The 56,684-nt window shown below is 38.7% G+C and overlaps 1 protein-coding gene across 3 annotated transcripts; it reads left to right on the top strand.

Annotated features, from left to right (window-relative positions):
- Positions 1 to 17,892: 17,892 nt before the first annotated feature.
- Positions 17,893 to 48,733, top strand: CEP78 (centrosomal protein 78kDa). Of its 3 annotated transcripts, XM_011984076.1 has the most exons (16): positions 17,893 to 18,421; positions 21,676 to 21,848; positions 21,945 to 22,017; positions 23,358 to 23,461; positions 25,120 to 25,294; positions 28,283 to 28,396; positions 29,923 to 29,987; positions 30,394 to 30,505; positions 33,545 to 33,680; positions 34,851 to 34,896; positions 36,535 to 36,663; positions 44,576 to 44,653; positions 45,826 to 45,992; positions 47,030 to 47,201; positions 47,513 to 47,560; positions 48,100 to 48,733. In XM_011984076.1, the coding sequence occupies exons 1-16, from the start codon at positions 18,169 to 18,171 to the stop codon at positions 48,667 to 48,669; spliced, it is 2,415 nt and encodes an 804-aa protein (XP_011839466.1). In that variant the 5' UTR covers positions 17,893 to 18,168; the 3' UTR covers positions 48,670 to 48,733. The 3 variants fall into 3 exon arrangements, with proteins under 3 accessions (XP_011839466.1, XP_011839468.1, XP_011839467.1); XM_011984078.1 differs by lacking the exon at positions 47,513 to 47,560 and having other exon boundaries at positions 33,548 to 33,680; XM_011984077.1 differs by lacking the exon at positions 47,513 to 47,560.
- Positions 48,734 to 56,684: the final 7,951 nt, after the last annotated feature.

The raw sequence follows: 56,684 nt of genomic DNA, 5'->3' as shown, positions 1-56,684 counted from the left end.
GCCTACCAACCAAAAAAAGTCCAGGACCAGATGGATTCACAGCTGAATTCTACCAGAGGTACAAAGAGGAACTGGTAGCATTCCTTCTGAAATTATTCCAAACAATAGAAAAAGAGGGACTCCTCCCTAACTCATTTTATGAGGCCAGCATCATCCTAATGCCAAAACCTGGCAGAGACACAACAAAAAAAGAAAATTTCAGACCAGTGTCCCTGATGAACATCAATGCAAAAATCCCCAGTAAAATACTGGCAAACCGAAACCAACAGCACATCAAAAAGCTTATCCACCATGATCAAGTTGGTTTCATCCTGGGATGCAAGGCTAGTTTAGCATATGCAAGTAAATAAACGTAATCCATCACATAAACAAAACCAATGACACCACATGATTATCTCAATAGATGCAGGAAAGGCCTTTGATAAAATTCAATACCCCTTAACGCTAAAACACTCAATAAACTAGGTATTGATGGAACGTATCTCAAAATAATAAGAGCTGTTTATGACAAACCCACAGCCAGTATCACAGTGAATGGGCAAAAGCTAGAAGCATTCCCCTTTGAAAACCAGCATAAGACAAGGATGCCTTCTCTCACCACTCCTATTCAACATAGTATTGGAAGTTCTGGCTAGGGCAATCAGGCAAGAGAAAGAAATAAAGGATATTCATATATGAAAACAGGAAGTCAAATTATCTCTGCAGATGACATGATTGTATATTCAGAAAATCCCATCATCTCAGCCCCAAAACTCCTTAAACTGATAAGCAACTTCAGCGAAGTCTCAGGACACAAAATCAGTGTGCAAAAATCACAAGCATTCCTATACACCAATAATAGACAAACAGAGAGTGAAATAATGAGTGAACTCCCATTCACAATTGCTACAAAGAGATAAAAAAAACCTAGGAATACAACTTACAAGGGATGCAAAGAACCTCTTCAAGGAGAACTACAAACGACTGCTCAAGGAAATAAGAGAGGACACAAACAAATGGAAGAACATTCCATGCTCATGAATAGGAAGAATCAATATCTTGAAAAATGGCCATACTGCCCAAAGTAATTTATAGATTAAATGCTACTTCCATCAAGCTACCATTGACTTTCTTCACAGAATTCGAAAAAACTACTTTAAGTTTCATATGGAACCAAAAGAGCCCGTATAGCCAAGGCAATCTTATGCAAAAAGAGGCATCACGCTACCTGACTCCAAACTATATTACAAGGCTACAGTAACCAAAACAGCATGGTACTAGTACCAAAACAGATACATAGACCAATGGAAGAGAACGGAGGCCTGAGAAATAACACCACACATCTACAACCATCTGATCTTTGATAAACCTGACAAAAACAAGCAATGGGGAAAGCATTGCCTATTTAATAAATGGTGTTGGGAAAACTGGCTAGCCATATGCAGAAAACTGAAACTGGACCCCTTCCTTATACCTTATACAAAAATTAACTCAAGATGGATTAAAGACTTAAATGTAAGACCTAAAACCATAAAAATCCTAGAAGAAAACCTAGGCAATACCATTCAGGACATAGGCATGGGCAAAGACTTCATGACTAAAACACCAAAAGAAATGGCAACAAAAGCCAAAATTGACAAATGGGGTCTAATTAAACTAAAGAGCTTCTGCACAACAAAAGAAACTTTCAACAGAGTGAACAGGCAACCTAGAGAATGGGAGAAAATCTTTGCAATCTATCCATCTGACAAAGGGCTAATATCCAGAATCTACAAGGAACTTAAATAAATTTACAAGAAAAAGACAACCCCATCAAAAAGTGGGCAAATGATATGAACAGACCCTTCTCAAAAGAAGACATTTATGTGGCCAACAAACATATGAAAAAAAAGCTCATCATCACTGGTCATTAAAGAAATGCAAATCAAAATCACAATGAGATACCATCTCATGCCAGTTAGAATGGTGATCATTAAAAAGTCAGGAAACAACAGGTGCTGGAGAGGATGCAGAGAAATAGGAATGCTTTTACACTGTTGGTGGGATTGTAAATTAGTTCAACCATTGTGGAAGATAGTGTGGTGATTCCTCAAGGATTTAGAACTAGAGATACCATTTGACCCAGCAATCCCATTACTGGGTATATACCCAAAGGATTATAAATCATTCTACTATAAAGACACATGCACACGTATGTTTATTGCAGCACTGTTCACAATAGCAAAGACTTGGAACCAGCCCGAATGTCCATTAATGATAGACTGGATAAAGAAAATGTGGCACATATACACCATGGAATACTATGCAGCTGTAAAAAAGAATGAGTTCATGTCCTTTGCAGGGACATGGATGAAGCTGAAAACCATCATTCTAAACAAACTAACACAGGAACAGAAAAGCAAGCACCACATGTTCTCACTCATATGTGAGAGCTGAACAATGAGAACATATGGACACAGGCAGGGGAATATCACACACCGGGGCCTGTCAGGGGGGCAAGCAGAGGGATAGCATTAGGAGAAATACCTAATGTTGATGATGGGTTGATGGGTGCAGCAAACCACCATGGCACATGTATACCTATGTAACTAGCCTGCATGTTCTGCACATGTGTCCCAGAACTTAAAGTATAATAATAATAAAAAAGAACTATTTAGCTACATAGCATGACATACTAATCTGCTCCTGCACACTTTGTTTTGTCTCTAGATAGTTCATCAAATATGTTGATAGGAAATGAGCTGACCTTGTATCATACCAGGACAATTGCAAGGGAATTACACAGGACTCACAAATGACGGAATACATCATGATGAACGTGTATGGTGGTGCATTTGATGTTACATGTGGTGGAAATACAGTTTTCTCCATTAGATGGGGAGGTATTAAAATGCACAAAAAGAAACATATTGCACTTTTTAAAAATATTAACTTTCACTAATGCTAATATAAATTTCGTTTTCTCTTATATCTGGTAGAACAAAGCTCTAAGACGCCATTCTCGCTTGTGTACTTCTGAGAAAATCGTACAGGAGCAGGGTTGCAGCACGTTACGCAAGAAAAACAGCCCTGAGAATGTTTATGATAAGGCCGCCTGTAATACATAATTTCTATCTCTATTCTTGACATTCATTCCTAGAATATCAACCTGGCGGTGGTGGTACATCACCCTGCTCTTGATTTTGGAACTTTTAATATGAGATATTTTAAAAACCACATCTCCATCTGTGACCCGGGGAAAAGAGAACAAGCTAATAAGCATTGTGCCTGAGTTACAATTTCTAATACTGTGAAAAGAAGAGGCCACATCAATGGGAAAAGGAAAACAGTCTCATGGGAGCAACTCTGAGCCTCGCTAATGTACCTTATCATTGGTTCCAAAATAGGACCAGCGGGAATCGTACCAGCCCACTATCTGGAAGCAAATAATTATTCACTGGGAAAGGTAATTAAAATGTGGCAACAAATGAGCATATGTAAGCCATAATATCAGATGAAAAAGTATCCTGGAAACACAGGAAATAAAGTATAGAATTTAAAAAATAGAAGCTATAACAATGTAAATTTTCCTAGTTATCTCTGCTAGTTTTCTCCTCCCAATTCCAAAATCACCTCTAAATTAAAAACGAAAATGACATGCATCACTTATCAAAATAATATGAAACAAAAGCCTGTTTATGTTTGTAAATACAATATAAAAACCTATGATTATATCAGTAAAATTGAAATACCATTGACAAAATATAAAAATATATGTAATATGTGTGCTTTATTAATAAATAACAAGATCTAGCAGCTGGGCTAACTACCATAATTTTATTACAAATTATAATACAAGCTATCTGCAAAACCAGTATGCGATGTGAGCACATGTATTTCCATTCTGAGTCTCCTGACACGTTTTCCCACCATCGATCTGAGGGCTAACACATCTGTTTCTGATACGTAGCCTCCAGAGAAGAGAAAGCATTGAGAAGGGTCCTGATCATTTCTGTCCTCCCCTCCAAGGTTTCTGAAACTATGATGGAGCAAGTCATTTTGATTATGAAGTTGTTTGTGGGTGCAACCAACCATAAAAGGTTCCTTGAGACTTCTCATAAAATAAGCCCCAAGACTCTTCCAATTCCTTTCTCACAGTTCAGTGCAACCTAAAAGTTGTCACTGGATTTTAAAAACCCTTGTAACTATGACTTGTGACCCCTAGAGAGTCAGACTGCCACAGTGATATCACTTGCAGTAAATCCTCCGACATGGAAAGCTAACTAGTCTCTGATGCCAGCCTTGAGGGAGTTGGGGATTGGGGAAGCAGTCAGGCTGTCCTCATGGTGATAAGGAAACCGACTTATCCCTATCCATCATTATCCTTCATCATGAGTGGCCAGATGTAGATGTGCATCCAGTATGAACTGGTAATTAGAAGACTGGTTCCCTCTCATGTTGACACACACTTATGATTACAGTTGATTCTCAGTGGATTCTACGATCCATTCTGCATGGCCTAATTAACCAAGAATACAGAAAAAGCATGGAGAACAAGTCAATGGCAGGCGCCCAGAGCAAGCAATCAACTAAGCATGTCGCAATCAACTAAGGAGCTTTTGAAAAACACTGAGTCTAAAACATGCACCCATACCAAATAAATCTGAATATTTGGGGCAGGACCCAGGGATCAGTACATTATTATTACAACTATGAAAAAAATGAAAACAATTAAGTAAAAAGACTATCTCATTACCTCTTTGGGTGTTGGGACCATGCATTACTTTTTCCCACTTTCTAATTTTCTTTGCAATTTGAGCTTTTTGTGATAAATGTGTATGGCTTTTATTATATGTAAGTCATCAGTCAACTTTTGCTTTAATAAACACATTGTATTTAATTTTTTGAGGCATAAGCAAAATGGTAACCATATCAACCAGTTTTCTCATTACTTCTATGCCTCTGTGGACGAGCTGAAGAAGCTCATGGAAGAAGTGGAAAAGCTGATCTCTACCTTCAAAGATTTAGCAATGACGACATCAATGAGAAATCAAATGAGGATCTGGTTTCCATAGGGCCACCAATGAATAATCTCTCATGAGTAAATGAATATTGTGGGTGGCTAGTAAATGGCAGCTGCAATGATATCACCTGCAAATCCTTCAGGTTTATACCTGATATGAAATTATGATTATGTGACAAGAGCAAATCTTTCTTATGCAATTGGCTGTTCTGTGAAGATTTTGACTGAGGAATCAAGATACAATATATATTGCATTTCAAAGTGAGTTGCTAAAACAAAATACAAATTTTCAAAAGAAATATCTGAACACCAATGACAGAACTCATCCCTCACACACATTAAAAATATGAAGAGGATGAAGTACATGGAAGTTGAAGGTGAAACTGGGAGAAGGATTTTGGAGATAGATGTTGGAGTGCTAGATACCTCAACAAGGGTGAGGAATAGAAGATGTTTCCCACTTAATGGTTTTAAGAAGCCCACATAGAGAATTCAAGATGTACTACACTCAGTTTAAGGGAGTAGCGTCCGATTTTTGACTTCCCTGGACCACGTTGAAAGAAGAATAATTGTCTTAGGTCATACATAAAATGCACTAACCAACAGCAGCTGATTAGCTTTAAAAAAATTCGCAAACAAATCTAATGTTTTAAAAAGTTTATGGCCACAGGTTGGACAAGCTTGATTTACAGGACTATACTTGTGTCTGATTCCCACTAAGAAATGTAAACACAATGAGATAGAAGTGTTTAGTAGCTGATCTAGGAGAGGTGACTGTGGCCAAAGAAAGCGTATTTCCTGAGGAAGAGGTTTGTACCACTCTTGAGACGCAGGCAGTCTGGGAGCATCAAGAATCTTTCTGAGGACTATCTGAAGACTAAGCAAACATCAGCAGAAGGAAGCTAGCCATGAGTCACTGGATGGTGAGAGGTCGCAAGAGGAGTTGCCAGTGACCAGCTAGAAGAGACATCATTTGCCCACATCAAAGAAATGGAAAGAGAAGCATCCCCCAACAATGGCAGCTTTCATGAGAACCCAGAAAAAATGCACATAAGAGAAAAAAAAACAGCTTCACGCTCCAGCAAGCAGAAGCCATCCACTGACAACATCAATCAAATAAGAACTTTCTTGCCCTTTTCACTTCCTTTCCCACCCTCCCAGTTCCAGCCTGAGGAAGCCAAGACAGCCTCGATGGGCAGATGGAGGGAAAGTGCTGTGGGTAGGACAGAGCCAAGTCGACCATGTCCTGAAACAGTACCACAGTGGGAAGAGCAGGGTGATTTACCTTTGAATGAAGATTAAAGTTTTGATCATCACCTGGATCCATAGGCGTTTTCAGTCAGGAGAAAGGAAGAACGAAAGAGTTAAGGAGGCACTGGGAAATAAGAAATTGTTTTACAATTACATCACATGAGTTGTCTTTATTCCACATAGTGGTTACACAAAAGAGGGCTTTTCAAATGCCCATATCCTTTGACTCAGTCATTTCACCGCAGAGAAAGTGTCCTGCTATAGCTTTGTAGTCAAAAGCAGCTTTTTTGTTTGTTTGTTTATTTGTTTTCAGGATAGATGTTCATCTTTGCTCTTGGAATGTTACTCTGAGGTTTTCCTGGTTAGGCAAATCTAAAGAAGGAATGAAGACTCCATTGTTCGGTAATTAAGATATACTAAGACTTTTATCTCCAAAGGAAAATGGAGCAATACTCTCCCCATGCCAGCCTACCTTTATGAATTAAAGAGGTCCATGAGGCTGGGTTGAGAGCCAGTAGGAGGCTAACCAATAGAGTCATTGAAATAAATTAACCTTGGTACATCTGGAGAAGTGGTTATTCCTATAAACCCAAAGCGCTGAAGCCTGGGACTCAGGCCTATTCCAGCCCATGAGAGTGTAATACAGCGGGGTTGCCTTCTCTTGCAAGAGTGCCGAGGTTACGGAAGGGCTCTGGTCCAGCCCAGCGGGAGCTCCAGCAGCTTCAGAGACACCTGTGTATCAGTTTTTACCCTCACGAGGCCCGGACTTTCAGGTGGGAGCAACTTAATGGAGGGCCTTGGGACTTCTACCTTAGTGACTCAACCAAGTCCCAGTGCCATCTTACCCAGCACTATTTCAGTTCCAAGGGACAGTAATACCACAGCCTTACTGTGGTTCCATCCCCCACCTGGGGCCAGGGTGCCTTAGATGCTTTACAGGTGGCCAGATGAGCAGCTTAAAGGGCCTTCAGAAGGGTATCGTGGGTGCCTTATCTCTGAACACAACCTTCTAAGACACTTTCTCAGCACCACAGCTGCTCCATGAGTGCGGGACTTCACTGCAACTTCTACACTTCCCACCCAAAGCTAGTGTGTAGCGGGCAATGGCTCTGCCACAGGGTCAGCACACCAAGGCCCTCAGAGTCCCACGCTGAGACGACGCCTTCTCAAGGCATCTGCAAGACTAGTTCTCACAGAGCTAAGGTGAGAACCTCTGCTTAATAACCCTCTTCAAGTGTATGAGCCTGCTATTTTATTTTAACTACAGAATTACTTCCCTGCCTTACACAGGTGTAACATTTCAATCTCCTGGCTACCCTTTTATGGCTTGATGGGCATTTAAGATGACCTCTCTGTGGTTCAGCTTGGCCCAGAATTGTTTACTTGCATCATTGATGAAGATGAATTTTGTTTACAGCTTCTAGGCTTCATTCAGGCAGACCCTATTTCCAAACAATCCTTTTACAGAGCTAACCGGGAGGCACTACGGAAAAAGTATGTCCCTCATAACAGTATTAGGGAACTCATACTGTTGCAGGAGATTATTTCTGTGGAAAGTGAAAAAAAAAAAGCTCCTTGTGCTGAGAAGTGTTGGGAAGGACAAGGAGTAGGCCAAGTGGGAGGGCTCAAAATGAGCCTGTTCTCCTCTCACTTCTGTGGAAGACCTAAGCTTTTCAGTAAACCACTTGAGATTACTAAGGCTAGTGCTTAACTTGGGGTTCATGAGGTTTGTAGGCTCTAGGCAATTCTGAATTGCAGTTCTTTCACTGAAGTGTGAGAGTACTGAGTTTATATGAGTGCTTTGTGGGAAAAGACTTGATTCTCAAGGAGATTCATGATCCTACAGCTTCAGACTCTTGCTATTTGAAAGTGTGATCTGAGAATTATCTGTACTGAAACACCATAAGTATTTGTTAAAATGTAGGTACCAGGCCCACTCATTCAGAACTTTTTTTGATAAATAACAAATACTTTTTTTTAGTAGCAGTAGGTTGCAAATTATTGCATGGATCATACTTATACTAAAAAATGTATTCATTGTTTATCTGCAATTCAAATTTAACTAGCTGTCCTGTATTTTGATTTACTAAATCTGGTAACCCTAACTGATAATGGGATGGAAGAAACTCCTTTTTTAAAAAAGAATCTCAATGCAAGGGCTGTTTTTTCATAAATAAAATTAATACTATACCACTGATCATTGGACATTGAGATTATATCACTTGTTCACTAAGGCCTGGAATAGGCTTCTACTCCCAGCCTAGAGAGGATTTTTACAGTCATTGGAAGCAATCATGTGCTTTATATCACAGAGTTTTGCAATGTACAGTGACCAGGGGAATAAGTTTTCGTTTGTGTACTCCAGGCTTGGAATTTCTGACGTTACTGATGTCTCTTTGTGGTCTTAAACCAAGAAGTCTGGTTAAAAAGTTGCTAAGGAGAGGTCAAGAAGGCAGCGTTTTCCTTTCTGTTTTAGAGCAGATGCTAATAACCACCCTTTTGGTAAAGGAACATTGCCACCTAGCAACAGAATCGAGTATATTCCTCCGGGCTCCAGACAAGGATTCACTCCAACGGCACATTTTCAGGTGCACAGATTTGTGAATTTGGGTTTTGGTTGCCTTCTACTTAGCATTCAGCATCCGTAAGCTTTCCACAGAATGCAGGGAGAAAAAGCCATTTGTCAGTAGAGCCTCAGTTTGTAAGAGGCAAGTGGGAAGGATCTTTGAAAAAGGCCAGCAATATCAGTAAGAATGGCTTCTCCTTAGTATATACTTGCAAATAGGAAAATGAAACAAGCAAAATTGAGTGGACTTCGCTAAAAGAAACTTCTTTCTTTCAAAAACTGTGTGGATGGAATTCCTATTTATGTTGCAATTTGTAAAATGACTGAGTTTTCGATGCATGCACAAAGCTGAAAAAAATTACTAGTAAATAGTACATAGAATCTCATATATAAAAATAACATTACTCAGAAGCATTAAATTTGGCCCCCACTTGAGATCCAAGGATCAACTAAGTGCTCCCTAGGTCCAGTTAATTCTGCAATCTTCAAACCCATACCATGGATTCATAGTCTCATGGTCTCACATGTGTTTCTAGTATAAGGAATAAATCTTGCATCACAAAAAAGAAACTATTTAGTTAGAAATTCGCAAGTGTTTGGTGTAGGCCTTTTTTTTTTTTGTCTTCTTTTGCTTAGTAAGGGGACTATCGCTATTCAAAGAAAATTCTTTTCAACTTACAAATTTAATAGTCACTCTTGGCTTAGTGCCACCTGTTTTAATAAATAGGCCCTTGTGAGCTGTGGCAACAAGGATTATGTTGCTGTTATAAATATTTACTGTCCCTTACTTGATGCTGAAAAGTCCAGATTCCGGAGTGGCGTAGTCTTACAGTTGGTTACTAAGTATGGATATGTTTTACAAGTTTATACAACCTCCATTAATGAGGTTATTTTACATATTAAGAGGAAAAAATTTTTGAACATTTTAACTTTCAATTAAAACAGTCACCTATTACTTCTTGAACACTTAAAATAAGCCAGACATTGAGCTACAAGCTTACATAAATGAGATGGTTATCATTATGCCAATTTTACAGACGGAAAAGAAAGTTTGGAGAATTTGAGGAATTTGGCTCAGATCACACAACTAGTAAGTATCAGAGTTACGCTTCTGTGCCACTGGTTGGTCCTCCAGAGGCTGGGAGAGCTACCTCACCAGCAAAAGAAGTAGTTAAATTCTGTCAGTACTTAGCTACATCTTTACTTAAGCCAGGCTGAAGCCGGTAACACCTATGTATCTAGCCAAACTGCTTCATACTATGTCCAGAGAGAAGGATGGTTGAACTCAAAAGAAACCCACAGCAAGATCCCCAGGTTGTGATCGCATGACAAAAGGTGACCCTACCACAGGAGATTCCAAAGGTCTCATGTAGGGCAGTGGACATTGGGTAATGTTCCAGTAATTGAATGTTACATAACAAACCACTCTAAAATTTAGTGGATTAAAAGAGCAATTACATATATTTTGCTCACGAATCTGCATTTTTGGGCAGGGGCGAGTGGGGGTGGTTCTTCTCTGCTCTACTCAGCTTCAGCTAGCACAGCTCAAAGGCTGGGGTTGGAATCATCTGAAGGCCCGTTCCCTTAAATGTCTAGCTGTGGGCTGGGGCCTTCGCTGGGGCTGTCAGTTGGACCTTTTACATGTGGCCTCTTCATATGTTCTAGGCTTTCCCATAAAATAGTAGCTGCGTTCCAATGGTGATCATCTATTGGGAGAGAGATTCAGGCTGAAGAGAGATTTTCTTTTATGACCTAACCTTGGAAATCTCACCCCTGGCGGTGACCTTATTTGGAAATCACATTTTTGCAGATATAATCAAGTTAAAACGAAGTCATACTGCATTAGAATGGGCCTTAATCCAATGACTGGTGTCCTTATAAGAGGAGGAAAATTTGGACACAGGATATAGGTGGGGGATAGTGTCATGTGGCAGTAGAGGCAGAGATTGGAATGATGATCTACAAGCCAAGGAATACCAAGGATTACTGGCAACCAGCAGAAGAGGGGAGAGAGGCAAGGAAAAGATTCTCCCTCAGAGCCTCCAGGGAAAGCTGGGAACCAGCCCTGCGAATACCTTGATTTCTGACGGCTGGCCTCTTGAACTCTGAGAAAATAAATTTCTATTGTTCTAAGCAGCTTCAGAAGGAACCAACCCTGCTGACACCTTAATTTTAGATGTCTAACCTCAGTAAGAGAATCAATTTCTGTTCTTTTTTTTTTTCTAAGCTACCCAATCTATGGCACTTTGTTACAGGAGCTCTAGGAAATGAATGCACTCATGTCTGCTGCATTCTAGTCACCGAGACAGCAATGGATTCTACCCAACTCTAAAGGAAAGGTAATACGTCTTCAACATTTGGTGGAGGGTAGCAAAGTTCTGGAAGACAATGAGGGACTGGAAATAGTGCTATGGTTATTTTTAGAAAATACAAACTGTATCCTGGGACATAAAACATGATTGTGTACATGTATACATGCTTAACAATGGGGATAGGATCTAAGAAATGCATCATTAAGCGAGTTCATCATTGTTTGAACATCACAGAGTGCACTTACATGAACCTAGGTGGTAAAACCTACTATACACCTAGGCTATCTGGTACAGCCTATTGCTCCTAGACCAAAAACCTGTACAGCATGTTACTGTACTGAATCCTATAGGCAGTGGTAACACAGTGGTATCTGTATATCTAACATAGAAGAGTGACAGTAAAAGTATGGCATAAAAGATTAAAAATGGTACACCTATATAGGGCACTGACCGTGAATGGAGCTTACAGGACTAGAAGTTGCTCTGGGTGAGTCAGTGAGTGAGTGGTGAATGAATGAGAAGGCTTAGGACATTACTGTACACTATTGCAGACTTTATAAACACTGTACACATAGGCTACGCTAAATTTGTTAATTTTTTAAATGCCTTCAATAATAAATTAACCTTAGCTTACTTTAACTTTTTTACTTTATAAACTTTTAATTTTTAAAAACTTTGCTTAAAACACTAAGCTTAAAACACAAAGGGCCGGCCAGGCACGGTGGCTTATGCCTGTAATCTCAGCACTTTGGGAGGCCAAGGTGGGCGGATCACGAGGTCAGGAGATTGAGACCATTCTGGCTAACATGGTGAAACTCTGCCTCTACTAAAAATACAAAAAAGAAGTGGCTGGACGTGGTGGCGGGTGCCTGCAGTCCCAGCTACTCGGGAGGCTGAGGCAGGAGAAAGGTGTGAACCTGGAAGGCGGAGCTTGCAGTGAGCTGAGATCACACCACTGCACTCTAGCCTGGGCGAAAGAGCGAGACTGTTTCAAAACAAACAAACAAACAAACAAACAAAAACCATAAAGGTCTGGGCATGGTGGCTCACACCTGTAATCTCAGCACTTTGGGAGGCTGAGGCAGGCAGGCCACCTGAGGTCTTCGAGACCAGCCTGGCCAACACGGCGAAACCCCATCTCTAGTAAAAATACAAAAATTAGTAGGGAGTGGTGGTGCATGCCTTTAATCCCAGCTACTTGGGAGGCTGAGGCAGGGAGAATTGCTTGAACCCGGGAGATGGAGGTTGCAGTGAGCCGAAATTAAGCCACTGTTCTGTAGCCTGGGTGACAGAGTGAGACTCTGTCTCAAAAACAAACAAACAAAAAAACACCACAAATACTTTGAATATTTTCTTTCTTTTTATCTTTATTCTACAAACTTCTTCTATTACATTTTTTTAAATTAAAAGAAATTTTTTTGTTAAAAACAAATACATGAACACACACGTTAGTCTAGGCCTACACAGGGTCAGGATCATCAATATCATTGTCTTCTACCTCTACATCTTGTCCCAATGGAAGGTCTTCAGGGTCAATAACATGCATGGAGCTGTCATCTCCTATGATAAGAATGCCTTCTTCTGGATACTTTCTGAAGGATCTGCCTGAGGCTGTTTTACAGTTAACTTAAAAAAATAGGAGTATACTGTAAAATAACAATAAAAACCATAGTATACTTAATACATGAACTAGTAACATGTCATTTACTATCATTATCAAGTATTATATACTATATGTAATTGTATGTGTTATACATTCATAGGTAGGACAGTAGGGTTTTTAATACCAGCATCACCACAGACACGTGAGGTGTACAGTGTTTATAAAGTCTACAATAGTGTACAGTAATGTCATAGACACAATCATAAAACATGATTGTGTACTTTTTCAATTCCATTATAATCATCATATTTGCCATCCATTGTTGGCTGAAAAGTCATAATGCAGCATGTGACTGTCTAAGTTTTAGCATATTCTTAATCGCGTGTTGAAAGGTACTGGAGTTAGAATTCCTTTCTGCCCAGACTAAGTGCTAGGGTTAGTTTCACAGGAAGGAGTTTATTCTGGGAATGCATATATCCAAAGGCAACAAGAGCTGCAAATGTTTTTTATGTGTGTTTGTTGCTAGAAAGAGAGCTTTCAATGGACTTCAGTGATATGGTTTGACATAACACTAGTGACAATCTAGAACAATCATCCACTTGCTTATGCTATGTTAAAGAAATCTGTGGTCCATGAATCTGGGCTGTGAGGAAGCTGGGCTATGAGGATGCTGAGGGCTTTTCTTCCCTCCGAAGGTGCCCGCCAAGTCACGCACTGGTTGCCCTGACATTAGTGTGAGATGTGAGGTTTGGTGGTATTGAACTGCAGGGAGTCCCATTCCCGTGTGTTCAATGGCAGTGACACCTGCTGAGGTGCAGCTTTTGTGCTCTCCGTACAACCCTGGCAAACTGAATGATAGTACCTGGGTTAATACCTCCGTGAGCCCTGGGTTTGTGCACAAAGCATTTACAAGTTTCCCTAGTAAAAAGGTCGTCTCCTCACCATTATTCAGCTGGTTAGCTTTTCTGCCTTTATGTTTTCCCATGTGGACAGGCATTGGGGAAGGGGGGGGAGCACAGTGCTGAAGCCCCTCTCTGGACACGTGCCCATCTCCACTGGGGACAGTTCTCATATTAGCTCTCTGAGCATAAAAATCCTGTCTGATTGCTTCATCTGCTATGTGTCTATGGGGACCCACAAGAGATGCGGGATCCGGTTAGTCTCTCGCGAATCAATCGTTGCCTTGGCCGGACGGGGACATGTTGCCTTCTGCACCCCCTCTTCGCACTCTCTTTCATTTCCCCTCTTAGTGCTCGCCTTTCATTTCCTGCAGCGCGCCAGCAGGATGGCCCACAGCAGATCTATTACCCGGAAAAGTACTTCGAGGAGCACTACAAGTACCAGCATGTTATGTTACCCAGAGAACTTTCCAAACAAGTACCGAAAACTCATCTGATGTCTGAAGAGGAGTGGAGGAGACTTGTGTCCAACAGCCTCTAGGCTGGGTTCATTACATGATTCATGAGCCAGAACCACATATTCTTCTCTTTAGAGGAGGTGGTGGCAGCTGCAGTGTGGAGCATGGATTGGAAGGCAGCTAAAGTCAGAAGAAAGAAGACAAGAAAGTTTACATTTGGAACTTGTTTCCCTGGTGAAGTAAGAGGTGTCCTGTTCAGGTGACAGAGCAGGGATGCAGAATGAAGTGTCATGGTGTATTAATCTGTTCTCAAGTTGCTAATAAAGACATAACTGAGATTGGATAATTTATAAAGGAAAGAGATTTAATGGACTCACAGTTCCACATGGCTGGGGAGGCCTCACAATCATGGCAGAAGGCAAAGGAGAAGCAAAGGCACATCTCACATGGCGCCAGGCAAGAGGGCTTGTGCAGGGGAGCTCCAGTTTATAAAACCATCAGGTCTTGTGAGACTTATTCACTATCACAAGGACAATATGGGGGAAACCACCCCCATAATTCAATTATTTCCACCTGGCTTTGCCCTTGACATGTGAGGATTATTATAATTCAAGGTGAAATTTGTGTGGGGACACAGCCAAACTATATCAAGTGGCAACATGAAAAGAATGAAGGAGAAGGAATTGGAACAGCCATTGTGAGTAGCCATAAGGAAGGTAATGGGAAAAAGAAATGGGGACCACATGTCCGTTAAAATAAGACAGCTTATGTTGCTGGCCAGGATGACATTGCTCTGTGTCTGGATCCATCAAACCTCACTGCTCTGGAGGCGAGTACAAAGAGGATGAATGTTAGAGATGAGCAGACGAACTTGCAGTTTTATGGAAAGGTAAGCGAGCTAGGAAGTCTGGGTATAACATTGTCTGGATTGACTGGGAGTAGAGCACAGCGAATAAGAGCTTAAACGATACCATTTAGCTGTATTCTACTCAAACACTCACCAGATCCCCTGAAGGAGGAGAGCTCATCTCTTATACCAGTAGAACGTCCCTCCCAAGTCATGCACCTGCAAGGAAGCCAAGGCATTTTGTCTTGGGCCAGGTGTGAGCCTGGTTTGTCAGAGGATCCCAGAGGTGCTGCAGAGAGGCAGTTTTCATTTGGTGTTCAAGGAAGCGTGTGGGTGAACCCACCAGATGCTGAAAGGAGAATTGAAGCCACTTTTTTTTTGAAGCAACTATGAAGTCGCAATTTAACTGACGCAGAGAACTCTGAGATTATCAGGCAAGTCCTTGAAGGAAATCTTGCCATCCTAAAAATAAGTAAGCACAGGAAACATACATTTTAAATGAATATGTTAAATGATTATTACTATGAAGAAGTCTTCTCTGAGCTGCATTCACAGGCAGTGGTCACAGGGTGCTGACAATAGCTTGTGAGGATAATAGGGAAGAATGTTCCTACAATTAGTCGTTATTCAGCACTTCCCCTGTGCTAACGCTGTGCTACGCATAGGGAATGTAAGCATGAATGAGACATGGTTCTTGCCTTTAAAGGGCTTACAGACTATGGAAGGAAAACCATATAAAAAGATGCTTATCATTGGATGTTCTAAGTGTTATGCTACAGGGTGTCAGGGAGCACAGTAGTGAGGTACTAAACAAGCACGAGAAGAGAGATGAGGGTTAGAGAGAAACAGGTTTTTAGGGAAGCCCCAAACCAAGGCTGGGAAAAGAATGGAAGTTAGCCCACTAAATAAAGGAGCAGCCTATGAAAAGGCCCAGACAGCAACAATAGGGCATCGGAAACTTCAAACAGTTCTGTGTATCTAGAGAAGACATGCCAGGAAGAACGTAGCAAGGAGAGAGACAACAGAGGTAGTCAAATTATGAAGAAGCCTGTATGTCAAGCTATGTGATACAGATCTGATCCTGAGGGCAATGAGAAATCTTGGCTTTCTGGGGGGCAATTTGATGGAGGAAGAGAACTATCTGTGTTAGAAGTCATCTGTCTACAGTGGGGAAATTACAGCTGAGCAGAAGACAAGAACACCCAGAGAAATTGTACAATGTCAGAAGGCTGAAAGCTGAGGGTAGAAACCTGACGAACAGCAACATTTAGAATGGGTAGGCAAGAGAAGCCCAAGAATACGACTGAGAAGAAGAAATTCGAGAGGTAAAGAAAAAAAAAATCAGGTGGCTTCATGGGAAACAGGGAAGAGGGAGCTTTAAGAAGGTAGGGACACTACATTAATTGATGCTGGAGACTAGCAAGAAACTGGATATCATAAAGTTGGACACAATTTAAATTTCCATCAACAGAAAAACAGACACATTACTGTATGTTTACTGCATGTTTCTACATGTAACTCCTATACACAACAGGGAAAATAAATAAATATCTCTATATGTCAACACGGATGGACCTAGTAAAGGTAACGAAAAATAAAGTAGGAAAAGAAAATATAGAATATTATATGCTGCTTACTTACGTATGTAGTAGAAACATAAAGACATACATTGCAATGATGAATACCAAGTTCAGAAGAGCAGTTATCTCAGGGTCAGTTAGAGAGTAGTAGTGATTGGGAAGGTGGTTACACAAGGCTCCTCAACAAGAATGGTAGTGTTTCACTTCTTAAGCTGGTTTATGAATATACAAGTGCTTACTATGATTTGAGCACGTAGCACGTAGAAATCATTGGTGACCACATCTCCGGAATTTTAGAGGCGCGTGCATGTGTGTGTGTTGGTAGTAAGTTGGAGTATCCGGAATGCAGTGGGTGGAAGAGGAATGCGATAAACACAATGTCTAAGGCTCTACCGGCGGAATATCATTGCTCTAGCAATCGGATAAAATTATCTGGATTCTTCCACTTTGCTTCCACTTAACTTTCCTGTCCCTCAGTTTCCCCTTTTGTAAAGTAGAATATAATAGTATATTCTTTGAGGAGATGTTAGGAGAATGAAATGATTTCATACTTAAACAGTGCTTAAAATAATCCCGAGAACATTATTTCAAATAAGTACTAGTTATCAGGGAGTTAGCCAACATCATCGTCAGTACAAAACAAACTGATTCACAGCAAACACAATGAAGTCCTGAATTCATGAAACACTCTTCAATTTGCCAGAAACCGTGTGAGATATGCAGAAACTACAGAAATTAAGGCTTATTTGTAGACATTAACACAGACATAAAAGATTTAATGACCGCAGTTCACGTTCAATCAGTCGTTCCTACATCCCTTGAGAGCAATCTCTGTGCTGGCTGGACGCTGCAAACACAGACACATTCCTCAGATGTTTAGACTATTTTTTAAAACTGCGTTGTTACATCCACATTTCACTTTTTCTTCTCTTTTTTTGAGACGGAGTTTCGCTCTCGTCGCCCAGGCTGGAGTGCAATGGCGCGATCTCGGCACACTGCAGCCTCCGCCTCCCGGATTCCAGCGATTTTCCTTCCTCAGCCTCCCGAGTAGCTGGGATTACAGGCGTCTGCCACCATGCCTGGCTAATGTTTGTATTTTCAATTGAGACGGGGTTTCGCCATGTTGGCCAGGCTGGTCTCGAACTCCTGATCTCAGGTGATTCGCCCGCCTCGGCCTCCCAAAGTGCTGGGATTACAGAGGTGGGCCACCGCACCCGACCACACATTTCACTTTTATTTGGATCGATCAGTAAACACTTTCGTAAACCCTCACACTCTCCTGACCATCATCTAGGGTTGCTGCCAGCCCGCCCGTTCTCAGGAGGCGGGGCCTGCGTGCCGACGCAGAGCGAGCACGTTGACGTCTTCGCGCACCGCTCCGCGGCACCGCCCACCGGCTTGAATCCCGGCGCCTCAGAGGACTATGAGGCGGGCGCCAACCGCCTGGGCCGCGGGGCGGTAGACAGCGCGGGAGCGGGACGTTGAGGGACCGGCCTAGCGTGGGGCTCTGGCCTTGCGTCTTCCGACCGAATAGCCGCTCCTGAGCCCGGTGCGCGGCTGCCGCCACCGCCTGGCCGTGGGTGCCGGAGCGGCCGGGCGGCGACCCAGGGTTCCTGGGTGGGCGCGGGCGGCGTCTCCGCGGCGGGCATCCCCCGAGGCCGCCCTCGGGCCATGATCGACTTGGTGAAGCTGCGCCGCGACAGCGCGGCGGACTTCTTCTCGCACTACGAGTACCTGTGCGCGCTGCAGGACTCGGTGCCGCTGCCCGCCGTACGCGCCTGTCTCCGGGAGGGCGTGCTGGACTTCAACGCCGACCGCCTCCGCGGGGTGGACTGGGCGCCTCTGCTGAGCACTCTCAAGATCAATAAAGACCTACCCTTGATCTCCATCAAGAGCTTCTTCCAGCCTTGGCTGGGGGACACAGGTTTGTAGTTCCCGCCTCCAGGGCCCCTCTGTCGGTGCGGTGAAGTGGGTTTTTAGGTGGGTGCTGTCCATTGCCGGGGTATGTGTGCAATAGACGGGGTGTGCGGCCTGGAAACTCACCAACTAGGTGAGTGGCTTAAGGTCTCTAGGGCTTCAGTGTGCTCATCCGTAACATGGGCTTAATAACGAGACCCAGGTTATGTGCGCCTTTGCAAGGATTCCCTGCGCTGCTGATGCCTGCAGAGCTCTTAGCACAGTTTGGGACGTCATTAAACATTTGACAGATGTTACCTATTTTATTGAATGACTTTAATTTGCCTGATAGAGAACTAAGCAGGTGGGAAATTAATATATGTCAGCCTTTGTCTTCATTCTTTTTTTTTTTTTTTTTTTTCCGAGACACAGTTTCACTCTGTCGCCCAGGCTGGATCCAGTGCAATGGCGGGATCTGGACTCACTGCCACCTCCGCCTCTTGGATTCAAGTGATTCTCCTGCCTCAGCCTCCCCAGTAGCTGGGATTACAGGCCCGCACCATCAGGCCCGGCTAATTTTTGTATTTTTAGTAGAAACGGGGTTTCAGCATGTTAGCCAGGCTGGTCTCGAACTCCTGTCCTCAGGTGATCCGCCCGCCTCGGCCTCCCAAAGTGCTGGGATTACAGGCGTGAGCCACCGCGCTCGGCCTGTCTTCGTTTTTTAAGGTATATATAAGAAGTTTGTAAAGTGCTTTACAAATAGAAGCTATTTGTAAATGTATGGTGGTATAATTAGGGATCCAGACTCTCTGATTATTCGGAAAATATGTTAGGTCAACCACGATATATGACAAAATGCTGTTATTCCTTTGAGCACTTAGCATTTTGTGCATAATGGAGGCAGCTTCCTATAGAGGCTAGCTAGGTAACAGAAGGGAACAGTTTGTGCGAAAGTTTTGGAATTAGGAGAGAGTATGGCAAGCTGAGGTACAGGACTAGAATTTAGGGTTTGAGAAAGAGCAGAGAGTTGAGGCTGGAAACCTTGTGGGGGCGAAACAGGGAGGGTCCTTGTTTGTCCTGTCATGGGTTATCCTGAAGGTTTTGGGAAACCAGTGTACGATGATGAGATGGAATTTCTAGAGGAGCTCACTCTAACCTCCATGTGGAAGGCAAATTAAATTTGGAAGGATGGTGAATTGTTGTAATCTAATGGCCCAAATTAAGGTATAGAGAAGAAGGGCTGGGGCTGGGCACTGTGGCTCACGCCCGTAATCCCAGCACTTTGGGAGGCCAAGGCGGGTGGATCACCTGAGGTCAGGAGTTCGAGACCAGCCTGACGAACACGGCGAAACCCCATCTGTACTTAAAAAAAAAAAAAAATTAGCTGGGCGTGGTGGCTGGCGCCTGTAATCCCAGCTACTTGGGAAGCTGGGGCAGGAGAATCGCTTGAACCCAGAAGGTGGAGGTTGCAGTGAGCTGAGATTGCACCATTACCCTCCAGCCTAGGCAACAAGAGCAAAACTCTGTCTCCAAAAAAAAAAAAGAGAAGGGTTGGATTGGGCGTGGGAAGAGGATCTCAGTTTGTCTTTAATGTTTTAAGAGGGGTCTGTGGGGCATCCAAATGTGTCTGCTAGGCAGATCTGGAACCAAGATTTAGGCTTTGTGGGAGGACAGGTATTTGAAGGCATGGGAGGGACCTAGATTATCCACAAAGAAGATCCGGATAATTGTAGGTCTGAAAGGTGTTTTTTAAGTGGATATGGATGTGAATATGTTTATAAGCTGAGAGAAAGAGGGAGGATGTGTGATCTGGGACAGGAAATGATTGTTGATTTATTTAAAAACAACCTGACTGCTTGTTGTGTGCTCAGCCCTTTTCTAGGCTCTGGAGTTAGCACCATCTCTTCTGCAAGGACAGTTCAACACATCTGCTTCTGAAAATAAGTCAGATTATTCTCTACATCTCATTCAGGTGCAGGAACTGTTCTGTACCTCTGAATGGACTTTACTTAATCAAAATAATAACAGGAACCAAGTCAGGTGCAGTGGTTCACACTGTGAATCCTAACACTTTGGGAGGCCAGGAGTTTGTGACTGGCCTGGGCAACATAGTGAGACTCCTGTCTCTATAAAAAGTAAAAAATATTAGCTGGGCTTGGTGGATCTCTTGAACCTGGGAGGTTGAGGCTGCAGTGAGCCATGATTTCGCCACTGTACTCCAGCGTGGGTAACAGAGTGAGACCCTATCCATGACCCTCCCCCCACAAAAAATAAACAAAAAAAAACAGGAACCAAAAGAAATTAAAGATGGGAGGGACCTCAGAGTCAAGGCTAGCCTACTAGATCTTGCCTAATATTTTGCACTGAATGTAAGAAAAAGGTATTACAGATCATTCTTGTCAAGATATTCTTCACTGAACCTTCTTTATCTCTTGCATCCAGTGGGTCTAGGTTGTAGATGTTAACCTACATATTGCTTGTCCATCCTTAGTTACATTTTGCCTGGACTATTGCAGAAGCTCCTAGCTAGTTTTGCTGCCCCTGAGCTTGGTTTTTCTTAGTTCATCTGCCTACTTTGGTTCAAGTGATCTTTCTAAAAGGAAAAGACATGCTTAAAGTGGCATGCCCACACAGGACCGGTGTGTATTGGTTGTTTGTGTTCTGCACAGAGGCACTGAAATCCCAGCTGTGTTCTGTTAAGCTTCCTGGGGTTGGTCTTGAGGAAAGGGAGCTTTTTCCCATTTCCTTTATCTCTTTGGTTCTCCAACAGTGAGGTACATTTTTCTGACCTGCTAGGGGTATCCTTAATGTGTCAGTGGTAGCCCTGGTCCTCATCACCTGTGAGGTAAAAGTCAACTCTCGCAGGCTTGCTTCTCCCTGCCTCTCTGTAAATTTCTGACTCTACCTGCTACAGCTCTGGGCTTTAGTCAGATCCACCTGCAGTTTTCCAGTGCCCGGCAGGTGTCAGGGTTAGACGACTTTGCTCTTGCTGTTTCCTCTGGTTAATGCATCACCCACTCTGACCACATGTTGTTGTTCTCATCTTTCTAGATTCAGCTTCAGGATTATCTTGAAGCCATCCTTTCAGTGCAACTTCTTTGCTTCCATGAGAACCTCTATGTAGGTAGTTTGATGTATCTCATGTGGCTTGAGTTTACATGTGTCTGTCCTTAAGAGGCCTTTAAGGACATGGCTCATTTCTGTGTCTTAGCACAGAGCAGATGTTTTTGAATGATACATTGTATGATTGAAGTCACTAACTTTCCTTTATCTTTGTTTTAGGTTCTGACATAAATAAATTTTGCAGAAGTCGTGTTCCTGCGATAAGATACAAGGATGTGACCTTCCAGTTGTGTAAAGCTCTTAAAGGCTGTTTAAGTATATCAAGTGTGCTAAGGAACCTGGAGCTAAATGGACTAATTCTGAGAGAGAGGGATTTAACTATTTTAGCAAAGGTAAGCTTTGTCTAATTTGGCCTGTAGACATTTGATAGTTGCTTTTGGAGGAAAAAAAACCTCAATAACATTTTTAACTTTTCTCCCTCATTAAAGGGATTGAATAAATCGACTTCTTTGGTGCACCTGTCTCTTGCAAATTGTCCAATTGGAGATGGAGGTTTAGAAAGTGAGTTTAAATCTCATTTAACTCTTGTCCTGTCAGGCCGGTTTCATGTTTCCCTACATGCTATGTTAATTCCCGTCTGTACCTTTATCTTACTACTGCCTCATGTGCTTGTTCAAACCTTGGTCCTGTCTCAAGTCTACCATGAAAGCTTGGCATGCTGAATATAATCTGAACTAACTTCACTTAAGTTTGTGTTAAACCACAGACCACACAGATATATACCATCTGGTATTCTCTGTTTTTTGTGTTTGTTCATATTTTGGAGTTTTTCTTCAAGAAATATTTATGGGAAGGGAATAGCAAGATGTAAAGAGGCCGGGCGTGGTGGCTCACGCCTGTAATCCCAGCACTTTGGGAGGCCGAGGCGGGTGGATCATGAGGTCAGGAGATCGAGACCATCCTGGCTAACAGGGTGAAACCCCGTCTCTACTAAAAAAATACAAAAAAAATTAGCCGGGCGTGGTGGCGGGTGCCTGTAGTCCCAGCCACTCGGGAGGCTGAAGCAGGAGAATGGCATGAGTCAGAGGTTGCAGTGAGCCGAGATCGCACCACTGCACTCCAGCCTGGGCGATAGAGCAAGACTCCATCTAAAAAGAAAAAAAAAAAAAAAGAGAAAAATCATCATTATTTTAAATAATTAAAACATATATACAATCAATTTTAATGCGCTATGGTATGTTCCAAAATAGGAAATATAGGGAAAGTGCTGTATGGGAGCATGTAAAAGGCTGGCAGACTCGGGGAAGGGGGTGGGGTGTTGGAAATATTCACAGAAGGTGACTGTTGGTTGGGATCCTGAAGTCTTGACCTGTGTTCATTGTGTGGAATAGTGGTCTGGAGGGGTAAGGAAGCCTGCATTTCAATTTGAGGGAGCAGAGAGTTTAAAGGCCTCTGTCTTCTATTGTTCTAGTACATTAGGTGCTCTAGTGTAGCACCTAATACAATTCTGGGTTTATAGTTGACACTGAATTGTTGGTTGATAACAGATTGAGGTCTGCTGTTGGAAATGAAAATAGGAAGAGTTTTGTGTTTTTTATGTTTTTCTTTCAGATGTCTCAAAAAGTATGTAGAACTGTACTGTGGTCGGGAGTAAGGTTGCAATATTCAGTCTATTCAATTTTGGCATCTAAATAGAATTGAGCTATTGCAATAAACTGGAGTAACACTTTGTTACTGACATATTTTAGAATGGACCAATCAGTTGCCTAGGTAGATTGTAGATAGTGATTTTAAGAATACAACTATAAAATAGAAAAGATACAAGAAGAGCAAATAAATCAAGATTGACTAGGTTGTATAGACTCTTTGTCTTACTGTATATGGTTTTTTTTCCATTTTAGTTATTTGTCAAGGTATAAAGAGCTCTATCACTCTTAAGACAGTCAACTTCACAGGATGTAATCTGACATGGCAGGGAGCAGATCACATGGCCAAGATCTTAAAGGTAACTTTATGTTCCAACTTTCATGAAAATGTGTTATATGATTGCCACACATTAATATTTTGATACAAGACAGCAGTTATTTTTGTCTTTTGATACATACAGGGATTGCAGTTTTAGTTTTGTTTAAAGAATATGACCGATTTTCAGACTGGAGTTCTACCATTTAGTAAAAGTAGTATGCTTAATCTTAGAAATAGGAGATCTAAAACATAATAATTATGTTTTTCTGTAAATGTGGTTTGTAAAACAATAATTTTAAAGGTGTCTTAACAACTTTATAGTGGTTATTACTACTGTATTTAGGATAAAATTACATAATAGTGTGACATGAAGCCTTTTTAGTAATTTGATGGTATAGACCAGGGGTAGTCAAACTATGGCCTGTGGACCAAATCTAGCCTGTGATCTGTTTTTGTAAATAAAGTTTTGAAACATAGTCATGCACATTTGTTTACATATTAACTATTGCTACACCCTACACTAGGAGAGTTGAGTCGCTGCAAAAGAAACTGTATGACCCACAGAGCTGAAAATGTTTACTTTGGGGCCTCTACAGCCCAAGCCCACTCTCCCTGGGATAGATAATGGTTACACATGTGGATTCTGAAGCCAGATGGCCTAGGTTAAAACCCAAGCTCTCTCCCATTTAATAACTTGTGACCATGGGCAAATTACTTAACCTTTCTGTGCCTCACTTTTTTCATCCGTAAAATGTGTATAGTAAGAAAACCTGTGTCTATCATTCTTAGGATTTAATGACCTAATGTGTATAAAATAGTGCCTGGCTATCTAAGTGTTTGCTGTTATTTCCTCTTATTGCTTTTATACAGTTATTATGAATAGCAAATGACACAATTTTCGTTTGACAGAGTCATAGGAACTTTGAATCTTCTGTTGTTTTAGAATGTAATAAGATTTTTTTTCTCTTAAAATCAGTGTTCCCTGTTACCAAAATTTACTTTATGGATATAGAGAAGTGATTATGTCTTTAAGATAGTACCTGTGGTTAAAACTCAAACCACCAATTTCCCAAGGCATATCAGCCTTGCTTTGCATATTCTAGGCCTCTAAATTTGGTGTGCATACCCTAAGAAATATGTGAGATCCCTTGGGTTAGGAGAAGAAAATATTAACCTCTATATTTTTATATCATTTAAAAAATATCTGTTGTTTCTGTTTGGTTTGTAATATACATAAAATATGTATGTAGAACTTCCTGTATATAGTTTATTAATAAATAACATATATGTGTAATGTTTACCTGTAGGATGTTCAGTCAACTGTTTAGAGACCACTAGAGGACAGAATGATATAGTTTAGAGGCTCGGCAATGATAGAATTTAGAACCAATACCTTCACTTGGCGTGTAAAGAGAATAAAATTCTTAGAAGTTAACTAAGTTGTCAGTTTACGTAAAGTAATCAGTAGCAGGTCATTAGTGGTTAGGGTCACAGAGCTAGTCAGTGGCAGACTAGGATCTGGGTCACTGGACTCCTCACTCAAAATCTACTATTCAATCAGTCTCTCAGATTAACCCACCTGGCATATGTACCTGGTATGTGTGTAAATCTCTGATGTAATCAGCTGTACTTGGTTCCTTTTGGTGTTCCTATCTCTTTATTCAAGTGTATTAATTTCATCTTATTAAATCTTTAAAGTATCAGACCATGAGAAGGCATGAAGAAACCTGGGCTGAGAGTCTTCGCTATAGGAGACCTGATCTTGACTGTATGGCTGGCTTAAGACGTATCACATTGAATTGCAACACACTCATTGGTGACCTAGGTGCAAGTGCTTTTGCAGACTCTCTCAGTGAGGATTTATGGCTGAGAGGTAAGTTAAATGAACTTTTAAGATGGAAAATATTGAATTTTTTGATATTAAATATGCTTCACTCTTGCCACAGTAATGTTGTCCTAAGGTTTTTTAAAAAGCCTCTTTTTTCTAATAGGTTTTATTTTGCTTTTAAGCCTTTATGAAAGTTACATATATTCTTTATAGAAGATACCAAGTAACAAAAAAATACTACGTATAATCTCAATGCCTAGAGATAAACTGTTCATTTTGGTGTGTATACTTTCAGTATTGTTTTTTCCTGCACGTGTATTTGTGTGCTTAGAGTTACAAGAACAGAACTATAGTGCACTTACCATTTTGTAACCCTGCTTTTTTTATTTAATGATGTATCACATAGTACTCTATTACATTGAGGCACAATAGTTTAATTCCCTGCTATTTGATATTTAGACAGTTTATGCTTTTCCCCTATTATAAACAACTCTGTAGTAAACTCCTTATGTATACATCTCTGTGTCCATTGAAGTTACTTTTGTTTTTTGGAGACAGGGTCTTTCTCTGTTGCCCAGGCTGGAGTGCAGTGGCGTAATCATACCACACTGTAGCCTTAAACTCCTGGTTCAAGTGTCCTCCCACTTTACCCTCCTGAGTAGCTGGGACTACAGGTGCACACCACCACGCCAGGCTAATTTTTGTATTTTTGTGGAGACATGGTCTTGCTGTGTTGCCCAGGCTGGTCTCAAACTCCTGGGCTCAAACAGTTCTCTCGCCTTGGCCTCCCAAAAGTACTGGATTTCAGGCATGAGCCACTGCGCCTAGCCTGAATTTACTTCTGTAGGATAAATTACTAAAGTCAAGTAACTCAGTATAATGTATTTCTTAAAGACTTTTGATACATGTCACCAATTTGCCTTCCAGAAATGTTGTGCCATATTATAGTCTCATAAATGCTGGATTGTGTCTATTTTAAAACCTTAAACTTTACAGAAATGAGAACTCCCTGCTTTTTCTTTTTTAATGCAAATGGGATTGCTCTGTGAATTTTATCACTTTTTTCACTTAGTATAGCATATCTTAAATCAATAAGTTTACATTTACCATATCATTTTTAGTGCCTCTTCAGAGTTCCATTATGTTAATATGCCATAGAACACTTAGCTTATTCATTCCTATTAGATATATAAGCTATTTCCAATTTATCATTGTTATAAACAGTACTTTAATACGTGTCCTTGTCCGTGTCTCTTATTATTTCATTCTGGCAAATTCTTAGAAGGAGAGTTGCTGTGTTAACAGAGTCTGCACATTTTAAGGGTTTTTTAAAAATGTGACCTTCACCAATCTGATAGAAGCATGATCACATTTAATTGTTTTAGTTTATATTCATTTGATTTACTAGTGAGATTTACTGGCTATTTTTATTAATTTGGCTAGTTGGATAATTGCATCCTATGCTCATTCTTCTGCAGCAAGAGTTTGTAAAGGTTGTACCATATTCTGTCAGATCCATATATCTGACTTATTTCTGTGTGTCTTGTGGTGTCTTAGGGCTTCATAGAATATTCTGATACTCTGTTATAGAAGCATATGACAATTATATTCTAGGTGACTTAAAGAGAAGGCATTCATTTCTCACAGTTCTGGAGGCTGGGAAGCCCAAGATCCAGATGCCAGTAGATAGGTGTCAGGTGAGGGCATTCTCCCTAGCTTATGGAAGACTTTTGTATCCTCAAATGGTGGTGAGAGAGAGCTGTAGTCTCTCTTTTTTTTTTTCTTATAAGGACTTTAATCCGATTATGAGGGCTCCACTCTCAAGACCTCAACTAAACCTAACTACCTCTCAAAGGCCCCACTTCCTAATACTACTACCCTCTTGGGGGTTAGGGTTTCAATATGCATTTTTGGGGAATACAGACATGTAGTCCATAACATGAGGTTTTGAAAGACTTCAGTTATTTTAATGTAATGGTATACACAGTGCTTTTGCTCTGATGTAATCTTTTTTTATACCTGTACTTTTGTGATAATCCTTTTGGGTTTAAATGAGTAGATTGTTCAGCCTCAGTGTTACTAGTATTCATGAGCATTTGTTTAGTTCTTTGACCTTTTACTTGAGGGAGAGTTCGTGACCATCATTTTTTCCTGATAGGTTTTTAGTATATAATCTCTATTCACACATTCTTTGCATTCATTATTTCTATCCCCTTAGAGTTCTTTCTTTGTCATTTTTATTCTAAAACTAACAGTTCTTACCTTTTTCTATTTTCTTTTCCCTTTTTTAATGTCATTTTTTGAGAGTCACTTGGAGTTTGAATTTGAATTTGATGATGAATCTAGTGCAATTTCTGAGCTCCACCCAGTTTTTGCCTATGAGGTTTACACTGTCACTAGCATTCTTGTTAATTATGAACAGATATTCATCCTGTGATGTTTTATATAGAGTTATTTTTCAACTCTGTAATTGTAAAATATGTTGGGTAATTTATTGGTGCTAAAGGGAGGGTAATCGTGGCACATCTAAGAAGAGGGTTTCTTTTTTGTTTTGTGTGTGTGCATGTGGTTTTCTATTTTTTATTTTTTCGATACCCAAGATTGAAAACTGGCCATGAGTATTCTTGGGCAGGAGTCTTCCAGGTGTGATTAAGTGGGAGTTGTCTGTATGTTAAATCTGTATAGAATTGGCCGGGAGAGGTGGCTCATGCCTGTAATCTCAGCACTTTGGGAGGCCGAGGCAGGCAGATCACGAGGTCAGGAGATCGAGACCATCCTGGCAAACATGGTGAAACCTTGTTTCTACTAAAAATACAGAAAAATCAGCCATGCGTGGTGGCGGGCACCTGTAGTCCCAGCTACTCGGGAGGCTGAGGCAGGAGAATGGCGTGAATACGGGAGGCAGAGCTTGCAGTGAGCCGAGATAGCACCACTGCACTCCAGCCTGGGCAACAGAGTGAGACCCCATCTCAAAAAAAAAAAAAAAAAAATCTGTATAGAATTAGCAAGTGACCTTTTGTCTTTTCTTGAAAGCTCTTGACCTGCAACAGTGCGGCCTCACCAATGAAGGAGCAAAGGCTTTGCTAGAGGCCCTTGAAACCAATACAACTCTGGTCGTTCTGGATATAAGAAAAAATCCACTCATTGGTATGTCACTACAGTATTTTTTATTGACTAACAAATAACAAAACAAAAATAATTTCTCATGTATTGACAGTTTCGAAAACATAATGTGTTTGCTTTCCTAATCTTACTCTTTTCTAATCTTGCACTTTCTTATGTTTATAGTAGATAATTTACTGATGAAAAGAGTTATACATATATTGCTCTTGGCTGCTACTCTGAATAGAAGTGAACCTAGATAATAAATCTGCTTCCACCAAGTGCGTTATTTTCTTCCTGTAGAACTTCTGAATTCTTGGAAATAGTATTTCATTCATTTGTTGGTTTGACAAGTAATTTTTGAATACTTCTATCTGCTAGATACTGGTTTAGGCACTAAACATGTAGCAGTAAACCAGCTAGACAAAGTCTTGGTCTCCTAGAGCTTACATTCTAGTGGGGGAGTTATATCAGAACTCAGATAGGTAATGTAATTTAGATAGTAGGAAGTGCAAAAATACATTAAGGTAAGAAGACAAATAGGGACAGGTGGGACTATATTAGATAGGTTTGTTAGGAGACAGCTTCACTAAAAAAGTGACATTTGAGCAGAGACCTGATTAGGAGAGGAACAAGCAATGAAAGATGCAGATAAAGTACATTCCAGTGATGAGGAAGCAATGAATATGTAGGTACATAGGTGGCAGGGTGGATGGAGTATTTAAGGAAAAGCAAGAAGGCCAACATGGTGGGAGCACTGAGTGAGGAAGAGCCTGGTATGCTACGAAGTCAGACAACCAGCCAGGGCCCTGATCTTGTAAGGTTTGAAGGTCATGGTAAGGACTTAGATAATTCTAAATGAGCTGAAAACCATGGGAGGATTTTGAGCTGGTAAGGGTTATATTCCAAGTAGTAATTCAATCAGATGACTTAGTGTGGAGAGTAGACTTGTAGGGAGCTATAAAAGGGAAAGAGGGAGACCAGTTAGGAGACTCACACTGATCCAAGTTAGAGCCGTCTGTGGCTTTGCTTAGGGTGGAAGATTGGAGGTGGTAAAAAGTGGTTGAAGCAGGGTGTAGCTAACAAGACTTGTGGGGTATAAAGGAAATAATAATTTTGTTTTCAAGTCCTAGATGATTTTGCATACAACTGGGTGGTACTGTTTATAGAGAAAAGGAGGCTATGAAGAAGAGCAGCTTTGGGGATGCATCATGACTTTGATTTGTGTATATTTGGTGCCTTTTAGGCATCTAAGTGTCTGGACAGTGTCTAGGCTTTTGATTTCCTATTCAGAGGTATCTAAAGCTATTTTAGTTCCAAAGTGTTTACCTTTGATCTTTGCTGCTGCCAGAATAGTAGCCATAGGGACAATATGCATGTTGGCATACTTTATTTTGTTTTTGAGGAAGAAGTTAGAATAATCAAAGGGGGAAAAGATATATAATTACATTATATGGAATTCATATTTAATTTCATGGGAAAAGCAATAATTAGTTGGCTTTTGTTTTTAAATGGGAATAGCCGCTCATTGGGAAACAATTACTATAATTTCAATTTTTATTTTACTTTAGATCATTCTATGATGAAAGCAGTTATCAAAAAAGTTCTTCAGAATGGAAGCAGTGCTAAATCAGAGGTATATCATGTTTTATTTCTCTAGAAATAATTCTTATTTAATTGCTTTTCTTCTGGGATCTCACTATATTGCCCAATCTGGCCTCAAACTCCTGAGCTCAAGCGATCTTCCCCCTTCCCAGCTTCCTAGGTAGCTAGGATTCTAGGTATATACCACTGTACCCAGCTTTTTGTCTGTTTTTAATAAGATGAAACTATTAAGGCACTTTTCTGCCATCTTAAATTTACAGTCAAATCAAATGTCTTTTCTGTTTTTGTAAATACCATACGATTCTTTAATTTTGGGTCCCAGAACTGCTGATTGCAAACCTTTTATTAACTTAGAATATCTTAACAATTTCCATTTAAGATCTAACCCTCATAAATGATCTGTAACTGAAATGTAGTGTTTATTCTCTCTCTTTTAGTACCAGTGGATAACTTCTCCATCAGTGAAGGAACCATCCAAAACTGCTAAACAGAAAAAGAGAACTATAATTCTAGGAAGTGGTCATAAAGGAAAAGCTACTATTAGAATTGGTAACCTTTTTGGTCTTGGCTTTTTAATGCTACTAGTGTTCTAGTGTGTTAAAATCAAAATCTCTTCTCATTTATGATATTGACGGTAACAACCAATTTTGACTCTGTGTATATTATTAGGACTATAATTATTCTGATTATGAGAATTTATGGAATGTAGAAACAGTAAATGAATCATTAGGAAAGGGATGCTAGTGCTTCCATTTTAAAAATTACCCTTATTTGTTTTTCATACAACATTGATGATTTTAGATATGTTTTCTGATTGATGATTACTTCTGATACTTTGCAGTTGAAATTTGGGATGTACTTTGATGACAGTTTTAGCAGCAGTGCGTTTGTATGATTTTGTTGTTGTTGTTAATGAAAAATTATCCTTTCATACTATAGAAAACAAAATCTCTTCCCAGTTCCCTTTTTTTCCTTTGTTTCCTCCTCCTTCCTTGCAAATTCTTACCCAAAGTTGTTGAATCAGGTAGCACCTTGCTTCTTTCAATGATGAAAAAACCTTAAATCGTATGTAATCCTTATAAAACAATACTGCAGGTAAGTTTATTACCCAGAGATGGAACATTTTAGACAAACATTCCGTAAATGTTTGCTATTTATAGTTTATTTAATCTGCCAAATAACAGTCTAGAATTTTGAAATTGTCTATAATTTTGTGACGAAGAGTAATGAAAGAAAACTTTATAAACTCTTTATCAACTAATGACATAAATTTCACATTCTCCTGAATATATAAATTTGGTATATATAAACTGATATTTTCGTTTTGTTTTTAAAGAGTCTTTAACTTTTATTTTCTAGAACACATTATCTTTAGTCATAAGTAGCCTTTTTTTACTGATAAGAATGAGTGACAGTGGAATAAGTTAAGCCAAATGTAATATGAAAGTGACCTTTTCTTGTAAGTAACTTTGAATTTTGAAACAGTAAAACCATGAAGACTAATACAGAGGAAACAAAATAATTTTTTTATGTTTATAATCTGCCAGTTTCCCAGAAAAAGGTTTGTGGTGACTTTAGTTACATACCCTGTACATTACGATCACCAAACAATTAATACCAGATAATCTTTTATTTGGATGCTACTTGAAATTTTTAAAAGCTATCACTTGACAATATCACTGAACTGTATGCTTAAAAATGGCTAAGATATAAAACAATTTAACATAAAATATAAAACATTGGAAATACTATAATTTTAGTAGCTAGTGGTATATAATTGGACATCATTGAATGAGAATTCAAAAAATCTTTTTTCTTAGCATGTTAAAGAAATTGGAAGTGTGACTGAAGTTTACAAGCTCACTGAGCTATTTTAAGAGTAACTTTATTTCTTGGGCTTTTTTTGTATTTGCCTCAGTTATTTGGAGACACAGAGGTAAGCCAAATCAGTGTCTGGCTATATATTTAATAGGTGTCAGTGAGTATAGGGGTTATATAATTTATGTAAATTATGTTACATTCATATTGCAATTACGTGTGCAGACAGAAGATAGGAAACTTCCACCATAATTTTTTTCATCATCTAACAAGATAAGTAAATTAGTTTGGTTTTAACTAAAATTTCTGTTTGTGGCTGGGCACGGTGGCTCACGCCTGTAATCCCAGCACTTTAGGAGGCCGAGGCGGGTGGATTGCCTAAACTCAGGAGTTGGAGACCAGCCTGGGCAACTTTACTAAAATACAAAAAATTAGCTGAGTGTGGCGGTGTGCACCTGTAATCCCAGCTTCTCGGGAGGCTGTGGCAGAAGAACTGCTTGAACCTGGGAGGTGGAGGTTGCAGTGAGCCAAGATTGTGCCACTACACTCCAGCCTGGGTGACAGAGTGAGACTCCTCCAAAAAAAAAAATTATATTTGCATTACTTTCTACACACACCACAAACAATACACAGGAACATTTTTTGGGGATAATTATATTAATAACAGCATACAATGAACTGAGCTCCTATATATTTTAAGAGGTATATAAATTTGTCCAGAGAAATGGCACAACATGATGTGGTGATTATCAATAAGCTACACTATGGGAAATATTTGTCCTGTATTACCACATACACGTTCTTGTAGATGCTGTCCTAAAGCTGCTAAAGTAGATCTTACATAGTAAAATAGATTGGAAGGATAAATATAACCATTTTAATAAACTTGTATTATTTGTTCTCAGCGATATCAGAAACATATATTTAAATGTGAATTTTAATATATAATTTGTTTTAAATAAAATATTAATAGGTCTAGCTTTTGCTACCAAATGTTTCATAAAAAGATACTTGACTCTTTAATACTGAAATGTCGGATAAGACTTTATGCTTCATTCTTTTATCCAATAGGTTTCATGTGTTTGTTTTGTATTCTATAAAAGCAAATGAACACTGAAGGTGGACAGACATACAGGCGGCAACATTGACTCACCTACTACCCAGCTACCTTCAGTCTTACAACTTGGATAGTTTTTACATTATAAAATTAGTCCAGCTACCTTCACTCTTACAACTTGGATAATTTTTCCATGATAAAATTAATCTCACATTGAAATTTTGGTCCAATTCAGAAGGTTCTGTTTGGTAGGAGTCATGGGTATATCTATGTTCTGTCCTTGAGATTCAGGAATGCCAAAAATATTCTGAGATTTAATAACAATATTTCTGCATAATGCATAACGAAATGTATCACATATAATCTTTCATTCTTTGGGTCACATTTTTTTTTACTTTTTCATGCTCTGCATGTCTCATATATTAAAGTTATATTTTAGTTAAAGTGATAACTTGTTACTCTAGACAACTTATATTTTTAATTTTTATATATTTATTACTTTTTTTACTTATATTTAAATATATTAAAAATATATTTATTCTTATATTTATTAGTGGCCTATGTAAAAAGATATTTACAAATTGATCCTGATTTAATGGCCTTGGTGTCATTGTCAGGTGCCCATTGGTATTCTTTTAAGAGTATGCACATGTGCTAATTAATCTGTAGACCTTTAGTGCATCTTAATTCTTTCTTTTTAACACTTTCTCAAGTAGGATTGGCTACAAAGAAACCTGTAAGTAGTGGCAGAAAACACTCCCTTGGTAAAGAATATGCGCCCGCACCTCTACCACCTGGTGTGTCTGGTTTCTTGCCATGGCGTACTGCAGAACGTGCAAAAAGGCACAGGTAGGGTATTTTTATTTCCTATCTTTTAGGATAAAAATGGGATTCAAAATTCTTTATTTTGGAGCTTCTGTTATGTGAGAGTTCTCTGCTTATGTCTATAGGGTAAAAATGACTCATGTGGCTTCTGCCTCATGAATCCTTTAAGGAAGAAAAACAAAAAATAATCTTAAGTAGGGTTTCAAGTTATTAAGTGTCACAGCAAGCTGTATCCTTGTGGGAGTCCAGAGGAAACTGAAATTATCTCCAGTTGTGCAGGTGAGGAAAGGTTTCATTTAAAGCATGTGCAGTTAAACCAAGTCCTATAGGACAGAAGTAGGAATTTGGATATTTAAGATTGGGGAAAGGGCATTGTAAAGCATAGGAGAGTGTTGATTAGACTTAATCTAACTCAGCCAACTGGCCTAACTCATTTGAGTGAATCATATTTAGTGAATCAAACCAGATATAACTAGTTTTAGCCAGTTACCTAGGGGGTAGCTATTCATAGTAATTTTTGTCAGAAGAATGTTTTTAAAATGTTGTACTATAATTTTATGCTTAATAAATGAATTAGATTACTATAAATTATTTTCAAATGACTTTTAGTATTCAAGAAATTGGAGATTAACAATTGCTTAAGAAGACAGAGAACTGATTTTAAATAGGACTGGAAATAGGTGCTATGTGAAATATCTGTTCAGTTGCTCAGATTAAATTGAATATGTATAATCTTTATTAGGCAACTGATGACTATACTTATTTTACAACTGGCAATGTGAATTATTATTGCATAAACTGTAGTGCTGAGGCCCTGGTCTTTACACTTACATTTAATAACTGCAGTTTCATGTCTTCTTGAGATACTTACTCATTTCAAGTCCCATCTTGGTCACAAGGAGTTCTGAATTAGAGAACAATTAATATCACCAGTTAAAGAAGTTAAATTGGAAATCTGAACCATCCTGAAAATAAGAACTACATGCATCTTCAGAGACTTATCCCAAAGCCATTCTGCTAAATTGTTTAATTTTCTCCATAGCAGAGTTTTCCAGGCCCTTATCTGGAGGTGATTTATTTCTATGCACAGTTATGTATGGATAGTCTACATAATACTAGCAAGTGTTATTGCCTAGTGTTAACTGGTGGTGTATTTACATCAAAATATAACTTAATTTATCAATATCTCTTTAGGGGTTTCCCATTAATCAAAACACGTGATATATATAATCAGTTGCAGGTACGTAGTTACCGTGTTTATAATATGTAGGGGGTTGGAATGGGAAGGGTGGAAAATCATTCTCTGTGCTCTTTAAACGGAATAGAGTTTTACAAAAACATTTCCCTCCCTGAAGTAAATTCATTTAAAATTTTCTGGGTTTTCCCAGTGCCACAGTATAATCGTGTGGATATGTCACACAATGGAGGCCTTGTGGTTTCATCTGTGTAGACAGGAAGTCATTTCTCTGGGTCTGCAAATTAGCTGTTGCCCCTAGTGAAACAAATTTGACCACCATTTCTCACCTGGCACATGGAGTTATCATAGTCAAGAATGTCCTTAAGTTTAAAAGAAATGTTTTTTGGGGATACATATTTTATATGTATATAAAAAAATATATAAATTATATGTATATATAAACATATATAAATTGTATATATAAATATGTATATAAATTATATATAAATGTATATAAAAATTCCAGATTCTAAATCCACAATAAAGCAACCAGTCCTAAAGCCTCTGCTTTCTCAGAGTTTTTCTTCCTCCCTTGTCAGGATCAAACACATTCCCTGTCATTCTGCATCATGGTATTAGAGCAAGCCAATTCTTTCAGAGTATCAGGTTTTCCTTTTCAGTTGTTTTTAGAGACTGTAATTTCTCTGTAAAAGGTAGCACTACTGAGATGAAGGAGCACCTGTGTGTCGGTACTGCTCCTTGCATAGCCAAAAGTATGGGCGTGCATCTCATTCTACCATCTAGGATTTTCAGGTACTGCAGGATTTATGCTTGTAGTAGATACTGCATTCTCGTGACTTCTCTTCTGTACAGTTATGTATCCCGGCACTCTTCTTTTTGGTCTGTGGACTTTTTATGGGATTGTGACACAGTCAATTTTGAAATATTTGGAAATATCATATTGAACAACATTCCAGTGGCATTGAAACTTGACAGGAGAATTGCATTGTTATTACAGTAGTTTTTGGCTTAAGAATGAGGAAAAGATGAGGTTTTTGATGTCTCAGTTTTAGTTGTGTGCATGTATTTGGTTAATTTTTTTTTTAATTCTAGTTTTTGTTTTATTTTGTAGAGACAGGGTTTTGCTATGTTGCCCAGTCTGGTCTTGAACTCCTGACTTCAAGCAGTCCTCCTGCCTTGGCCTCCCATAGTGCTGGGATTACAGACCATTCTAGTGTTTATTATTCACAGTTTAAATTATTCTTCCTTCTTTGTGAGGCCTCCACTGATGGATTTTTTCTCCTAAAAATCATACTTTCTTTAAGACTCTGTGTGTGATGGTAGAGAATAAATTTCTCATCTGCAGTTGATCTGAGAAAAAATGTTTACCCTGCCTCCTCGCTTGGTTTATGTGAAAAAAGTGTAATAAAATAATATAGGTTCTTTTCAGAAAGATTTTATTTAAGAAAAAAAAATGGGCGATTCTAGTATTAATTATAAACCTTGTATGAGAGAATTATTTCAATGACATAGCAAGAATAGTGTCTTTTTACTTTGTTATTGATTGTGTTAGGCTAAGGAGTAGTGATAGACATTTATAGAGAATGACTTAACACTTCAGAAAGATCACTTTGATTAGATGTCCTTTGGTATTTGGTATTTGGTTTATATTATTATACAATTTTGTTCTCTTTCTTTAAGCAACCAGGTTTTCCTGTGACTGTGACAATAGAGAGTCCTTCATCCTCTGAAATTGAAGAGGTTGACGATTCTTCAGAGAGTGTTCATGAAGTGCCTGAGAAAACTAGCATAAAACAAGAAGCATTACAGGTACAAAGCTATCACTTTAAAGATATGGAGAAGATTATTTCAAACTCTAATTAGTTTCTGGTGAAAGCTTGATTATGCACTGGACAGCTTGCATAGGAATCCTTCTGTCTCATATCCCTTGAATGGTTCTTTATCATAGAACAAGGTAAAAGGAAGGACATCTGTACTCTAAGAAATAAAAATTGAAACATGTCATCAGTAATCTATTTTCCTTTCCTTAGAATTATAGAATATTAGATTTAGGGAAGGCCTTAATGATCATAAGATAAACTTGATGAAATTAAGCCCTGAATGAATGTAACCAGCCGATTTAGGGCTCTTTGGGAGGCCTTAACTTTTTTGTGTGTGCTAGGAAGTCCACAATTAATTTTTTAGAATTAATATAATTTTCTTTTATATGAAACTTAGAAATATAGAAATAATTATCCCTTTTTTATATACTTACATTTAGCTTATAAACAACAGGAATTTATGTCTCACAGTTCTGGAGGCAGGAGAGTCTAAGATCAAGGCTCAGGCAGATTTGATGTCTGGCAAGGGCCTGCTTTCTGGTTCATAGATGGCTTTTCACCATGTCCTCACATGGTGGAAGGGCAGTTACCTTATTTTTATGTGACTATGGAAATCACTTTTTGATTTTCAAAAAAATGAAGCCTGATTTTCGTTTTTAATATTAAAATTAATAGTATTTATATAGAAAAATTTTAAGATAATTATAAAAATGATAGAACATTAGAGGGAAAAATTTATAGATAATGTAGAATTGTCCCTATTATAAATGAGCACCTATAGTTTGTAGCACCTGAGTGGTTTATTGCTAAGTTCCAGAGGAAAAACAAAATCCTAGAATGTCTCATTCATGTTCATTATTGTTTTAAATGTGATGTATTTATTTTCTTCACCGGGGATTAGGAAATTGTATTCTGAAAATGATTATAGCCACTGAGGAGACCAAGAAGGTTACGAAATACAACTTGGGAATTTCTGATTCAAGAGGCACTGAGAATTTTCTCAGTTCTTTTCTATTTTAAGAACTCTTTAAAATGATGTTATCAAAATTTCTAACACATGTAAGCCTACAATAATCAAGAGAATTGAAGAGATTTCAACATATTTTTGAAATACAGACGACAGATGGAAATGAGTGTGAAACCGAATTAGTAGAACAGAGGAAAACCATTGCCTAGAATATGCACAGGGGAAGCCTACAGCTCAGAGGGAATCTAATCCCTACTCCAGAAACGGCTCCATACACAGATATGCATGTAGGAAAAAGGAGAAGGGAACTAGAAACGTGACTAACATAGAGGGAGCTCCTTGACAGTTTGTATGTGGAAGAGTTGACTCCCAGCCTTACCTGCACTCTCCTGAAATGAGATCATTTGACTTTGAAAAACAGTAAAGTAACTGGGGAGAACTAGGGTAGATAGTGTGGATTTTGCACCCTAGAAAAGGGTAGCTGAGGATATCCTGCCATACTGGCTACCCACTTCTTCATGCATAGGAAAAGCCAGTCATCAGCTCCCAGTGATCCTCCGCTCCCTTATTCTTAAATAGAAAATAACCATGATTCACCTGATAGTTGAATAAAACTCACAACATGACAAGGAAAATAAAAGATGAAAAATATGTCCTGGTAGGACGAGAGCTAATTAAGAGAACAAAAATACTTTAAGAAAAAACCCTACTTAACATCCTTAGGTTTGTTAAGTACAAGTATGAAAGATACAGCGCCTATAAAAAAGAAATAGGGTGTTGGGAGGCTGAGGCTGGTGGATCACGAGGTCAGGAGCTTGAGACCGTCTTGGCTAATACAGTGAAACTCTGTCTCTACTAAAAATACAAAAAAAAAAAAAAGCCAGGCGTGGTAGTGGGCGCCTGTAATCCCAGCTACTCGAGAGGCTGAGGCAGGAGAATGGCGTGAACCCAGGAGGCAGCCCAGATAGTGCCACTGCACTCCAGCCTGGGCGACAGAGTGAGACTTTGTCTCAAAAAAAAACAAGAAAAAAAGAAAGAAATAGGGTGTCGTTTAAAAAGGAATAGCAGAAAGCAAGGGTGGTCGCTTGGAAATTATAATGGTTGAAATAAATTCGGTAGGAATTAAGGAAATTTCTCAGTAGATAGAACAGAAGAAAGTTTGCCTTAGATAGACACATATAAGTAGACAGTCTTCATTGTAAAATTTCAAGATACTGAGAAAAGAAAGAAATTCCCGAGAGAAAAATACCAGTCACCTAAAAACAATAAAAACCAGACTTTATTATACTTCTCATCAGCTACCATGGATCCTGGAATTAGAAAGCTACCTCCAAAGTTTTAAAATAATTGTCAACCTGGAGTTTCCCATCCAGCCAAACTGTCAATCGTAAGTTGGGGCTGAATGGGACATTTTGGACCTCCTGCGCTATACTTTTTCTTGTTATTTGAAAACATAGTCCATCAAAGTGAGGGCATAAACCAAGAAGGAAGATAATAGGATATCAGGGATCAGTGGTTTCAATGTGGAGAGCAGCGGGTCTGGATTTGAGAGGCTTCCACTGGTTGTGTGACTCAGAGCTTAAAAAAATCCTTGAAGCATATTACTATGTATTAGGCACTATTAGAAGGGAGGGGGAAAGAGAGAGAAGAAAAGAGGGAGGGAGGGAATCAAACTCTAGAGGAGGAGAAAGTTCTGTTGGCACGAAGATAAAGCAAATGAAACTGGCAGTTTTTGAGCTACCACTGATGTACAAAGGGGAAAAATTCCACTTGAGCTTGTCCGCCCTTTTCAGTGGCACAGCAGTCAGTGACCACCTATCTAATTTGTTGTACAAACCAGAACACTTTTTAATAGTGTAAGCAGGTGCTGTTAACACTATCAAGACAAGGGTTGTAAACTGGAACAGTCCAGGGCAACTTAAAATACGCGGTCATGCTATACAAGGGCTGTGACACTGAAACTGTATAGAAGGCAGTGTAATCTGTATATACATGGAAATACAATATAACTCTGCAGTAGGCAGTATTAATTTAATCATGTAATGGGAATACTGCTGTGGTCTGCGGCTTTGATTATCAATTTGCATGTAATAGCAATAATAACTAACTTGTGTCACATTTAGCAGGTAACGGACACTGTTCTAAGTGTTTTGCTTATATTAATTCATTTGATCCTCAGAATAACCTGTGGTAGGTGTTACTACTATTAGTCCTACTTTTCAGAAAAGAAGCTAAATTTAAGTAAGCCCAAGCTGTACTTAAATTTAGAGTTGGATCAGGGATTTGAGCTTAAGCTTTCTGCCTGTTCTCTTAAACACTGATCTATCTGTCTCTCAAAAAACAGACAACTCAGCATATAAAACAGAATATAAATATTATTAATTTTAACAGTGTAAAAGCTAAGTTTGGAAGGTGGACACAGGTGGAAAGAAGGGACAAAAAAGTATGTTGTCCTTATTTTACAAAGCAGTGCATTGAGAGAGTTTAGAGTTGATAAAACAATTTAGATTTTTAAGTAATATATATCACTAGAAGTTGAAGAGATCATGACCAATGGAAAAACTAATGGTGATATAACTTTATTGAGAGGAGTGGCTATAAGTAAGCAAATAAGTAAGAATGAACCAAACTTTTATTTAGTAAAGCAGAAAGTTAGTAAATAATGTCTGAAATTCGGTCATATAGTAGTTAAATAGTATGTTATTTAGAACTAGAGAAGGATTAAAAAGAAGAATGGTTGACTTAAACCTCCCACACACAAAAAGCCGAGTAGCCCATAAATATGGAAAAGTGTTCAACCATATAGGTAATCAGAGAAAAATGAACTGAAATCCGTATGAGATGCAACTACACTCCTATCAGATTGGCAAAAAATAAAATTTTGTAGTGGCAGGTGTTGTAGACCTGGAGTGTAATAAGAATCTTCCACCCTGCTTATATTGAAAGTATAAGTCAGCACACCTACTTTGGAAAGCATTTAGCATTGTCTGTCAATTGAAAGTATATAAATGCCTTGTGACCCAACAAGTCATTCAAGGGTACATGCACCAGAAAAACAGGTGCAAAAGGGTCCACGTGCATTATTTGTAATAGCCCAACCTGAAAACAACCTAAATGTCCATTAAGAATTAAAAATTAGATTGTATTTGTACAGTGAGAAAATTATAAAAGTAATAAAATTGAATAAACAAGAGCTACAGGCAACAACAGATGAATTGTAAGAACAATGTTGAAAGAAAGAAGATACAGAAGTCTGCATTCGCTATGATTTTCTTTGCATAAAGTTAGAAGTAGGCAAAACTAGATTGTTAGGGATGCATGCATATAAAGGAAATGATCATTAGGAAAATGAGGATGGTGTTTAATTCTGGGAGAAGGAGAGGGGCTTGTGATGAGTAGAAGATATGGGGGATTACAGAGATGCTGGCTGGTTGTACTTGCAAACTTGGGTTTATGGCTACATGAGTATTCCCTGATAGTGTGCTTTATGTATTTTTCAGTATGTTTAGCATATTTTGCAATAAAAAACCTGCTTAAAGAAATGGTTGCCTCTGGGAAACTGTATGTGTGAGTGAGGAGGAGACGATTAACTTCCATTTTAAGCTCTTCGCTACTAATTCTATTTGTATGTTTATTCATTTTGCATTGATTGAACATACTCTATATACACCAGGCACTCTTCTTGGTTATATGTGTGTGTTAATTAATTTACTCCTTTCAAGAGCCCTGTGATACATGAATTTATGTCCATTTTATAGATGAGGAAATTAAGACCTAGAGTTATTGAACTTGCCCAAGGTTATACAGCTGATGGGTAAGGCCAGAACTTTGCCTCAGAGAATCTGAATTTCCAAAAAATAATCTAAACGAGAAATTTAAGTACTAATTAGTAAGCAAAGAAATGCACATTTAAGGAAGACAGTAACCTTTTATCTATTAGAGAAAAACACACATTCTGTCTTTAACACACACATAAATCTTATATTGGCAGGGATTTTCTCTATTCAGCAATTATTTATTGGTTGTCTGCTTTGTGGTAGACACAGATGCTGGGGATAAACAATAAAATATACTACCTTCTCTTGAATATCTTGCACTTTAAGTGGGAAGGTAAGCCAACAGTTAGAGTAGAGGTGATATATCCAAGTGATAGACTGTTTCATTGCCAGGAGCAGTATAAAATCTTAGAAATCTTTCAAAAAGCAATTTGGATGTAAGTATTGCAAAGCTTTAAAAATGTTTATTTGCTTTGACCTAAAATTCCTTTTTTATTAATTTATTGCAAGAAAATTATTCTAAATATGGGAGAACAAAGCCTTCATGCTTAAAAGTGATTATTTTATCTTATAATGTTGAAAAGTTGAAAACAGTCTTGTTAGCCATAAAGGAATGATTACATGAACTAATAAGCTGGCTCAGTGGAATATTTTGTAGCCCACTAAAAAAGTCAAAGTTGGCCGGGCGTGGTGGCTCACGCCTGTAATCCTAGCACTTTGGGAGGCTGAGACAGGCGGATCACGAGGTCAGGAGATGGAGACCATCCTGGCTAACATGGTGAAACCCCGTCTTTACTCAAAATGCAAAAAATTAGCCAGGCGTATTGGTGGGCACCTGTAGTCCTAGCTACTCGGGAGGCTGAGGCAGGAGAATGGCGTGAACCCGGGAGGTGGAGCTTGCAGTGAGCCGAGATCGGGCCACTGTACTCCAGCCTGGGCGACAGAGTGAGACTCCGTCTCAAGAAAAAAAAAAAAAAAAGTCAAAGTTATGAGTTCTCTGATTCAATGTTAAATGGAAGAATGTCTAACATAAAATTGGATATACAGTCTTCCCTCAGTTTACTCAGGTTATTATTCCATGACTCCATCCTCCAGCATATACCCAAATCCATGCATGCATGCTCAGGCCTCACAGTTGGCCTGTGGAACCACGGTATATAAAAAAGTCAGCCCTCTGTATGAGGTTTCGCATAGGAGAATACTGTATTTTTTTTTTTTTTTTTGAGACGGAGTCTTGCTCTGTCGCCAGGCTGGAGTGCAGTGGCCCAGTCTCGGCTCACTGCAACCTCTGCCTCCTGGGTTCAAGTGAATCTCCTGCCTCAGCCTCCCGAGTAGCTGGGATTACAGGTGCGCACCACCACACCCAGCTAATTTTTATATTTTTTGTAGAGATGGGGTTTCACCATGTTGGCCTCTATCTCCTGACCTCATGATCCACCTGCCTCGGCCTCCCAAAGTGCTGGGATTACAGGTGTGAGCCACCGTGCCCAGCCAGAATACTGTTCTTGATCTGCATTTGGTTGAAAAAAATCTGCATATAATGAGCCTGCATACTTCAAGCCCTTGATGTTCAAGGGTTGTTGTACAGTATAAAATTTGATATTTCTAGGGTTGCATTCCAGAAAAAAAATCAACTCTTCCGTGTATAGAAGAGAGGAAGAGGAGCAGCTGTCAGGGAGGAAAATTACTACAACACTTTATCATTAGTCGTTTTTAAGTAGTGGAATGTTAAGTGATTTTACTTTCTAATTGTTTCGTTTCATATTTCCTTATTTTCTTTAAGGAACCTGAATTACTCTTCAAAGGAGTACTGAGGAGGGTGCTTTCATAAAAATGTAACATTATGTTCTCACTTCCTCCACTAGAGGGAGAAACAATTTCATGTAATTGTGCTTTGATGTGATTTTTAGAACTAGTTAGGAATGTAGGATTTTAGTCTTCTTTCTCCAGTTGTGATAAGTTTTTTGCTTATTTGCATGTTTGGTTAGAAGTTCTTTGATAACAGTTCTAAATATTGAAACCATTATGTAAACAGTAAGTAGAGGAATTTTGCAATTTGTTTTTCCTTTTTCCCATAAAAACTTGGTTGGCTTTAACTGATAATGAAGCATTAAAGAATTTGTAGTTATTAGGGCATTTACTGATTTTTCAAACGTGTTCTGAGTGTAAAAATACATGCCCTTTGAGAAAATTTTTGAAAATCGTGAAAAACATTGAGGGAAATAAAAACCACCTCTGCATGGTACACACACCTGGATATTTTGTAATTTGCCCTTTTATCTTAAAAAGGTATCAAAATATTTTGTCACATCATTGAATGCTCTTCCACATCAGAGAATCTTACTTAGCTTATGGACCATCTCCCAAGAAAAACGACCTTCATTAACTCTGGTTAAGACCCGTATCATTGTTTTTAGTGGCTCCATAGAACATTTCATCATATGAATGTGCTTTTTTTTTTTTTTTTAAACAATCACAATTTGGAGGCTTTTAGTTACAAACAGTCCTGTGACATTATGTTGGTAGATAAATCTTTGTCCGCATGTTTGGTAATTTCCTTAGGGTAAATTCCCAGACATAGAATTGGTAGTATTTACTGAAGATGACTCCAGAAAGTGGTACCAATTTCCTTTCCTAACGTAGGTATATAGTAGCGTTCCTTCCCTCACTCTGGAGGGAATTGGAGAATCTCCATCATGGCTAATTCCTTTTGTATTTCAATCTTTACCAGAAAGAGCCCTATCCCTTTTAATTGATTACTTGATTTTTAATTTGCTGTTACATAATTCAGGTGTGTTAAGTGTGTTACTAGGGCTTCCTATTATAATGGATCCACAAATAAGAATAGAATTTCTTTTTCATAGCCTTAATTTTTATTTCTGACTCAATAAACATATGTGTATGCCTTCTATGGTGAGCTATCACAAATTTATTTTGGAAAGAGTGGGATTTAAATCTGTAATGTGAGAATTTGATATGTTTTTGGTAATTAATTTCCCTAGCATGGTATGATATTATACAGGCAGTAGGTTGTAATCCTGATATCTGAGTTCACTTCTGGCTCTGTCCCTAAACACTTGGTAAGCTCAATAGCTGGAAGAGTTTTGGGGATCGTATTGGGAATTAATTACAATATTTACTTTATTACTTAATACTAGGAAAAACTGGAGGAGTGCCTAAAGCAGTTAAAGGAGGAAAGAGTGATAAGGCTTAAGGCTGATAAGCGAGTCAGTGAGGTAAATAAAAGTTTTCTTACCTTTTGAGAGTTTTTTTGTTTTGGTTTTGGTTTAACTTTAACTCATACATACATACATACATTTTATAAACTTTAAAGTGAGACAATACAGTATATTGCAAATTGGTCACACTATGTTAATGTTTGTATTTACTTATATTTGGTGATCGTGTGATCTGTATTCCAAAAAGCATGTTTTTTAAAAATGTAAAACTTGTGGTTTGTTTTCTTTTCCTGTGCTTTTATATGACTGGAGCTTATTTTCTGTTCATGATGCATCAATTCAAGAATGCATTTATTAGGCTTATACTGATATACAATTACATAAAAGATGGGGATGAGACTATCTACTGATGGGGAATTAGGAAAATGAATAAATAAGGTAAAAGATAATGGAAAACTGGTAAGAATGCAATGAAAGATAAAAATCTATACCATGAGGACTAAATTAGGTGAATGTGCATAAGAGCACGGCATAAGCTAGAACGTTTTATATAACTATATTATTACAAAGCAAGTTTAAGGAGGAATTTTTGAAAGTATATGCATTGGTTTGTAAGACAGTTAATCATTCAGTAAAGGTTGAGCACCTGATTGTATAAGGCAAAAGGTGCATTGTGAACACAATGGCCTTTCTGAGAAATACCAGAGTTAGACTTATGTGTAGTATTAGATAAATAGATGATAAAGGGGGATGGTGTGCAGGAGAGTACATATTTTCAAGAAGCAAAGGGGGAATATTGGTAATTGTACAGATAGTAAATTGGGTCCGAAATAGGACTTTTAAGTTTATTAAGCATTTTACTGGCAAAAATTAGTTCTTAACAGCCAGATTGTAATATGCTTACTCTTTATTTCGTTGTCTAATTTGAGGGAAACCTTACACAGCTAATTTTTAAATATAGAATGATCCAGGTATGTATTTAACCTGTTAGAAATGTGATCTTTTTGAAAGATCATTAATGAAATACTGTTTATATTGTTTATGTAGGAGGTTTTGCCACTTATCTCCGGGTTTTGATTGTTATGTAATATGGTCTGTCTTTACTGGTGGAGAGTTAGATTAACTGCAAATTAATTACATTTTTAAAATGTTTTATTTTAGTTTCATAAAAACTATTTTGGTGATAATGAGAGAAAATGATGTCACACATTTTCAATCTTCTTTTATAGCTGGAACATGAAAATGCCCAGTTAAGAAATATAAATTTCTCTCTGTCTGAAGCCCTTCATGCACAGTCATTGACAAATATGATCCTGGATGATGAAGGTGTTTTGGGCAGCATTGAGAATTCTTTTCAGAAGTTTCATGCTTTTTTGGATCTCCTTAAAGATGCTGGGTTAGTTACTTTCTCCCTATGACATTTGTCCCTCCATTACTTTAATGGTGTTTTGCTGAGGAACTTGAGCAATTTTTATAGCTTCCTGAAGTCATATTTACTGTGTAATTACAAGTAATACACTTGATTTTTTAAATGTGGAATTAATTTTAAAAGAAATGCGAAATGACAAACCTGCCCAATATGAAAGAGTAAACTTACCTGGCTTGGTGGTTTGCACCTGTAATCCCAGCTACTTGGGAGGCTGAGGCAGGAGGATCACTTGAGCCCAGGAATTCAAGGTTAGCCTGAGCAACATAGCAAGACCCCATCTCTTAAGAAGAAAAAAAAGAGTAAGCTGTAGATAGAGTAATTGGTTAAGGGTAATTCTTGTTAAAGACTAAATTGAAGGTAGTTTTAATTGAAAGTATTCAGGAATGTATAGGAATTTTTATTTTATTCACTTTGCTTGTTAAATAAATTTGAATTAAAATTAACTTTGTCTTAGACATTAAAATTGTTATTAATCTGCAGGGTAGATATAGATAGAAATATGGATCAGTGGTCCTCAACCAAGAATGATTTTGCTAAAAGAAGATACTGAAAGAGAGTTGGAGGTAGATAATTGATAGAGTTATGTTTTGTAGGTGAACGGTTTGGTGAGGGAAGGAACAAACATTCTTGAGGACTGGAGGAAAGGTGGTATAGATGTATGGGGATGAAGGTGAGAGGCAGTAGGTATGCGGTAGAAAATGCAGCTTCTACTGAGACAGTATGTAAAATAGGGAATAAGTGAGGAAATGAAGTCAAGAGGTATCTAATACATTGTTGGGGGAATAAACAGTGCTTAAAGGATTGTACGATCTGATTTGGTTCATCTCAGAGGATAAATGTGGGAAGGTCTGAGAAACTGGGAGGGATGGGGGTGTGGTCTGGAGTAGGATAATGGGTTTTAAGATTTTAGAAGTATTTCATGGTCATAGGTTCCGGGAAATGTAAGCTGTTCTTATGTGATTCTAGTAATCCTTGCCTTTTCCTCCTTTTCTTCTCTTGACCAGGCTTGGGCAGCTTGCCACAATGGCTGGGATAGATCAGTCAGATTTTCAATTACTAGGTCATCCCCAGATGACTTCTACTGTTAGTAATCCACCTAAAGAAGAAAAGAAGGCACTTGAAGATGAAAGACCAGAACCAAAGCAGAATGCCCTAGGGCAGATGCAAAATATCCAGGTAAGTGAATAGAACAGAACTTAGTGATTCTACAAGTGATTAGCAAAAACGGGAATTACTAAGAGAGAAAAGAATAATGATCTGTTCACATGCTCGGGGACCAGAAGCATCTTTGGGGTCCTTTCCAAGACTGAGATTAGTAAGTTTGTACCCATTTCATTATATTGTATTGTTGTAAATAAAAAATAAGAAAGTTATTTTGAAAATTTATGATTTAAAGTAGACTATCCTCAGTGAAGAAATGAAAGAGTAGAGAAAATATTTTAAATTTTAAATTTTATAAATGTCTATTCTATTCATATTTCATCTAGGTTTCTATTTGTATGCAGTCAGCTTACAATGAAGGAACACTAATGAAGGTACAAGTACTGATATAGATAATTTTTCAGAATAAGTAATTCATATATAACAAACAGGCAGTATATTATATGCATCATCTAGTTATGGGAATGGGAGGGGCAAACTTGTCTGCCACAGGAATCCCCTGCTGCTTTTCCTCTGGCCTTACTTGGAGCCCCCATCTCCCATCTCAGCCAGTCTCAGACTGGTCTTGGCAACTGACGACTTGAAAACTCAGTCTGCTTACAAATTGGATACTGCTCACATGTGCATAGAGGATAGGAAAGAAATTAATTTTCTTACAGAATAAGGTTCTATTTTTTTTAATGAGGGAGTGATAAATTAGTAATAATTACGCAAAACACAAAAGTCTGAAAATGTGCTGGACCTACCTCTGGATATAGCTAAGTTGAGTTGGCAATCACTTGGCAAGATATAATTAGGGGGAAAATGACCTGGAAATCTTCTAAGATCACAGAATAACATTGATGTTTTGAACTTGACTTTTTAATGGTTGGCTTTGTTCGTCACTAAATTTTTGTTTTGTTTTTCCTTCTAGTTTCAGAAAATTACAGGTGATGCTAGAATTCCTTTGCCTCTTGACTCCTTCCCTGTCCCAGTTTCTACTCCAGAGACCTTAGGAACTTCCAACGACAACCTGGGAGTCCCAGCCACTGAGCAGCGGCAGGAGTCTTTTGAGGGATTCATTGCTAGAATGTGTTCTCCTTTACCAGATGCGACTTCTGAAACTGGAAGTCAAAAAAAAGAAGAGGAGTTGTCCAGAAATAGCAGATCTTCTTCAGAGAAAAAGACCAAAACAGGTGAATATACCAAAAAACACTCTGATAAGAAACACCCTGGAAAGGACCTGCATTCCTGCTCTGACTCTCCTGAAAACCGGAAAAGCAAAGGAACTGGGGAAACTAGTTCTTTGGTTAATGAATCAATTAAAAGTAGGTCTTTGAAAAAATCTGTTTCTGTCAAGAAAGAAAATAGAATAGTGACTGTTTCATCCAAGACAAATAAAAGTAAATCCAGTCCACTAGAACATTCTGAAAGTGATATTCTTGGATCTGATTTTGAATTTCAAGAAAGCATCCATTCTCTATCACGCCTTTCATACGACTAAATCTTTTGAAATTATGTTTTTGCCTTTAAATTTTAATAAATTTTCTTATGTTTTTATTATGGCATATGGTGTCTTAAAATATAGGATTGGAAGCCACTAAAGGAAGATTTCTCTGTACTTTTTATTATAATGAAATTTTTGGTCTATTTTTCCCTTTGATAGTTTACAACATTCATTCAGCAATTGTTTACTGAGGGGCTAGTATGTATAATATCATTCTGGGTGCTATGGCTTTCAGCAGTGGACAAAACAAAGCCTTTACTCTCAAGGAACTAATATTCTGTGGAGGGAGAAAACAGAACAACAAAGGAGAATATGATGAATAGAAAGGGATGGGAGTGAATAAATGGAATAATTTTACCATTTGGTTAAATGTGGAAATAAATATATATCACATGGCCAGAAGCCATTGACATATTCTAATATATAACCAGAGCAGTAAACATGTCTAGATGCTTAAGCATGTTCATGGATTATAGCAACCCTATAAGATAGGGAACCCCATCTTATAGATGGGGAGCCTGAGGAGACAGATTATGTGAATTGCCCAAAGTTGCACAGCTGTAAATAGGTGGTAGGGCTGGGATCTGAACCAGATCCCATACTTTAAGCAGCTATCATGTTTCACTGTTAAGAGAGGAACCACTTAAGGAAGATTCCAAGAAAAAAGCCAATGAACACTGTAAGTAGAAAAGAGTGGCGCTATCAGAAAGCACACCTAGGTTGAATTTTTTAAAGGCAGAGTTAGTAAGAGTATGGACATAAAACTTTGGAGTAAATATCCCTCCCTGGTAAAATATGCATAGGTAAGTCCTTTCCTACAACCAGACTATGACTTGAGAGATGAGATGAGAGAAAAGCTGGAGTGTTGGATTTCTTCTGGATGGTCTTGCCTGATTGTTATCAAAAGGGCTACTACATTACTACTGAGTTCATTAATCATGGATTGACTGTTATGGGAATGAAACAATGAACAAGATGTAATCTTGGCCTTTTAACAGTCGGGTGAAGGGGAGACACACAAGCAGATGGTGTAATACTGTATATTACGTTCTATGGTGGGAATGCTGAGGGAGTTTAGTCAGTGTTTGAGGAAAAAGGAGGAGAGCAGTGGGGCCAAGAAAGGCCAACTAAAGAGACCAAAGGTCATGTTAATTTCTAAGCTAAGTCTTAAAGGACGAATTAGAGGTTGGTGAATAAGGAGATGAAGGGGAAGGATACTCAGGGCAGAGGGAATAGCATGAGTAGAAGTACAGAGCCATAAGTGTGAGTATGTGTGTTTGAGGAACCACAAACACAAGTAATTGAGAGTTACCGAAATGTCATCAGGCACTGGCAGATGTCGCTCAAGGAGGCAGCTAGGGGAATGAGATTGGGTTTTATAATCCACATTGTATGGAGCTGGTTCTTTTTCTTCAGTAAATAATGAGCTAGTAAAGAATGGAAATGATATGCTCAGGCTTGCATTTAAGATCATTAGCTTTAGGCTGATACATTAAAAAAGTATGGAGATCAGTTTTCCACACTCTTCTGAAGAGCGTTTGTCTTTGATTTGTAAATGGGACTTATCTTCCCACTTCTCCTACTGAAATAATTTTTAGACCAACATAAAGGAGACTCATGCATAAATAGAATTAGGCAGGTTTCTTTCTTTTTTTTTTTTTCGTCTTTTGAGACGGAGTTTTGCTCTGTTGCCCAGGCTGGAGTGCAGTGGCGCAATGTTGGCTCACTGCAAGCTCCGCCTCAGCCTCCTGAGTAGCTGGGACTACAGGCGCCCGCCACCATGCCCGGCTAATTTTTTGTATTTTTGGTGGAGACGGGGTTTCACCATGTTAGCCAGGATGGTATCGATCTCCTGACCTCGTGATCTGCCCGCCTCGGCCTCCCAAAGTGCTAGGATTACAGGCATGAGCCACCGTGCCCGGCCGCAGGTTTCTTTAGTAGTACTTCTCAGGGGTGCTAGAGGCTAATGTTCATTCTGACTCTTCAAGACAGGCATATGGTATGCAGTCCTTCTCAAATATACTTGTTTATAGAATCCTTTTTAAATAGGAGTGCCTAATAATTGGTGCCACGTAATGCCAGTTTGGTAACTTATGACTTAGCAAGAAGAGAAGGGGATCTAAAACAAGGTAGAGATGAAGGGAGGGAATAAGTTTTAATCTTATTTTGGCAGTTAAATAAGATTTGGTTATGGGAAATAAGGAAAAGGGCAGTGGGTAGACTTGTGTTTCTGTGACTAAGATTGGGTGGTGGTGTCATTGAGGCTGGGAATATGGGATAAAGAACTGCTTTGGAAAGAAGAGTTTAGTTTGGGACAGGTTGAATACATCACCTGTAAATTTCAGGAGGAAATGACTGGTAGATGATTGGATGTGCATGTGAAGACATGGAAATAAAGAATTTGAAAGTCATCAGCACATATAAGCAGTGGTTAAAATCGTAAAGTTGATGAGAACACAGAATTGTGGGGACTGTCAAAGTTTAAGTGCTAAGCAAAGAAAGGATTCTGAGAGAGACAAGTGATAAGAGTGTCAAGAAGGAAGAAGAATACAGTGTCACCTGGCAGAGAATAGGTGTCCACGGGATTTTGAAGTTAGGTCCCAGGTGACCTTAATGAGAGCAATTCACTGAATTGGTTGGTGAAAATACCAGATTGCAGTAAATTGAGGGGCAGGAATACCCTGAGGGGACAATGAAGTTTGGGTGTAGGGCTACTCTTTGAAGGAGTTTGGATGGTAAGAGAAAATGGAGTTAGGTGAAGAGTAAGTTTTTAGAGTAAAAAAGACTTAAATGTTTGTAAGGTGAAAGGAAGGAACCAAGCAAAGAAGGAGAGGCTCATTTATGCAGCAGGATCTCAGACAAGGAGGGAACATGAGATACTTTAATGTTCTTTAGACTAAAAGAAACAGATCTGAACAGATGGGGATGTACATATTTGAATTCTTAATGAACTTGAGATGAGTGCAAAATGGTTAGATAAGTAACTTAGAGAATCTGGGAAAGAAATACGGATAAGAAAATAAAAGCAGGGATGGGGTCACATTGTAAAATATGTAAAAGTTATTGTAGAGTTGGGGGATCCTGGGAAGTGTGAACAGAGACAAAAATGGGAAGAGCTGGAAATTAAATGAGTTTATACTTGATATCCCCAATTTTCTTTAACCATGGATTTTTACAAGACCTACACACATACACATAATTATAGTTTTAAAATTCTTCCATATTTTACATATATTTTATCAAACATTTAAAACCATAACATTAAGAATTATAAATGTGGATATTTTGCTGCTTAATATATACAATTTTAGCCCTGCAAATAATTGTTAAACTTTCAATATACCTGAAATAATATCATTTAATTTTGAAATATGATATTTTCATTTGGTTTAGAGAAAGGTACAAGTATGTTCCTTTACTGAGAAATTACTATGCACCTTTACTGAGTACTTACCATAACATATACAATCCATATGCAAACAGGACTTTTTTCAGAAAACAGTCAGATGTGATACTGTAGCAAAGAGCTTGTCATCCTGCCTTAAATTCACACATAGTTACTAGTGGTCAAAAATCATCACTCTTAACTTGCCCATCCAGTTCTATATCCAATAATGAGTTCGTCCAATTTCAAATGGGTATTTAGAGAATCGCTAATCTCAAGACAGTAACACTTGATTTTCAGAGGATCGGCATGATAGGAGATGATTGGTTTTTTGAAAAATTCTGATTATACACTACGTGCTGGAACGTTAACGTGGATGACTGAACACATTCTTTTACTCTTCTAGAATCCCATTGAAATGATTGGAGAAATATTAAAATAAAAATAATAGCAGAGTTGGAAAACCAGAAATTGAACAGCGTGGAATTTCTGGAAGATAAGAAGCAGATGATCTAAGTACCAGTTAATTAAAGGGTGGAACAGCTAAGCCATTCCACTCATCTTTGGAGCATCTAATTCTGGAGTTTGCCACCAGGCTAAGAAAGCGGCCATCTGAAGTGGGAGCTCTGACCCAAGAAATGCTGGGATCAGAGAATAAGGGAATTACCCAAAATGGCTATGAAGAGGAACTGAAGTTAAGCTGCCCACGTGATCGATCTCTGACTATGATGATCTGCCACTTCCATTTATAATCACCATATAAGTGCCTGTAATCATTTGTGTTCACTGAAAGTGAACAAGAATTCCCATCTGGATGAAAAAACAATACTTCAAACTTTAATCTTAGGCCCTCATTTGTAAATATGGACAGCCAAAAATCATCAAATTTGAAGAAAACCAGTAACATAAAAGGAGGCATGAAATTAAAATTAACCTGTTCAAGAAGATAGTTACTAGGAGAAACATGAAATTTTTAAATTAATGAATCAAAATCTTCAGCAATTCATAAAGATAATTATGTTCATAAAGAATAGGATGCCATGAAAAAAATATTTAGCGGATTATTTAGCAGATTACTGGAAATTAAAAATTTGATTATAAAACTGAAACACTCAGAAGATGGACTACACAGCAGAATGGATTCAGTTGAAGCTTAAATTTATGAAATGGAAGATATTAATTGGTATTAGACATTTCATCAGCAACTAAATTACTTAGAAAAAATCTTCCTCAGAGTAACTAACCAAAATGAGCAATGAATCCATTAAAGTGTGGTTTTTTTTTTTTTTTTTTGAATCAAGGTCTCACTCATGTCACCCAGGCTGGGGTGTAGTGATGGGATCACAGCTCATTGTAACTAGGAACCACTGGGCTTAAATGATCCTCCCACCTCAGCCTCCCAAGTAGCTGAAATGTACCACCATGCCTAAGTTTTAAAAAATTATTGTAGAGATGGGTTCTTTCTTCTCCTTTTTTCTTTTTCTTTTCTTTTTTTTTTTTTTTGAGACGGAGTCTCGTTCTGTTGCCCAGGCTGGAGTGCAGTGGTGCCATGTCAGCCCATTGCAACCTCCTTAATCTCAGCTCATTGCAACCATCAAGTGATCCTCCTGCCTCAGCCCCCCTAGTAACTGGGATTACAGGCACGCACCACTATGCCCGGCTAATTTTTGTATTTTTAGTAGAGATGGAGTTTCACCATGTTGGCCAGGCTGGTCTCAAACTCCTGACCTCAGGTGATTCACCTGCCTCAGCCTCCCAAAGTGCTGGGATTACAGGTGTGAGCCACTGTGCCTGGCCGAGATGGGTTCTTTCTTAGGCTGGTCTTGAACTCCTGGCCTCAAATGATCCTCCCACCTTGGCCTCCCAAAGTGCTGGGACTACAGACCTGAGCCACTGTGCCCAGCCCCATGAAAGATGTTTAGATCAAATAAACGGATAAAGATATGAGACAAACTACTTTTGGCTTTGTGACCTGCAAATCCACTATAATCACCAGAGGTGACTGTAGTCAGAAAAAGTCTAAATAAATACTAATGACATGTGAAAACAAAGTCCAACTAAAGTTCTAGGTTTGAACATGAATGGAGGCAGGACAGGACATAGAAAATGAAAGCTTGTCCTAGATCTTGTCTTATTCATGGGAAGGATATAGGTAGTGTTTGATTCTAGGTGTTGATTGAAAAAATATATTAAAATACATATAAAGTTAAGGGTATGTTAGTAAGGATAGGTTAGATGATGTTGCATTAACAGCTCCCAAATTTTAATTACTTTCAACAACAAAGGTTTATTTGTGCCCATGCAATTTGCCTTTGGCAGATTGGCTAGAGGCCCCTATTCAATATCACCCTCAGTATGGGAGCAAGGCTGGTGGAACGTCAATATTTGGAACATTGCTGATTGTGGTGTCCAATGAAAGAGAGTATGATGCAGCATATATTGTGACTTAAAGCTTCTGTCTAGATGTGACATGTGTCACTTCTGTTCACATTTCTTTGGCCAAAGAAAGTCGCATGGCTGTGCCCAAGTTCAGCAGACCAGGGAAGTGCAGAATTGCCATTTGCCATGAGAAGAGAGGGAAGCAAATATATGTCAACAACTTTAATAGCTACAAAACTACCTGGAAAGAGGGAATGGAATTTTTAGATCCAGCATGACGGGAAAGAAAAAGAAGCTACATATAAATAAAAAATCCACAATATAGCAAGGTCAAATTTTTTACTCATAATAAACATGAAGAGGTTAAATTCTGGAATCTTTAGGCTTGAGTAAAAACACGAAATCCCACTGTGTGCTATTTGCACAATCTAAAACACTGCCATAGATTATAAAGAGATGGACAAAAATATACTAGGCAGATGCTAAAGGGTAAATGTGGCTGTGCTATCTTCAGACTAAATAGAACCCAACGTGAAAATTGGTAAAGGGTTGATAAAAGACTCTCTTGGCTGATAAGTACAGTGTTGCAGAAGATTTTTTAAAAACTCTATCTGCAATTTAAAAACATCATGTTAGGCTAGGTGTGGTGACTCACGTCTGTAATCCCAGCATTTTGGGAGGCCGAAGTGGGCGGATCACCTGAGGTCAGGAGTTGAAGACCAGCCTGGCCAACATGGCAAAACCCCATCTCTACTAAAAATACAAAAAAAAAAAAAAAAGTAAATAAATTAGCTGGGTGTCATGGCGCATGCCTGTAATCCCAGCTAGCTACTTGGGAGGCTGAGGCAGGAGAATTGCTTGAACCTGGGAGGCGGAGGTTGGAGTGAGCTGAGATGGCAGCACTGCACTCCAGCCTGGGCGATAGAGCAAGACTCCGTCTCAAAACAAACAAAAACATCTTAAAATTATAGGGTGAGAATTTAGAAATACAAGGAAAAATGGACAAACCAGTTATAATGAGAAGCTTTAACGCATCTCTTTTCAGAATCAGTGGATCTACTGCTGCACACACACTAGAATGGCTAACATTTTGAAATGCTGATAAATACACAGAGCAACTGGAGTTCCTCACAGCTGGTAGGAATGCAAAATGACTGAGTCACTCAAAACAGTTTGGCAGTTTCTTTAAATGCTAACATACACATACCATATGACCCAGCAGTCCCACTCCTGGGTATTTAGAGAGAGGAAAACTTATGTTCACACAAAACCTGTGCATGGATATTTATAGCAGCGCCATTCATACTCACCAAGATGTCTTCCAACAGGTAAATGGATAGATATGCATCCATATGATGGCAAACGTCACAATTTGGATGAATCTCAACATCATATGCTGAGTGAAAAAGCCAGTCTCAGAAGGCTACATTCTGTATGATTTCATTTATATGACATTCTTGAAAAGACAAAACTGTTGTGACAGAACAGATTGGAGGTTGCCAGGTGTTGGAGCTGGGGGAAGTTGATTACAAAGAGGCTGTACAAGGGAGTTTGTTTTTTGTTTGTTTGTTTTGGTGGTGAACAGTTCTGTATCCTGATTGCGGTGGTGGTAAGATGAGTCTATACATATGTTAAAATTTATAGAACTGCACAGTCTCAAAAAAATTAGTTTTACTGTATAGTAATATTAGAACTTGAAAAACTCATCCCTCTTGCCATCAAGATATGAAAGATACCATTGAACATAAATATTTTGTGTCTATCATGAATACAAAGCATATTCTGGAAAACCAATGGAACATTCATATAAATGATTTGTATGAAGGAAAAATACTTACAAAATTCAAAGATCATACAGATCATGTGTTCTTTGTATAATATAATAACAAAAGGCCTGTCCACTTGGAAATTTTTTTTTTTTATACTTTAAGTTCTAGGGTACATGTGCACAATGTGCAGGTTTACATATGTATACACGTGCCACGTTGGTGTGCTGCACCCATTAACTCATCATTTACATTAGGTATATCTCCTAATGCTATCCCTCCCCTATCCCCCCTCCCCACAATAGGCTCCACTGTGTGATGTTCCCCTTCTTGTGTCCAAGTGATCCCATTGTTCAATTCCCACCTATGAGTGAGAACATGCGGTGTTTGGTTTTCTGTTCTTGCGATAGTTTGCTGAGAATGATGGTTTCCAGCTGCATCCATGTCCCTGCAAAGGACACAAACTCATCCTTTTTTATGGC

This window comes from Mandrillus leucophaeus, unplaced genomic scaffold, assembly GCF_000951045.1.
Source record: "Mandrillus leucophaeus isolate KB7577 unplaced genomic scaffold, Mleu.le_1.0 Scaffold260, whole genome shotgun sequence".
Lineage (NCBI taxonomy): Eukaryota > Metazoa > Chordata > Mammalia > Primates > Cercopithecidae > Mandrillus > Mandrillus leucophaeus.
The sequence above is the reverse complement of the archived record's forward strand: the minus strand, read 5'-3'. Positions and strand labels throughout refer to the sequence as shown.

What these genes read in the sequence shown, in the direction of transcription:
- CEP78 (XM_011984076.1), top strand. Translation starts at nt 18,169, where the DNA reads ATGATCGACTTGGTGAAGCTGCGCCGCGACAGCGCGGCGGACTTCTTC. An exon ending in GAACGTGCAAAAAGGCACAG is followed by an intron (nt 33,681 to 34,850) that starts GTAGGGTATTTT and finishes ATATCTCTTTAG; the next exon opens with GGGTTTCCCATTAATCAAAA. An exon ending in CTGATAAGCGAGTCAGTGAG is followed by an intron (nt 44,654 to 45,825) that starts GTAAATAAAAGT and finishes CTTCTTTTATAG; the next exon opens with CTGGAACATGAAAATGCCCA.